Below are 71,753 nucleotides of genomic sequence, written 5' to 3' on the forward strand. Positions count from 1 at the left end.
ACCTACGGAAATGATTTTCTTGGATTACCGTGTGGGATGTACATACCTACGGAAATGATTTTCTCGGATTACTGTGTGGGATGTACATACCTACGGAAATGATTGGGTTTCGAAGCCTCGCCCGATCGCACACGGCCCCAGACTGGGTCCCAGGAGGGCCTATCCCCGATGATTTCTGGGTCGTGTGGGAAGGACACCCTATCGCACACACTCACCTGGCGACGGTTCCAAATGCCGTCGCGGAAAGGGGTTAAAAACCATTTGTTTAGGACCGACACGCACCAGTGTTCGTTTGGACATTTTTATGCACTAACTGAGTTTTCAATGCATTTATGTGCATAATTCAAATTTGAACTACATGCGCATGCTCCAGTGCATATAAATTGGTTGAAAAATCAAATTTGTGTCCTTGGGTGCATGCTTAGGTCCCATGCAAGAAATGGGAATGAATTTCAAACACCAAGGCACCATTGATTGCCGGCAAAACATTGAGATGCCTGGTTTTTAAAATGTAGTAAATCCAAAAATCGTCTGAAATTCATGAAACTTGGCATGCTATCATGGAGCAGCATCAACATGCCGTGGTAAAAAAATTGTCCCATTTGGGGCAGGTTTGGGTATATGCTTCTCACAAACCGGAGCTTCTCACAACAAGCATGATGGTTTTCGGTAGGGAACGCCCCACCTTTGGGGATGAAACGATATCCATTGCCTCTTATTGCTTTCAATTTTTTTCTCGTGTCAACATAAAACAACAGGAGTGTTGTGTGAATTTTTGTGATTTTTCGGGGTTCGTTTGGACATTTTTATGCATTAACTGAGTTTTCAATGCATTTATGTGCATAATTCAAATTTGAACTACATGCGCATGCTCTAGTGCATATAAATTGGTTGAAAAATCAAATCTGTGTCCTTGGGTGCATGCTTAGGTCCCATGCAAGAAATGGGAATGAATTTCAAACACCAGGGCACCGTTGATTGCCGGCAAAACATTGAGATGTCTGGTTTTTAAATTCTAGTAAATCCAAAACTCGTCTGAAAATCATGAAACTTGGCATGCTATCATGGAGCGGCATCAACATGCCGTGGTAAAAATTTTGTCTCATTTGGGGCAGGTTTGGGTATATGCTTCTCACAAACCGGAGCTTCTCACAACAAGCATGATGGTTTTCGATAGGGAACGTCCCACCTTTGGGACGAAACGATATCCATTGCCTCTTATTGCTTTCAAATTTTTTCTCGTGTCAACATAGAATAACAGGAGTGTTGTGTGAATTTTCGCAATTTTTCGGGGTTCGTTTGGACATTTTTATGCATTATCTGAGTTTTCAATGCATTTTATGTGCATAATTCAAATTTGAACTACATGCGCATGCTCCAGTGCATATAAATTGGTTGAAAAATCAAATATGTGTCCTTGGGTGCATGCTTAGGTCCCATGCAAGAAATGGGAATGAATTTCAAACACCAGGGCACCATTGATTGTCGGCAAAACATTGAGATGCCTGGTTTTTAAATTCTAGTAAATCCAAAACTCGTCTGAAAATCATGAAACTTGGCATGCTATCATGGAGCGGCATCAACATGCCGTGGTAAAAATTTTGTCCCATTTGGGGCAGGTTTGGGTATATGCTTCTCACAAACCGGAGCTTCTCACAACAGGCATGATGGTTTTTGGTAGGGAACGCCCCACCTTTGGGGACGAAACGATATCAATTGCCTCTTATTGCTTTCAAATTTTTTTCTCGTGTCAACATAGAACAACAAGATTGTTGTGTGAATTTTTGTGATTTTTCAGGGTTCGTTTGGACATTTTTATTTATTATCCGATTTTTCAATGCATTTATGTGCATAATTCAAATTTAAACTACATGTGCATGCTCCAGTGCATATAAATTGGTTGAAAAATCAAATCTGTGTCCTTGGGTGCATGCTTAGGTCCCATGCAAGAAATGGGAATGAATTTCAAACACCAGTGCACCGTTGATTGCCAGCAAAACATTGAGATGCCTGGTTTTTAAATTCTAGTAAATCCAAAACTCGTCTGAAAATCATGAAACTTGGCATGCTATCATGGAGCGGCATCAACATGTCGTGGTAAAAAATTTGTCCCATTTGGGGCAGGTTTGGGTATATGCTTCTCACAAACCGGAGCTTCTCACAACAAGCATGAGGGTTTTCAGTAGGAAACTTCCCACCTTTGGGATGAAACGATATCCATTGCCTCTTATTGCTTTCAAAAAAATTCTCGTGGCAACATAGAACAACAGGAGTGTTGTGTGAATTTTTGTGATTTTTCGGAGTTCGTTTGGACATTTTTATGCATTAACTGAGTTTTCAATCCATTTATGTGCATAATTCAAATTTGAACTACATGCGCATGCTCCAGTGCATATAAATTGGTTGAAAAATCAAATATGTATCCTTGGGTGCATGCTTAGGTCCCATGCAAGAAATGGGAATGAATTTCAAACACCAGGGCACCATTGATTGTCGGCAAAACATTGAGATGCCTGGTTTTTAAATTCTAGTAAATCCAAAACTCGTCTGAAAATCATGAAACTTGCCATGCTATCATGGAGCGGCATCAACATGCCATGGTAAAATTTTTGTCCCATTTGGGGCAGGTTTGGGTATATGCTTCTCACAAACCGGAGCTTCTCACAACAAGCATGATGGTTTTCGGTAGGGAACGCCCCACCTTTGGGGACAAAACGATATCCATTGCCTCTTATTGCTTTCAATTTTTTTCTTGTGTCAACATAGAACAACAGGAGTGTTGTGTTAATTTTTGTGATTTTTCGGGGTTCGTTTGGACATTTTTATGCATTAACTGAGTTTTCAATGCATTTATGTGCATAATTCAAATTTGAACTACATGTGCATGCTCCAGTGCATATAAATTTGTTGAAATATCAAAGTTGTGTCCTTGGGTGCATGCTTAGGTCCCATGCAAGAAATGGGAATGAATTTCAAACACCAGGGCACCGTTGATTGCCGGCAAAACATTGAGATGCCTGGTTTTTAAATTCTAGTAAATCCAAAACTCGTCTTAAAATCATGAAACTTGGCATGCTATCATGGAGCGGCATCAACATGCCGTGGTAAAAATTTTGTCCCATTTGGGGCAGGTTTGGGTATATGCTTCTCACAAACCGGAGCTTCTCACAACAAGCATGATGGTTTTCGGTAGGGAACGCCCCACCTTTGGGGACGAAACGATATCCATTGCCTCTTATTGCTTTCAAAAATTTTTCTCGTGTCAACATAGAACAACAGGAGTGTTGTGTGAATTTTTGTGATTTTGCGGGGTTCGTTTGGACATTTTTATGCATTAACTGAGTTTTTAATGCAATTATGTGCAGAATTCAAATTTGAACTACATGCTCATGCTCCAATGCATATAAATTGGTTGAAAAATCAAATCTGTGTCCTTGGGTGCACGCTTAGGTCCCATGCAAGAAATGGGAATGAATTTCAAACACCAGGGCACCGTTGATTGCCGGCAAAATGTTGAGATACTTTGTTTTTAAATTCTAGTAAATCCAAAACTCGTCTAAAATTCATGAAACTTGGCATGCTATCATGGAAGGGTACCCGACATGTTGTGGTGTTTTTCGTGTCCATTTTGAGAGAAGGCGCACTCGAATAATGACAGCCAACAAAGGCATTTTGAAAAAAAATAGCTGCCACTTTAATATGTCAAACGTTTGTATAATTCAAACCATGTGCGTTCGGTTAACCATTCACGTGACGCCACGTGTCTTGGTTTTAATGGCTATAGGAGGTGCCGTGTGGACAGCTGCTTGACTGAACGGGAGGCGTGCGAGCGCAGTCCGATGTGCAGGCTCACCGGGAAGCGTACAAGCTGTTCAACGCAGGATCTGTGCATCGCTTCAACGCAAACAGTTTAGATTACGGTATGCAAATTAAGGCCAGACTTCGGCGCTAAGCCAAGAGACACTGTGATTTGTCAAAATATGCAGCTAAAAATCAATATCACTATCTATTTTTTGCAAGTAAAATTCAGTAATTAAGCATAGATTTCATTCATACTAGAGATTAAGCAGTTGTTCTCATCGGGAAGCGAGACAACCTTGGATCGCCGCCCGCCTCGCTCCCACTGGTCTATATTAATGGCACATTGGTGCATTTTACAAATCCTGCAAACCAAATGGGCGTGTAGCAGTGTTCAAAACTGCATGTAGGCACTAACACGTTCTCTTCTTTTGTAGTGCATATTAGGCCCGGTGGAAGATGTTTATAACGACAATCACATCGAATGCTGATATGTCTCCAACGTATCTATAATTTTTGATTGTTCCATGCTATTATATTATCTGTTTTGGATGTTCAATGGGCTTTATTATACACTTTTATTTTTTTTGGGACTAACCTATTAACCGGAGGCCCAACCCAAATTGCTGTTTTTTTGCCTATTTCAGTGTTTCGAAGGAAAGGAATATCAAATGAAGTCCAAACGGAATGAAACCTTCAGGAACATGATTTTCTGAAAAAACATGATCCAGAGGACTTGGAGTGTAAGTCAAGCAATCAACAAGGAGGCCACGAGGCAGGGGGGCGCGCCCTCCACCCTCATGGGCCCCTCGTGGCGCCACCGACCTACTTCTTCCTCCTATATATACCTACGTACCCCGAAAACATCAGAGGAGGAGCCGAAAACCTATTTCCACCGCCGCAACCTTCTGTACCCATGAGATCCCATCTTGGGGCCTTTTCTGGCGCTTCGCCGGAGGGGGCATTGATCACGGAGGGCTTCTACATCAACAACATAGCCTCTCCGATGATGTGTGAATAGTTTACCTCAGACCTTCGGGTCCATAGTTATTAGCTAGATGGCTTCTTCTCTCTCTTTGGATCTCAATACAAAGTTCTCCTCGATTCTCTTGGAGATCTATTCGATGTAATCTTCTTTTGCGGTGTGTTTGTCGAGATCCGATGAATTGTGGGTTTATGTCAATATTATCTATGAACAATATTTGAATCTCCTCTGAATTCTTTTATGTATGATTGGTTATCTTTGCAAGTCTCTTTGAATTATCAGTTTGGTTTGGCCTACTAGATTGATCTTTCTTGCAATGGGAGAAGTGCTTAGCTCTGGGTTCAATCTTGCGGTGCTCGATCCCAGTGACAGTAGGGGAAACGACACCTATTGTATTGTTGCCATCGAGGATAAAAAGATGGGGTTTATATCATATTGCATGAGTTTATCCCTCTACATCATGTCATCTTGCTTAAAGCGTTACTCCGTTCTTATGAACTTAATACTCTAGATGCATGTTGGATAGCGGTTGATGTGGGGAGTAATAGTAGTAGATGCAGGCAGGAGTCGGTCTACTTGTCACGGACGTGATGCCTATATACATGATCATACCTAGATATTCTCATAACTATGCTCAATTCTATCAATTGCTCGACAGTAATTTGTTTACCCACCGTAATACTTATGCTCTTGAGAGAAGCCACTAGTGAAACCTATGGCCCCCGGGTCTATTCTCTATCATATTAATCTATCGTTATTTCTATTACCGTTTATTTTTCTTTCTTTACTTTTAGTCTTTATCATAAAAATACCAAAAATATTATCTTATCATCTCTATCAGATCTCACTTTTGCAAGTGGCCGTGAAGGGATTGACAACCCCTTTATCGCGTTGGTTGCAAGGTTCTTATTTGTTTGTGTAGGTGCGTGGGACTTGAGCATGGTCTCCTACTGGATTGATACCTTGGTTCTCAAAAACTGAGGGAAATACTTATGCTACTTTACTGCATCACCCTTTCCTCTTCAAGGGAAAACCAACGCAATGCTCAAGAGGTAGCAAGAAGGATTTCTGGCACCGTTGCCGGGGAGTCTACGCACAAGTCAAGACATACCAAGTACCCATCACAAACTTGTATCCCTCGCATTACATTATTTCCATTTGCCTCTCGTTTTCCTCTCCCCCACTTCACCCTTGCCGCTTTATTCGCCCTTCTTCTGTTCGTCTTTTCGTTTGCTTTGATGTCTTACTTGGATCATTTGCTCGTTTCGTTGGAATAGTTGTTTATTTATTGCTAAACAGAGAACCTAAGATCTATGGATCCTCATCCGCTTGCTAATCTTTTTAAGAGATCCAATTATGATGAACCAATTGCTAGTGAGTTTTGTGCACTAGATTATCTTTATGAAGTCTTGCTTGAAATCCGTGAATCTGGAAATTGTGATGAAGTGATTTATGAAGTGATTCACGATAGATCTTTGAATAAAAAGCATGATTGCAATGATGTTATTATAAATTCTATTAATGTCAATTGTGCTAATAATATGCAAAACCCTAAGCTTGGGGATTCTAGTTTTGCTAGGTCCACTACTTGTTGCAATGATCATGATTGGGGTGATTCTTCTTATGATCTTGAAAATTTATTTAAGCCCCGTGATGAATATGAGATTGATAATAATGTTTGCAATATTATTGAAAGTGGGTTTGGAAGAGTGTCAACTTTAGATCCCACATATTTGGAGAATGTTCAATCTTATGGTATTTTTGATAAAAGTGGGTTTGGAGAGGTCATGACTTTAGTTAATGTTAATCCCACTATTTTGGAAGAGTGTCAACTTCGCATGCATGTGGACCATCTAGAGAATATGTTATGTGATAGCGATATTGTTGAATTTGAATATGATCTTACATGTAATTATTATGAGAGAGGAAAATATGGTTGTAGAAGTTTTCATGTTACTAAATTACCTCTCTTCATGTTGAGATTGCTATCGTCACATTCTTCTTCCTTGCATATGCTAGTTTTTGCTTGCCTTGCAAATTTGTTTGCTTATAATATGCCTATGCATAGGAAGTATGTTAGACTTAGATGTGTTTGTCATGTGTTTTATGATGCTCTCTTTGCGCTTCAAATTCTTGTCTTTCATGTGAGCATCATTGAAATCATCTATGCCTAGTTAAAAGGCTTTAAAGAAAAGCGCTTGTTGGGAGACAACCGAATATTCTTCCTTGCTGTTATTCAAAAAATAATTGATCTATCCTATGTTTAGATTTGTTTTTATGTTTTAATTAGTGTTTGTGCCAAGTTAAACCTATAGGATCTTCTTGGATGATAGTTATTTGATCTTGCTGAAAATTCCAGAAACTTTCTGTTCGCGAAAACAATTGTTTAAAATCACAAGAACGTGATAAAATACTGATTCCAATTGCAGTAGATCAATAAACAAATTATCTAGGCCTTCCTATTTTGGTAGATTTTTCTGAGTTCCAGAAGTTTGCATTTGATACAGATTACTACAGACTGTTCTGTTTTTGACAGATTCTATTTTTCGTGTGTTGTTTGCTTATTTTGATGAATCTATGCCTAGTAAAAGAGCTTATAAACCATAGAGAAGTTGGAATACAGTAGGTTTAACACCAATATAAATAAAGAATGAGTTCATTACAGTACCTTGAAGTGGTGTTTTGTTTTCTTTCGCTAACGGAGCTCACGAGATTTTCTGTTAAGTTTTGTGTTGTGAAGTTTTCAAGTTTTGGGTAAAGATTTGATGGATTATGGAACAAGGATTGGCAAGAGCCTAAGCTTGGGGATGCCCAAGGCACCCGAAGGTAAAATTCAAGGACAACCAAAAGCCTAAGCTTGGGGATGCCCCGGAAGGCATCCCCTCTTTCGTCTTCGTCTATCGGTAACTTTACTTGGGGCTATATTTTTATTCACCACATGATATGTGTTTTGCTTGGAGCGTCTTGTATGATTTGAGTCTTTGATTTTTAGTTTAACACAATCATCCTTGCTGTACACACCTTTTGAGAGAGACACACATGATTCAGAATTTGTTAGAATACTCTATGTGCTTCACTTATATCTTTTGAGCTATATAGTTTTTGCTCTAGTGCTTCACTTATATCTTTTAGAGCACGGTGGTGGTTTTTATTTTATAGAAATTATTGATCTCTCATGCTTCACTTATATTATTTTGAGAGTCTTAAACAGCATGGTAATTTGCTTTAATTAATCCGAATGTGATAGGCATCCAAGATGAGCATAATAAAAACTTCCATATTGAGTTCAAGGGAAAACTGAGGGAAATACTTACGCTACCTTACTGCGTGGGACTTGAGCGTGGTCTCCTACTGGATTGATACCTTGGTTCTCAAAAACTGAGGGAAATACTTACGCTACCTTACTGCATCACCCTTTCCTCTTCAAGGGAAAACCAATGCAGTGCTCAAGAGGTAGCAAATGCCTGCATCTGCATCTCTCAAATATTACTTTGAACTCCTACCGAGGGACCCCACCGGAGATTACACTCGCTAGGTTCTTTCTTGCCAGAGCAAAGGTGCTGAGGGTACTGAGGTTGAACACGCATTTAATTAGGAAAGATCAATGGTATGATTATCAGAGGCGACAGGTACTGCGGAATGGAAGTGCGTCCAAAAATGCCAAACTTCGTATTGGAAGAGCATATGGCAAAGCAATTGGAAGTTATTGTGTCAAACCCATACATGACTTGTCAGCGGCTGATCCCTTTTCAGAAATGACGCAGCTTGCAATGTTTGAATTTGGGCGTTGTAATCTTTGAATTTGAACCTTGCAATATTTATGGTATTTGTTATATTGAACCATTTCTGTTCTCTTGTCTCAACGCAAACAGTTCATACGGGTGAACCGCATGTCGTACATCGCGCACACCTTGATCTGGCTGACCGTTTCTTTTGTGTTGCCTAATAAAAAACAGTTCATCCGAGTGAACTGTATGCTATACATCACACACACCTTGATCTGGCTGACCGTTTCTTTTGTGTTTCCTAATCACAAACAGTTCATCCGAGTGAACCATATGCTGTACATCGCACACACCTTCATCTGGCTGCCCGTTTCTTTTGTTCCTCCTCATCGAAAACGGTTAATTGAACTGAACCGTATGCCCTGAATCGCACACGCAACTAAAATCTGAACCGCGTTTGATGCATGCGTCATCGCAAATGTTTTGCACCTTTTTTGACGTTTTTTTTACACCATCGTTTGTGATTATTGCATCGCACACAGTTTCGTCGAAGGGTCTCTGATCGTAGTGTTGCGTTAGCAGCATCCTGCAGTAGTGTGAGTTGTGAAACTATTCCACATTGTTTCAAATGAAGACCAAACTCATAACTCAAATATTCACCTCCACAATCAGATCGTGGAAACTTTATTTTCTTGTTACCATGATTTTCCACTTTACTCTGAAATTCTTTGAACTTTTTAAATGTTTCAGACTTATGTTTCATCAAGTAGATATACCCATATCTGCTCAAATCATCTGTGAAGGTCAGAAAATAACGATACCCGCTGCGAGCCTCAACATTCATCGGACCGCATATACATCAGTATGTATTATTTCCAACAAGTCAGTTGCTCGCTCCATTGTTCCGAGAACGGAGTTTTAGTCATCTTGCCCATGAGGCATGGTTCGCAAGCATCAAGTGATTCATAATCAAGTGATTCCAAAATCCCATCAGCATGGAGTTTCTTCATAAGCTTTACACCAATATGACCTAAATGGCAGTGCCACAAATAAGTTGCACTATCATTATTAACCTTGCATCTCTTGGCTTCAATATTATGAATATGTGTATCACTAAAATCGAGATTCAACAGAAATAGACCACTCGTCAAGGGTTCATGACCATAAAAGATATTACTCATATAAATAGAACAACCATCATTCTCTGATTTAAATGAATAACCGTCTCGCATTAAACAAGATCCAGATATAATGTTCATGCTCAACGCTGGCACCAAATAACAATTATTTAGGTCTAAAACTAATCCCGACGGTAGATGTAGAGGTAGCGTGCCGACGGCGATCACATCGACTTTGGAACCATTTCCCACACGCATCGTCACCTCGTCCTTAGCCAATCTTCGTTTAATCCGTAGCCCCTGTTTCGAGTTGCAAATATGAGCAACAGAACCAGTATCAAATACCAAGGCGCTACTACGAGAATTAGTAAGGTACACATCAATAACACGTATGTCAAATATACCTTTCACTTTGCCATCCTTCTTATCCGCCAAATACTTGGGGCAGTTCCGCTTCCAGTGACCAGTCCCTTTGTAGTAGAAGCACTCAGTCTCAGGCTTAGATCCAGACTTGGGATTCTTCACTTGAGCAGCAACTTGCTTGCCGTTCTTCTTGAAGTTCCCCTTCTTCCCTTTGCCCTTTTTTCTTGAAACTGGTGGTCTTGTTAACCATCAACACTTGATGCTCCTTCTTGATTTCTACCTCCACAGCCTTTAGCATCGCGAAGAGCTTGGGAATTGTCTTATCCATCCCTTGCATATTATAGTTCATCACGAAGCTTTTATATCTTGGTGGCAGTGATTGAAGAACTCTATCAATGACAGTATCATCAGGAAGATTAACTCCCAGTTGAGTCAAGTGGTTGTGGCACCCAGACATTCCGAGTATATGTTCACTGACAAAACTATTCTCCTCCATTTTGCAGTTATAGAACTTATTGGAGACTTCATATCTCTCAATTCAGGCATTTGCTTGAAATATTAACTTCAACTCCTGGAACATCTCATATGCTCCATGACGTTCAGAACGTCTTTGAAGTCCCGATTCTAAGCCATAAAGCATGGCACACTGAACTATTGAGTAGTCATTAGCTTTGCTCTGCCAGACATTCATACCGTCTGGAGTTGCTCCTGCAGCAGGTCTTGCACCTAGCGGTGCTTCCAAGACGTAATTCTTCTATGCAGAAATGAGGATAATCCTCAAGTTACGGACCCAGTTTGTGTAGTTGCTACCATCATCTTTCAACTTAGCTTTCTCTAGGAATGCATTAAAATTCAAGGGAACGGTAGCACGGGCCATTGATCTACAACAACATAGACATGCAAAAACTATCAGGTTCTAAGTTCATGATAAATTAAAGTTCAATTAATCATATTACTTAAGAATTCCCACTTAGATAGACATCCCTCTAGTCATCTAAATAATCACGTGATCCATATCAACTAAACCATGTTCGATCATCACGTGAGATGGAGTAGTTTTCAATGTTGAACATCACTATGTTGATCATATCTGCTATATGATTCACGTTCGACCTTTCGGTCTCAGTGTTCCGAGGCCATATCTGCATATGCTAGGCTCGTCAAGTTTAACCCGAGTATTCTGCACGTGCAAAACTGGCTTGCACCCGCTGTATGTGAACGTAGAGCTTATCACACCCGATCATCACGTGGTGTCTTGGCACGACGAACTGTAGCAACGGTGCATACTCAGGGAAAACACTTATACCTTGAAATTTAGTGAGGGATCATCTTATAATGCTACCGCCGTACTAAGAAAAATAAGATGCATAAAGGATAAACATCACATGCAATCAAAATATGTGACATGATATGGCCATTATCATCTTGTGCCTTTGATCTCCATCTCCAAAGCACCGTCATGATCTCCATCGTCATCGGCTCGACACCTTCATCTCCATCGTAGCATCGATGTCGTCTCGCCAACTATTGCTTCTACGACTATCGCTACCGCTTCATGATAAAGTAAAGCAATTACATGGAGATTGCATTTCATACAATAAAGTGACAACCATAAGGCTCCTGCCAGTTGCCGATAACTTTTACAAAACATGATCATCTCATACAATGATTTATATCTCATCACGTCTTGACCATATCACATCACAACATGCCCTGCAAAAACAAGTTAGACGTCCTCTACTTTGTTGTTGCAAATTTTATGTGGTTTCTATGGGCTTCTAGCAAAAACCGTTCTTACCTACGCGTCAAAACCACAACGATTTCTCGTCAAGTGTGTTGTTTTAACCTTCAACAAGGACCGGCCGTAGTCAAACTTGATTCAACTAAAGTTGGAGAAACAGACACTCGCCAGCCACCTGTGTGCGAACCACGTCGGTAGAACCAGTCTCATGAACGCGTTCATGTAATGTCAGTCCGGGCCGCTTCATCCAACAATACCGCCGAATCAAAGTAAGACGTTGGTGGTAAGCAGTATGAATATTATCGCCCACAACTCATTGTGTTCTACTCGTGCATATAACATCTATGCATAGACCTGGCTCGGATGCCACTGTTGGGGAACGTAGTAATTCAAAAAAATTCCTACGATCACGCAAGATCTATCTAGGAGATGCATAGCAACGAGACGGGAGAGTGTGTCCACGTACCCTCGTAGACCGAAAGCGGAAGCGTTTAGTAACGCGGTTGATGTAGTCGAACGTCTTCATGATCCAACCGATCCAAGTACCGAACGTACGGCACCTCCGTGTTCAGCACACGTTCAACACGATGACGTCCCTCGAGCTCTTGATCCAGTAGAGGGTCGAGGGAGAGTTCCGTCAGCACGATGGCGTGGCGATGGTGATGATGAAGTTACCAGCGCAGGGCTTTGCCTAAGCACTACGATGATATGACCGAGTTGTTAAACTGTGGAGGGGGGCACCGCACACGGCTAAGAGATTGTCTGTTGTGCTTTGGGGTGCCCCTTGACCACGTATATAAAGGAGGGGGGAGGGAGGCCGGCGGCCAAGAGGGGCGCGCCATGGGGGAGTCCTACTTGGACTCCTAGTCCAAGTAGGATTTGCCCCCCCCTTTTCCTTTCTTTCACCGGAGGGAATAGGAAGGAGAGGGAGAGGGAAAGGGAAAGGGAAGGGGGCCCCGCCCCCTCCTCCTTGTCCTATTCGGACTCCCAAGGTGGTGGTGTGCGGCCACCTCCCGTGGGCTTCCCTCTCTCTCCCTTGGTCCCATGTTGGCCCAACAATTCACCGGGGGGTTCCGGTAACCCCTCGGTACTCCGGAAAAATACCCGGATCACTCGGAACCATTCCGATGTCCGAATATAACCTTCCAATATATGAATCTTTACCTCTCTACAATTTCGAGACTCCTCGTCATGTCCGTGATCTCATCCTAGACTCTGAACTACATTCAGTCACCAAATCACATAACTCATATAATAACAAATCGTCATCGAACGTTAAGCGTGCGGACCCTACGGGTTCGAGAACTATGTAGACATGACCGAGACACCTCTCCGGTCAATAAACAATAGAGGAACCTGGATGCTCATATTGGCTCCTACATATTCTACGAAGATCTTTATCGGTCATACCGTAATGACAACACACGTTATTCCCTTTGTCATCAATATGTTACTTGCCCGAGATTCGATCGTCGGTATCCTCATACCTAGTTCAATCTCGTTACCAGCAAGTCTCTTTACTCGTTCCGTAATGCATCATCCCGTAGCTAACTCATTAGTTACATTGCTTGAAAGGATTATAGTGATGTGCATTACCGAGAGGGCCCAGAGATACCTCTCCGATACACGGAATGACAAATCCTAATCTCGATCTATGCCAACTCAACAAACACATTCGGAGACACCTATAGAGCATCTTTATAAACACCTAGTTACGTTGTGACGTTTGATAGCACACAAAGTGTTCCTCTGGTATTCGGGAGTTGCATAATCTCATAGTCAGAGGAATATGTATAAGTCATGAAGAAAGCAATAGCAATAAAACTAAACGATCATTATGCTAAGCTAACGGATGGGTCTTGTCCATCACATCATTCTCTAATGATGTGATCATGTTCATCAAATGACGACACATGTATATGGTTAGGAAACTTAACCATCTTTGATTAACGAGCTAGTCAAGTAGAGGCATACTAGGGACACTCTATTTGTCTATGTATTCACACATGTACTAAGTTTCCAATTAATACAATTCTAGCATGAATAATAAACATTTATCATGATATAAGGAAATATAAATAACAACTTTATTATTGCCTCTAGGGCATATTTCCTTCAGCTCTTTCGTCTTCTCATCGTTGCTTCTAACCATCTTAACATCTTCAACCGAGTTAGGTTTTGGTTTACCTGCAAACTTGGCTAAGATTAATGTTTGGATCTCTGCAATTTTAGCCACTTGTGCTTCCATATTCTTGGATCTTGCTTCAAATATCTGCACATCATTTGTTAGTCCAACAACCTTACTGGTCAATTGGCCAAGTTATCATGATTCTTCAAGATATTCTTGAAGTTTTCATTCTGCTCAGTTTGACAAGCAATAAAACTTTTAAGAGTTTCTTCAAGAGTATTTCTATTGCTGCTATTATCTCCATTAAAATTATCTAATGCTACTCCATTACTAGGATAAGGAAGGCTGGGAGCATAACCATTATTTTTCTAGTTGGGATTATAGCTATTACAATCAATAAAATTCACATCACTAGTTTCTTCACTAATGATGGCATTCACGTTTACCTCTTCTTTACCTTTCACCACTGAGATAAGTTCATCAAGTTTGGCTGTCAACTCCATGCTGATTATTTCAATGGCATTCACCCTCTTGGTGGTGGCTCTCTCAACATGCCATTGGTCATGGTTCTCTTGCATATCATCAAGTAGTTTCTTGACATCATCCGTGGGCTTTCACATGATTATTCCTCCTGCAGCTGTATCAAGCACAGTTTTTGACATGTTATTTAAGTCATTATAAAACATATGAAGGATTAACCATTCCTCCATTCCATGATTGGGATAGTTCCTTATAGCTTCTTCCATTCTATCCCACACAAGTGCTAGTGGCTCACGTTCTTCCTGCTTGAAATCTGTAATCTGAGAACGTAATTGCATAATTTTTGCAGGTGGAAAAACCTTAGATAAAAATTTGCTGCAACAATCAGCCCAAGAAGTAATACTGCCTCTAGGTAGATCTAGAAGCCATACCTTTGCTTTTCCTCTCAAAGATAAAGGAAATAGATGCAACTTTAAAGCGTCAGGGTCATAATCTCTAATGTGTGTCATGTTGCACAATTCAGTAAAATTCTACAAGTGCATACCGACATCTTCAGAAGCAGAGCCTCCAAATTGGTTTGGTCGAACCATGGAACTAAGTTCAGTTTGATCTCATACTCAGTGGTTGCAACCTTAGGTTGTGCTATTGGTTCATGCATGAAGTTATTGCTGGGAGTAGCAAAACTCCCTAGATTACAAGCCATAGTAATCTTTTTAGTTTTTTCAACTGACAAGACTAACAACAAAAATAAAACTTAAACTAAAAATAGAAAGGTAAAAACAAAAACTGAAACTTAACTTTAACAAAAACTCTAAATACAAATACTAGGAACACTAAACTCCTCCTCGGCAACGGCACCAGAAAAAGGGCTTGATACCTCCTTTTATTGATCCGGCATTGGAATAGAAAGTGTATCAAGCACCTATTCACCAGAGGTGGCCCTAGGTTATTGAACCCACAAGAGAAAGATTCCCTTGAAGCGATGGTCTCTAGCAAGCTTATGTTAAAGTGTCAATTCCAGCTTTTGACCGGATCAAGCAAGCAAATAGTGATTCAAACACTTATAATAAAAAGAGGTACAACTATGAGGTCTTAATCCTTACAACCATGTATTTGTGTTGGGACCAAATATGATCTTAATTTGTGCGCTAGAAGTCACCCATCGATATGTGCTTGTTATGGATCGAAGTGGGGGATGTGCCCAAATAACATCTTGACCAGCACGCGTCCTACATCAAGAATCAGTTGTCCTACCGCAGACCCTATCGTCACTCAGGGTTGCCTCGATAACTAATATAATGAAATCAGACAAGATCTTTGAGCGTTTAATGACTACACTTCATGAATTCCCAAAGATAGGATCTGTGTTACCCTATTGAACCTTACTATCACCGGTGTTCGGTATAACACTTCATGGTCTCCTTGCTCCTAGCCTCACTAGTGCTCGATCTCCATGATCTTGGGTACCTGCAGGCATGAAGATCGCGGACAAGACAACAAACATCTACGGAACAATTTTATTTCACACATACGGGATGTTAATTCAAAGCCCTTCCATTGATCCCCACAACAAATACATAGGGTTGCAAGGCCTATGCCTCAACCCATACCTTACCAAACTACTCACACATGGAGATCAGACCGCGGTAAGAAAACATTGAAGAACACATCTTGAAGATAGATTGATTGCAAATATGTCTTATAATGGATGCCTGCTGTGATGCACGATTACAAGTATGAACTAGACGAGGAAGCACTATGGTGGTGATGGTGGCTATGGAGATGGAAATGGCAGCGGGTAGGGTTTGTGGATGAAGAATAAGATGATGTTCTGGCTTCTGTCGACGCTCTCCTGTTGACATTTCGATGGGGTCCCCTTTGTAAAAGGTGTCCAGATAGATGATCTGCCTCGGTTTCCATGCCATATGGAAGCTCATATGGGCCATCTATTTTGTGTTGTCTTCGCAGAAATACCTCCTATTGGTTCATTCTTTCTCCATTTTTCTTCCTTTTCATTTCCACACATGATTTCTTCCCTTTCTGGCTCATTTCTTGTGGAAACACATCAAAGAGAGGATTTGTGGAATCTGCATTCATTAGTCATTAGTGGCAATATCGGAGCAGATATCTCTTTTTTAAATGAAATATCTCGGTTTAAACAGAGGTGAATGAGTGTAAAAATATCACTCATTACTCACAAACCAATCCAATGCGCAAAGAAAGAAGTGCCAAAGCATTTGGATGAAGCCACACACAAAGGATGACGACAAAACTAATTTGTGAACGTAAGAGAGATATTGAACAAGATCTCAAGATCGACGCAGAGCAAAAAGGGTCAACCTTTTGGTTGAGAGTTCACTGCTAATTCCATGAACGCAAGAAGTTCCCGCCGTACATGTTTGAGAGCAAGCGTGGTTGGGTGTACATCTCGATGCATCGGGGGCTCATACAACAAGGGTGCAACAAGTTTTGTGTAGCCTTGAGAGCATCGATGGTTGTCCCTTGAGTGGCCTCGGCATCAAAGACATGGTATACAATTCCTCCATGTTCATTCCCGTTTCTGTTGTTTGATGCTTGCATGTTGATTGCGCATATAAATATACATTCGTGTCCTCAATTGTAGGAATTCCAAGCTTTGGAAGCATTCAAGGCCCAACACGGAAACAAGTCGTTCACCCTCACCCATTGTTGGATGCTCATAAAAGACGATGAGAAGTTCAAGGAGCAATATGCCGCCCTCAAGAAGAATGGAGGGTCGCAAGCCGCCGAGGACCATGGTGAGGTAGAGAAGCGGTCATGGGGAAAGACCAACTACAAGAAGGAGAAGAAGCGTGATGCAGCAACATTTGCCTTGCAAAACTTTGCAAGGCATGATGACCCAAAAGGAAACAAGAGAGGAGATGTGTCGCCAAGATAAAGCAGAGAAATTGAAGGCCTACATCGAGATACAAAGGATGAAGCTCAAGATGGAGGTGGAAATGCAAGCGAAGAAGTTCGAGATGGAGGCAGAAATACACACGAAGAAGCTAGAAATGGAGGTGGACATGCAAGCGGAGAAGCTCGAGATAGAGGCGACTAAAGCCAAGACCAAAGCAAAAGAAGTGGTGCTCGCTTGCATGATGAAGGAGGTGGAGATCATGACGGTGGACTTGAGCATGGTGTCCCCGAGAAGGAGGCCTTGGTTCCATAAGATGCAAAAAGAGATGCTCAAGCTTGATGATTGGTCTATGGCGGAGAGCACCATCTTTTTGTATGCCGGCAAGTGTGCCGGCAGGACCACGGACGAGATGTATGGTGTGATTGAACTACTGCCTTTTTTGTGTGCTGGCAACTGTGCCGGTGATACATCTCCAACGTATCTATAATTTTTGATTGTTCCATGCTATTATATTATCTATTTTGGATGTTTTATATGCATTAATATGCTATTTTATATGATTTTTGGGACTAACCTATTAACCTAGAGCCTAGTGCCAGTTCCTGTTTTTCTCCTTGTTTTAGAGTTTTGCAGAAAAGGAATACTAAACGGAATGAAACTTCCATGATGACTTTTCTTGGACCAGAAGACATCCAGAGGGCTTGGAGTGCATGTCAGGAAAGCCACGAGGCGGCCACAAGGTCCGGAGGCGCGCCTAGGGGGTAGGGTGCGCCCCCACCCTTGTGGGCCCCTCGTGACTCCACCGACCTATTTCTTCCGCCTATATATTCTCAAATATCCCAAAACCTTCCATGAGAGCCACGAAACCACTTTTCCACCGCCGCAACCTTCTGTACCCGTGAGATCCCATCTAGGGGCTTTTTTCGGCGTCCCGCCGGAGGGGGATTCGATCATGGAGGGCTTCTACATCAACACCATTGCCTCTCCGATGAAGCGTAAGTAGTTTACCACAAACCTACGGGTCCATAGCTAGTAGCTAGATGGCTTATTCTCTCTCTTTGATTCTCAATACCATGTTCTCCTCGATGTTCTTGGAGATCTATTCGATGTAATACTCTTTTGCGGTGTGTTTGCCGAGATCCGATGAATTGTGGATTTATGATCAGCTTATCTATGAATATTATTTGAATCTCCTCTGAATTCTTATATGCATGATTTGATATCTTTGCAAGTCTCTTCGAACTATCGATTTGGTTTGGCCAATTGATTGTTTTTTCTTGCAATGGGAGAAGTGCTTAGCTTTGGGTTCAATCTTGCGGTGCTCGATCCTAGTGACAGAAGGGGAACCGACACGTATTGTATTGTTTCCATCGAGGATAATAAGATGGGGTTTTCATCATATTGCTTGAGTTTATCCTGCTACATCATGTCATCTTACTTAATGCGTTACTCTGTTCTTATGAACTCAATACTCTAGATGCAGGCAGGAGTCGGTCGATGTGTGAAGTAATAGTAGTAGATGAGTAGATGCAGGCAGGAGTCGGTCTACTTAACACAGACGTGATGCCTATATTCATGATCATTGCCTTAGATATCGTCATAACTTTGCGCTTTTCTATCAATTGCTTGGCAGTAATTTGTTCACCCATCGTAATATTTTCTATCTTGAGAGAAGCCTCTAGTGAAACCTATGGCCCCGGGGTCTACTTTCCATCATATAATTTTCCGATCTGCAATTTTAGTTTCCTATTTACTTTCTTTGCAATCTTTTACTTTCCGTTCCCTAAACCAAAAATACCAAAAATATTACTTTACTGTTTATCCATCTATATCAGATCTCACTTTGCAAATAACCGTGAAGGGATTGACAACCCCTTTATCGCGTTGGGTGCAAGTTGGTGTTTGTTTGTGCAGGTATTCGGTGGCTTGTGCGTTGTCTCCTACTAGATTGATACCTTGGTTCTCAAAACTAAGGGAAATACTTACTCTACTTTGCTGCATCACTCTTTCCTTTTCAAGGTAAAAAAAACCAACTTAAGCTCAAGAGGTAGCAGCCGGCTGTTGGCATGTGTGCCGACAATGAACAGTGTGTTGTTTTTTGGAGGCTGGCATGTATGTCGGCCGCTGGCATGGCCGCCGTCATGAGCTGTGGCCGCTGGCCTTTTTTAATGCAAATTTGCTTCGTATGCTAACAAAAAATGCGTCGGCCGGTTGGCTGCACCGGTCAGACACAGGTGGACAGCGAGCGCCCAGCCGACCCAAACAAACAAACCGCGCATCCGTTTGCGTCGGCGCGTTGGAGTTGCTCTAATTACCCCACCCCAATGAGCTAAGTGCATGTAGAAAGTAATGAGACCATGTGTTGAATGTTAGGCTAGTCATGGTGGGGAGTATCATATACTAGTATCATGCATTTGATACTAGTGTATGATACTAACTTCATAGTGCATAGTATCATAGAGTACTATCATAGATAATCTTATTTATGACCATGCATGACACAAAGTAGCACATCATTAATTATGATACGGTATCTACCTATGTTAGGCTGGTCGTAATGGTGAGTACCATATACTAGTATCATGCATATGATACTAGTGTATGATACTATGTTTGTAATGCATAGTATCTTAGGTTGCCTTATTAATTGCCATGTACTCCCTCCTTTCCGGTTTATAGGGCTCAACTCAAAAATCTCACCAACCAAGGTACATGGTGAGTGGTGGAATATTTTTTGTAGTTTGCAAAAAGCACCTAATTAATGCTCTTGTTTTCCTCAAAAAATTATGTTTATCAATGCATTAATTGCAATGCATGCATGCATAAAGTACATTTTTTTAGAGTACGCCAAAGGCGTACCATACCTTTATAGAAGAAGAGAGCAAGCGTTATTTACAAGAGTTACAGGAAAGAAAAAGAGCTTCCGAAGGGAAGCGCACACCCTAGGGCACCCAACTAGCTAGCCTATGCCAACACTCTCACAAAACGAGCCATAACCTCCTCCACCCAAGCCCGCCAGTCTCCATTCTTTTAGCTCCGCGATGATGGCAAGGGCCAGCTCAGATGCGGTCTTCTGCTGGTTGATCCGGTGAAAAACTCTGGCATTGCGTTGCTTCCAAAGAGCCCATGTGGTCGCGATGATGACCGTGTCAAAGCCGCGCTTAAATATTTTTCTGAAGTTAGTCCTCGTGGCCAGCCACCAGTCAAGAAGAGTATCCTCCGGTCTAGGGACACTACCTGTGAAGCTCAAAGTCTCAAAAATGTAGTGCCACACTTCCCTAGCGTAAACGCACTGAGTGAGAATGTGCTCCGCATTGTCCTCGTCTTGAAGACACGTGAAGCAGGCGGACGGAGCATCCTGGAGTCCATGTCTGAATCTCCTGTCAGAAGTCCAAATCCGGTGCTGAATTGCCAACCAAACGAAGAGTTTGCACTTCAGGAGAGCCCAACTTCTCCAAATGCAAGTGGCATAGGGTGCCCTTTCAGTGCCTTGGGAAAGACGATTGTAGGTGGACTTTGCAGTATAGGATCCGGATAGGTCAGCCGGCCATGAGAAAGTATCGTCCCTAGTGGGGTCGCGATTGATCATACTGATCGCGAGGTTAAGATGTAAAAGCTGCATGTGGCCAACAAAGTTAACCTCTCCACTGATATCATGCAGCCATCGCCCCTCCAAAAGCCCATCCTCGACCGTGCGGCGATTGATCGTACGCGTGTCCACTAGAGCGTGGATGAGCGGCGCGATGTCCTTGACCGCAAAGCCATGGATCCATCGATCTCTCCAGAACAAGACCTTACTGCCCTTCCCCACAATGATGTGCACCATGCTGTCAAAAACCTCCCGAGCCTCTCTATCGACCGCCATGGGCAAGCCTTGCCAAGGCCTGTCAGGATCCGTTCTTCTGAGCCACTCCCATCGAACTCTCAAGGCCAACCCTTGCAATTGAAGATTAAGAACGCCCAAACCACCTTGCCAAGTCGGTTTGCAAACCGAGTTCCATGCCATGAGGCATTGACCGCCATTCACTTTCTCCTTGCCAGCCTAGAAAAATGAGCGCATCCATTGGTCGATCTCTTCAAAAACCCAAGCTGGAGCCTCCGCGATCATGAAGTGATGTATGGTTTTGGCCGCGATGACCGACTTAACGAGCACCAAACGTCCTGGGCGATGAATAAGCCCTCTTTGCCAGGTCGGGCCGAAGCTCTTGGCTTGGTCGATCATGGGCTGCCAATCGGCCCTCGAAAGCTGTCGGATGGCAAGTTGGAGACCAAGGTATTTGCACGGAAAGTTGCCCAAACGACAATGCAAGATGGACTGCACCCGGTCTCGGTCGCTGATATCCCCATGGATCAAGATGGCCATCGACTTATGATAGTTGATTTTAAGCCCATAGGCCTCCCCAAACACATGTAACACCGATCTGACAAATGTGAGGTCCAGCTCCTTTGGTTTAACAAATAAGACCACGTCGTCTGCGTAGATCGACACCGACTGATGAGCTTCGATGCCCGGAAAATTTCCTATAACACCTAAGTTGGCAGCCTTGATCACGATGCGTGACAACACATCCATGGCAATGACGAATAGCAGGGGAGAGATAGGATCCCCCTGCCTGAGGCCCTTGACATGAGTGAAGCTTCTGCCGGGAACTCCATTGACAATCACTTTGGTGGTGGCGGTCCGTAGGAGAATAGAGATCCAACCGCACCACTTTTGGCCGAATCCTTTGCTCCTCATCACATCCGTCAGGAACGACCAATTGAGCGAATCAAAAGCCTAGTGATGTCAAGCTTCAAAAAAGCGATGTCCGCCTTGCGAGCGTGTAACTTCCTGGCCACTTGCCTAACAAGGAGGAAATTGTCATGTAGATGCCTCCCACAGATGAAAGCTGACTGGTTGGTCGTGACGATTTCTTTCATTCTTCTGCGCGCTCTCATCGCGAGTAACTTGGCGAAAATCTTAGCCACACTGTGCGGGAGGCTAATGGGCCGAAAATCTCCAACCTCCTCCGCGTCCGGCTTCTTCGGTATAAGGACAATGTGGGCTCGGTTAAGCTTACCGAAACCACGGCCATCTCCAACATAGAGCTTAAGAAACACCGCCATGATCTCATGCTTGATGATGGGCCACACCTTCTGATAAAAGGCCGCGGTAAACCCATCCGGCCCTGGTGCCCGCTCCGGGTGCATCTCCTTGATTGCGCTCCAAACTTCCTCTTCTGTGAATATAGTGTCCAACTCCGAGAGATCAAGCTGAGCCATATCCAGGAAACTAAGATCGACGTCGACGTCGCGAGCTAAAGCCTGCCCCAACAACTGTTCGTAGGCATCCGAGAAGATCTCCTCATTTCTCTCTTGCTGCGAGACCAACTCTCCGTTGTGCCTGATGTGAGGGATGAAGTTTTTGGTTCTCCTTCCATTAGCCACCGCTTGGAAGAGCTTGGTGTTGGCATCCCCTTCACGAATCCATCTCAAGCGAGAGCGTTGTCTCTCAATGGTTCGCTGGAGAGAGGCCAAACCCAAAAGCGTGTGCTTAAGTGTTCTTCTCAACCACCTCTCTCTCCATTCAAGCTAACGGGACTCCATCGCTCTGTCCAGTCTGAGGATGACATAGTTGGCGATCGCCATCTGAATTTTTATGTTGCCAATCTTGCGTTGGCCCCAGGCTTGCAGGGCTGAGGCGGTGTTCCTAAGCAACGCATTGAGCCTCTTGAAAGGGTCAGCAATGTCATCCTCACACACCCAGGCGTCTTTCACAGCTTGCTCAAAACCCTCCAAACGAGTCCAGTAGATCTCAAACCGAAACCTACGCTTTGGGCAGAATGGGGCAGAGGTAGACAAATGAAGTGGTGCATGATCCGAGATATTGGAGGAGAGAGCTTGAAGCAGCACATCCGGAAAGTTGAGCTCCCAATCCACCGAGACCAGGACCTGGTCGATCTTAGTCATCACCAACTGATCTCTTTCATTAGACCAAGTGAAACGCCTACCATGCATGTATAACTCCTTAAGCTCGTTGTTATCCACGAACGCCTTGAACTTCCGCATAAAGTACATGCATTGGTCAATTTTCTCAACCAAATTGAGCCTTATAAAATGGAAAAACTAAAATTTTGAGATAAGCCCTATAAACCGGACAGGAGGGAGTATGACACAAAGTAGTACAACATTTAATATGATACGGTATCATGATATGATACCACATCATCTCTTTCCTCATTTAATTGTGTGCCACATCATTTAAAAAGTCTAGTTGGTATGCGTGATACCACTTATGATACTCCCATTACGACCAGCCTTACTCTAACCTTCTCTCCATTCCTTTTTCTGCCACATCAGCGTGTTTGCTATTCCCGAGTGCATGATACCGGCTAAGACGCCACCACTATGGCCAGCCTTATTGGTCGTGATTACCGTGTGACGCGAGAGAAGCTTTTTTTTCTACTTTAAAGTGCACTGAGAAGATAGAAATACACTTTTTTTGGACAAATTTTAATTGCCAAAGTACACTTATTCACGGACAAAGGAAATATGAGGCATGCATCACAATAAATGAGATCCCTATGATACAAAATATGCTATGCATTGTACAGGTAGTATTGTACACTAGGATGCATCACTGTAACTAGCCATAGCCACAGGTAAAAACATTAAATTAGAAAAAGAAAGAAATAGAGAAAGTGAAAAAAAGTACCCCCTCGTATATTAGGCTCCTCGTTTTTTGAGGCAAAATTTGACCATGCATTTGTGTAACAAAATTTAAGTTATAGGTAAGCAAAAATAATACAATTGAAACTTCTTCCAAAAATAAATTCACCAGTATATGTAAGCAAAAATAATACAATTGAAACTTCTTTCAAATACAAATTCAACAATACATGTAAGCAAAAATACCACATATATTTCAAAATTTGAAGACTAATAAACTCAGACCAAGGAAGTAACTAATAAGAGTAGCTGTTGTTCCACTACTACTTATTTTTGCTCTTCAATCATCCAATCACTGATAACTCGGTTTGTCTCTAGACCAAATCAACCAAGAGTGCGCTGCAATGATTCGTTTCATTGTAAGTGGATTAGCAGCTATGTATACTCGGACGCATCATGAGGCCATGATAGAGCGCCTTTCGCGTGTTCGCTTCTTGTTAGGACGATGTGCAATGCACGCTTCCTAACGGATAACGCTGTCGATCCAAAAGGATCGATCATGCGCGATGACAGACGAGCAGTACGTAGCAGCATCGCATGCCGCCACCGCCACCGCTGCGGGGCTCTCTCGGGCGCATTGCGTTGCAAGGACACCAAGAAGCGGTTAATAAAAACGCGAAACCCCAGCCGGCGGTGCCCGTGGAGCATGGACCCCGCCCACCGTCGTTGGTGACCGGGACAGCGGCGGCGAGGAGAGTTGACGACGGTGGTGGTGCGCGTGCCAGCCATTCATGTCACAATTATCGGGCCCAGAAAGCGCCTCGAACTCCACGCGCGCTCGTCGGAATCATCCCGCCCGGATTCGAAACACCGAGCAAAAAGCCGCGACCAAAAGGTAAAACCCCACTGCGCTGCCTTCCCACGCTTGGCTGCAGCCGCTGCTGCACACTCCCAGTCCCTGTTCCACCACCTTCTGTTCGTCCGTGTCACCGGGTGCGTGCGACGGTCAGCTACAGATTAATCGCGAATCTAGGCGCCGATTAACATAACCTTTCCTCCCATCATCACGCTGAAAAGGCCCTCGAAAGCCAGGCGTCCGTGCTTTAGTAATTTGTTCGTTTGTTACAGGCTTTACTTGCTTACCAGTTTGGGCTTTGGGCTTTATGCTTTCTACCCTTGCCTGCACTGCACTGCAGGCCAGTGCGCCTGGCACCACCATCACCATGTGCGGCGCGGCGCGGTGCGGTGCCTCCTCGCTCCGTATTTACTCCCACCACTCGCTGTCGCTCCACGGCTACTTGTTCGAGCTCCAGGGACCAGACGGTAGCACAAGCACAAGCAGCGAGGAGCAGGACAAGCGCTGTGGAAGGAAGAGATGGGAGCTTCCAGCGTGCAATGCTCCTCCTCCGTGCTCGCGTTGCTGCTCTGCTCCTTGCTCATGCATCCGTCGCAAGCATACAAGGTACGTGCGGTGCGTGTGTACTGAATTATCGATGTCTTCACGTCACGTACGTGGGTATAACGTTGCGTTTACTTGCGGCGATGCGGTGCTCAGCTGCATGAGGAGAAGGTGCCGCTGAGCTTCATCGTGCCGGACCCCTCGCCGGTGCTGTCGCCGCTCTCCGCGCCGCCGCCGGTGACCGGCGCCGACGACGACGACGGGATGAGGCCGAGGCTGCCGACGGAGCGGTGGAAGCGGGGCCGGGGCGAGGAGAGGCGGGCCCGTGGCGGCGCGCACGCGCCGGCGCCTGCGCCGTGGTCGGCGGGCCCGGCGCGCGCGCCAGCCCCATCCTACGCGCCGGCGCCGGACTCCGGAAGCGGGGCGCCGGTCATCGAGAGCAGCCCCGCCGTGCCGGTTCCACGCGGCGTCAGGGACACGGCCACCATCCTGCCCATGCCCGCGCCCGGCGTCAAGCGGCAGGTGCGTACTGCCGCCGGTTCCACCACCCGCGTCCTCTCCTTTACTTAACTCCCTTTTGCTTCTTTCCATGCTCCGTCAATCTCCATTGATTTGCTTTCACATTTCACTCACCACTTCGATTTTCCTGTTCTCTCTTTGACATTTTGGTCCATCTTTTGCAGGACGTGGGCGGAGCTGCTTTGGCTCGACCCGGTATGGCGCCGCTGGTGGTAGGGCTCGTCATGATGGCGTCTTTAGGAGCTTTATTATGCTAGAAGTTTTTTTCTTTTTGATCTGTAGTGGTGGTAGTAGCCGTAGCCAGTGTCGCAGAGCCGATGCCGATGAAGCTTTTCATTTTTCTCCTCCTTTCTCGCTGTCTTTCAGTGCTAATCCTTTGTAAACAAAGCTCGTCTTCCTTTGTTTTGGCCGCCTTCTTTGCCTTCCTTTCTGCTCCTAGGCTAAAAGTCGCTGCTTTCTTCCGTGGATGGCACACCATATGCCATGCGCACGATAAAGCGCTGCGTGGTATTCGTGGCAGAAAGGGGAAAGTAAAGATAAAAAAGCTGCGTGGTGGTATGGGTATATAGTATACCGATGCATATTCTTAAGCCAGCCCAGGGTGTGAAGAGCACGACGGAAATCTTATTCTGGCTGACGTTCCAAGAGGATGGCAAAGAACCTTTTTTACGGCAGTTTTAGTTTTGAGACGATCTCTTTTCTGACAGAAACTATCATGTCGCTCTAATGTCATCTCTCACAAATAAAACTGCTAGCGAAATGGTTCGCAAATGTCACCCCTCCCAGCAAACGTTCGCCAGCTAAAGGGGTCCATAGAAAAAGAAATAGGACCGTAAACCCAACTCAAACTGTGTGGATAGTAAATATTTTGGTGTTCACCAAAATTATTGAAATTTAACTAATCACATTGACATCTCATAGAAAGTGAAACCGCCATGGCCTATTATGGTCTCTGAGACGACACATTCCTACCACTACCGCTAGTGGGACATCTCACGTTCTACCTCCTCGTCCTTGTTTTCCTCACGCTCTACGCCATCCTAAGACTACCTCTATAGTGGGGAGTAACATATGTGTGGTAACATGCAACATTTTATTTATTAGACTATAGACTCATCTTGCCTTGATATGTGTGATGTTACTCATACTAGTAGTAACTAGCTATGTTACCACATGCCTCTCTTTCTTCATTTATTGTTTGCCACATCATCTATTTTATCTAGATATATGTGATGTTACTACCTATGGTACTCCCATTGTGGGTAGTCTAACACCCTCATGGCAAGCCATTGAAGGGTACGACTAGCTCGCCTTGCAGCTCGGCAGATGGCGTATTGTACGTGACACTCATTTTCATGGCGTTTGGGACCACCAAGAACTGGTTGTGTGTGCCACCGTTCAGGACCAACCAACTTGACAACTGTGGTGACCCTGAGGCCTCCTCCCTAGATCATTAAGGGGGTGTTTGGTTCAGAAGTCCTGGGACTTTTTATAGTCCCTGTAAAAAAAGTCCCTCCCGTTTGGTTTCTAGGGATTTTTTTTAGTCTCTGGGACTAAAAAGTCCTTGAACCAAACACCCCCTAAGCACTAGGGAGCCAACAACTGGCACTTGTGCGTGGCTATGTGAGTCGTGGACCATTCGCAAGTGACGGCTCGATCATCTCGGCGGGAGCTCCCATGGCGCTACCTTCTGCGTTGGAAAGTAGCGATGGCGCTCACATGCGCCCAAGCAGGGCGCGGGCCATCAACACGATTTGCCCACTAGTCCTTGCTGGTCGTCCGCTAGTTAGTTTTTTTTTTTTTTTTGCTTTTTTGTGTTGTTGATCTAGTAGAAAAACCTAGCCAATTTTTTAAATATTTATGAAATAAAAAAAGGTTTAAGGATTTTATAGAAAAAACTCATCCATTAGAGGAAAAGTACATCGATTTTCGAAAAAAGTTCATCAATTTTGAAAAAAAAATCACAAATTTCAAAAGAGTTCATCAATTTTTAAAAGAAAAACGATTAAAAACATCCGGCTGATTTTTCACTCGCGTAAACCGCGTCGCTCGCCAGCCACGTGTCCCTCTGTGGACCGACATATCGGCTCTCTCTCTCGTCCCACCTTATCTCTTCACAGCCGCACGACCACGGGCGCTCTCTTTCCTATATCTCATTCTCCTCCACCGCTAGAAGCATCCGCTAGCGCCGCCGCAATCCGCCGTAGCCTACGGCTCTTGCGCGGTCATAATCCGTTGTCGCGTCACAGCACTCCCATAGCCGACGGCGCTGCACCGCAGTATCCCCCGCGCTGCATTGTATCTTCCGTCGTCGGAGTCGCAACTTTCTGCCATGGCCACCGCACTGCGTCGCAGCACCCGTCGCCGGCAACGCAGCATCCGCCATGGCCCTCGGCGCTGCATCGCAGCTTTCGCTGTTGTCGCCTCGTGCTGCGTCGCAAACTTCCACCATGGCCGCCCTGCTACGTCGTCGAGCAACGCTGCATCGCAGCATCCACCATGGCCGCCAACGCTGCATCTCAATTTCCGCCGTCGTCGCTGCCTGCTGCGTTGCAGCTTCTGCCATTGGCCCCAGCGCTGCATCTCAGTTTCCACCGTCGTCGCTGCCTGCCGCGCTGCAACTTCCGCCATGGCCGCCATGCTGCATCACAGCACTCGTCGCCGTCGATGGAGCTTCGCCGGGGGAGCCGGTGTTGCGATGAAGCTCCGTTGAGGCCGTCTAGTGCTTCAATGGAGCTTCGCCGGAGGGCCAACAGTGCTGCAATGGAGCTTCGCCGGTAGCCGTCGGGGCTGGGATGAAGCATCATCGAAGCGGCATGTGTTTCAATGGAATATCGCCGGCGGCGGCAAGTGCTGCGGTGAAGCGCCACCCCACCGATGTTGTCGTTGCAGTGAAGCGTCGCGGCGGCTACCTGGGCTCCGATGCAGCCGGCGGCTACTGGTGCTGCGAGGTCGAAGCAAGAGAGGGGCCTGTTGTACGATGTGAGGAAGAGATCGTGCGTGCGTTGACCATGCAGACCAGCTGAGAGAAAGGATCCGACGAGTGTGATGGGGCTGATCGAACGGTCAGGGAGGCGGCTTAAATCTTCCTGGCATCAGCCGGTTGATTTGTAGCACTGGCCTTTTTAAAAAGGGTCATTGATTTGGAAAAAAATTAATTTTGGGAAAAAGAGTTCAGAAAATTTTAAAAAATATATAAATTCGAAAAAAGCTAACATAAATTAAAAAGGTTCATCAATTTTGAAAAAGAGTTCACGGTTTTTTTAAGTTAATAAATTTGAATTTTTTGCACATTTAAGAAAATAAAAAAAAGAAAGAGAAAACACAAACAAGAAATAACTGCGTTTCTCAGCGTTGCATATAAAAGAAAAAAAGTAAACTAGCACAACAATTCCGGTGACCAACTTGGTTAGTGCAATTCATACTGACCGAAAGGTGTGCGATTCTTATCATGTCACGCGCATGTTTCTTGGGTTTAAAATAGAGAAAACAAATTAAGTGCCACAACGGAGGGAGTGTGCGCCAAGTTGCAGAATGCACTATAACGGGCATCTGAAGCGCCTGAAGCGCCAAATAGGAAATGCCCGTCTCGCGCTGCTCGGTTGCCACCTCGTTGATTACTCTCTTTTTTATGTATACTCGTCGGCTGCTTGCTGTAAAAAAAATTGTTGGCTCTGGAAGGAAAAGACACCAGTTCTCTAAACAAAGCCCGAGAGTTTAAACATTGTGTAGAATAGACGCATGATTTTCTGAAGAGAAAAAGGGCATTTGAAGAAGTTCGCGATTTTGAAAGCACTTCACGAATTCTAAAAAGTTTGCGAATTTGGAAAAATTGACGGATTTGAGAAAAAATGTGCTACCTTCAAAAGTTCAGGAATTCCAAAAAAATCATAATTTGATACAAAATTGCAAATTTGAAGAAAGACCAAAAACTTGAGAGCGGATCATGAATTTGACAAAAATTTCATGAATATGTAAAAAATATTTGCACATTTGGAAAAGGTTCACGAACTAAGAAAAAAAATCATGAATTTGAAAAAAACATGAATCAGAAAACGAAAAAGAAAAGAAAAGGGGAAAATGTAAAAACCCCAAAGATGACCCATCCTTCAAAAATAAGAGAAGAAATCACCCTAGAAAAGCGGGAAAACCTTCTTGAAGGTTCCCGAAACTGGTTGGGGGAGACTAAATCGGGTTGTCCGCTTAAACGAACTACACGAGCGAGCGGTGTGCGTCCCGTACCGTTTGTACTTATATAAGCGCCAAATAGGTTCTGGCGGTGACCCCGTGGAGACACGGGCTCCCCTATATCTCGCCTTGAGCGACTCGAACTACCGACTCGCTGAATGGGCGAGCGAGATGGGCCGGCCCATGCACGCGGGAGGCCACAACATGTTTTTCTATTTTTATTTTTAATGTTTTTTTTGCTTTATTTTTGTACCTTTGTTTATTCTCTGAAATATTCTAAATACATTTATTGCAAAAAACAGTAAAATGTTGAACAAGTATTTGAAAATGTTGAACGAGTATTTGAATTTTTTTAACAAGTATTTGAAAATGTTGAATAAGTACTAAAATATATTGAACAAGTCTTTGGAAAATGTTGAACAAGAGCTTGGACAATGTTGAACGTGTATACAAAAAATATTGATCTCTTATTAGATAATGATAAACTTTTATCATATATATATATATATATATATATATATATATATATATATATATATATGTGTGTGTGTGTGTGTGTGTGTGTGTGTGTGTGTGTGTGTGTGTGTGTGTTAATCAAACATTTGAAAAAATATTGAACAAGTATTTAAAAAATGATAATCAAGCATTTAGGAAATGTTAAATGTATATAGAAAAAATGCTGACCGTGTATTAAAAAAATTTAATCTTTTTGTCTGAAAACTATGAATCAAGTATTTAAAATGTATAAAAAAATATTGGCCATGAATTAAAAATACGTTACAAATGTGTAGGAAAATTGTTGGCATTTATTAAAAGATGTGCAGAAACAAAAATAAATCAAAGGAAAAAGAAAATGAATAATAAAACCAAAGAAACAAATGCAGAAGAGAATGAAAAAACTGATAAAAACAATGGAAGAAACAAAAGAAAAACGAAAATAAAAAACAAAAGAATGGAGAATGTATAACAAAACCAAACAAAAAATAAAAGAAAAGGATAAAAAACCCAGAGAAATCCGAATAAAAATGAAGAAAGAAGAAAGAAAAGAAAAAAAACAGTAAAAACAAGGAAAGAAACAAAGAAAATCCATTTTCGAAAACCAGTAAAACTGGTATAAGAAAACAGAGAAAAAAGGGGAAGGGGGGGAGGTGGAAAACCAGAGCTTGTCACCTCAAGCAGGACGAGCCATGCAATTCAGTAATCCGACTCTAGCACAGTGGTTAGCTGCTTTGCGAATTACTCCCTCTGTTCCTTTATATAAGGTGTATTTGTTTTGTGATAAAATTTCATAATGTAAGGTGCATTTCTTGTAATCCCTCATAATTCCATTGTTAGCCCTTTAGATAAAGGAAAGTATATCTCCCCTGATTGCATGCATCTCTTCTTGTAAAGAGAAAAAGGAAAGTATCTCTCTCCTGATTGCGTGCATCTCTTACTTTCCTAGCATAAATGATTTAGTTGCTGCTAATCAATGATTTGAATAAGGTTAATTTCATCCTAACATATGTATAATCATGTGCCTTGGTCACCGTACCGATAATAATACACCTTACATAAAGGAATGGAGGGAGTATGTTTAACTCGGCTCCCATGGGCCGGCCCGTCACTGCACACTCTCAACGAGAGAGTAGCTACTGTCTCGCTTAATGCGAGACATAGCAGGGGAGCTCTTATTGCGGCACACAGTCGGGGCTTCGCATAGGGGACCGCCCGACTGGGCCAGCCCATCGCGGCGTGCCATACTGTAGCATGTAGCGGGGCGTGTGGATACTGTAGTGGGTAGCGGGCGAATAGTTCGCAAAAAATTATACGCGATGGAGTGGCTTCGAACCGTAGACCTCCTGCTACGCTTGATAGTCCATTGCCACTTGACCTAACATCAGTTACTAACTAAAACTGCAGCGCAAACCTTTAAGAAGGAACGCCAACAACAGATCCGATTTTTAAATAAAGTTTAAATGCAACCTCTGCAAACGTGCATATTATTTTGAAACGCGATTTGCTCAAACATAGTAAATAGTATTTCAGGAAAAGGAACTCAAACAGTTTTCTAAAACATAAAATATTTTTTGGAAAATCTTGATTATTCTTGAAAACATCAACATTTTTTAATCATTGATAAATTTTAAGAAACGGGAACATATTTTCAAACCATTGAACGAAGTTTGCAAAACAGGAATATTTTTTAAAACTTTGAACAAATTCAAAAGTATGAACATATTTATGATCTACGAAAAAATTTGAAATCTGGTATTTTTGAAATTCCGAGAAAAATTGGAAAAAGTTAACATTTTTTGAAAACGGGAACATTTTAAACTGCCGAACAAAATATTAAAAGGCGAACAATTTTTGAATACACAAACATTTTTTTATACTCTGAAACAAATTTTGAAAATGGGGACATTTTACAAAAATCCTGAATTTTTTTTAAAAACACGAACAATTTTGAAAACACAAACAGTTTTTGAAAACGAGAACATTTTAAACTCCCGAACAAAATATAAAAATGCGAACAATTATTGAAAACATGAAGAAAAAAATTAAGCTCCAGAACAAATTTGGAAAATGGGAACATTTTATGAAACTCTTGAGTTTTTTCAAAAACACAAACAATTTAGAAAACGCAAACATTTATTGAAAATGGGAACAATTTACCCAAAGAAAATAATAAACGTGAACAAAATTAGAAAGCACGAACATTTTTTTTAAACTCCGGAACAAATTTGGAAAATGGGAACATTTTATGAAACTCTTCAATTTTGTTAGAAAACACGAACAATTTTGAAAACACAAACATTTATTGACAACGGGAACATTTTAAACTCCCGAAAAAAATAAAAAATGCGAACAAAATTTGGAAAGACGAACATGTTTTTAAACTCTGGAACAAATTTGAAAATGGGAACATTTTCAGAAACTCTTGATTTTTTTTTAAACATGGACTATGTTGAAAACCCAAACATTTATTGAAAACGGGAACAAATTTTGAAAGGGGAACATTTTTTGAAACTCCTAAAAAAATGAAAACATGAACAATTTTTGGAATTTGTGAACAGTTTTTGGAATTTAGAATGACTGAAACATTTTTTTTAAATCCCAAACTATATTTTAAAAGCCATCATTTTCTGAAAACAAAAACATGTTTTCAAATTTTCGAACATTTTTTTGTAAACACGAACATTTTTTTGAAAACCCTGAACATATTTTCAAATTTGCGAACAATTTTGAATTCTATACATTTTTAAAATTTCCGAATTTTTGAAGAAAGAAACATAAAAAGGAAAGAAATGAAAAAATAAGAAAGAAACAGGAAAGGTAAAACCAAAACGAAAATAAAAAAAGAGACAGAAGAGAAAATAAACGAAAAAGAAAAAACCTATAAGAAAACCAGCCAGAAAAACAACAGGAAAAAAACCGATTCGGGGAACCTTCTAGAAACCGGGAGAAACAACCCGCCCGTACTTTTACGCTAACGGCTAACGGGCTGGCCCAGATTGCGTCGCTCGCGCCTGAACCCTGTGCGTTTCCTCGACAGTTTGCCGCAACGTGCGTCACATAGGATATTCCACATAGCAGCTCTCGCGTGGAGACAGTAGCACATCTCGCTCCAAACAGCCGCGAGATTGGGCTGGGCCAACACGGACCACAGGCCTTCGGCATTCTTTTTTTCGTATGTTCATTTCACATTTTTGCTTTCGTTTCTTGCTTTAATTTTTACTTTTGCTTATATTTCCAAATATTCTAAATATATCTATTATAAAAGTCACTTTACATATAAATTTGAAACATGCTAATCGCACATTAGAAAAATGTTTATAATGTAACGAAATTTGTACAGTGTGTATAAGAGAAGGTAGACATCAAAATGTATATATAGCAAGAATGTTAATTATGTATTTGAAAAATATTAAACATGTATATAAAAATATTCCTGATGTATACGAAAAATGTACAATGTGATGGAAAATTGACATAAAAATATAGTGTTTTAAAAATATTAATTATGTATGTAAAAAGTATTCATGGTGTATACAAAAAATGTACAATGTGTATGAAAAAAAGTAGACATAAAAATATAAATTCTTAAAATATTAATCAAGTACTTGAAATGTTAAACATGTACATCATGTTAAATCATATATTTGAAAAATCTAGATCCATCACAGGCCCATGGCTTGGCAACCGCGTTCGACATGCTAGGCGCCTCCAACGCACATCTCTTTGCCAACACGACGCTTTATCAACATAGGGCGCCGCCTGAAAACATTGGGCGTCGAGGGGCAACCTGCTCACAAAGGTATTGGAGGTGCTCGTCGCCATCTTCCGGAAGAGAAACACCGAGTTCACACATGACAACCCGGACTTCTACAAGTTAGTACAAAGTTGAGACACTTATTTTGGGACGGAGGGAGTATATTACTTGTCGCTTAAACGGATGTATTTAGCACTGAAATACATTTATAAATGTCTGTTTGAGTGACAAGTAATATAAACCGAGAAATTGGATCTTTTGCCCTACTTTACTTCTTCATTTGATAATTTGCCCCCCCCCCCCCCCCCCCGAGAGGCTGCCAGGTGGGGCCGGGGCCATTGGTCATTGAAACGACCCTAGGGCAAATCATCAACCCCCTTGTAAAGTGGGGCAAATCATCCAATTCCCATAAATCGAGAATGATTGACAAAGTTCGCTAATCTCTGCCGGAATTGGTGCTATGATTGGCGTTCGGCTAGACCAAATAAGATCCAACTCCTCAGTCTGTTTCTAATAAATCAGAATAATACATTGGAACAAGCAAATTTTGAATAGGATGACTAAGTCTGAAAAAGAACTGTAGAATCATGATCAAGTCTAAAAAAGAGCATCGGATGGTCAGTACTCAGATATGAATAGCCACATCATGAAATAAACTCACAATAGCTTACCACTGGAACAAGCAAACATTGTCCTACATCTGGAAAATAACTTGATTTTACTTAAGTTGCACTACAATAGATGCCTTTCAGCCCCAACCTGCCTATTACTAGTAGTGTCGAAAACGCTCTTATCTTATGAGACGGAGGGAGTACTTTTGTACTAAGTCTGTAAAGAAATATAAAAACATCTTAAATTAGTTTACAGAGGGAGTAGTGTGTAGAACTTCCTAATTGTTCTCAATTCTGTATGTAATATCGTTGTGCTTATTGCTCAGCTCTGCACAGCATATTCAGATGATTTACAGTAAACACACTGTGATAATGCATGATAGTAATATTCTTGTCGGTCATTCTAAGCCCACAGGCCTATAACCTATAAACGAACCCAGCAATGAAGACAAGATAGTGACTCATGATCAGTCCACTTGTAGAAATCAAGTTCATCCTCATTCCTGAACTCTAACCTACAAAATTATCAAGTTTTTCGCTACGCTTTACAATCATGGGTTCAACAGTTCCGTCCAGGTAGCACATACCTAATACCTTTCACCCCCTTATCTATATCTGTTGAAAATTATATATAGCACTATATTAGTTCGGTACTGATGCCAAAAAGCGGGTTTGTGGTTTTGTTATAATGCTCAAAACCACAAGGCTCCTGTCGTGCCCACCGTCTCTCGCGAACTGGATCATCCATGCCGTGCCATTTGCACAGCGTGGAAGATTCCAGCCCAGGTACGTACACGTCGCCAGCCAGGCACCAACCACCCTGCAGGCACACATGCTAGACTAGGCTTAGATCCATGCAGCAGCGGAACTGCTGAATAATATAGTACCCTACCGTACCACCTTGCTCGCTCGCACTCACTGTCTCACACTTCCACTCTCGCAGCAGCTAGCCTCGCCCTCGCAAGATGTGGAGCGGTGTGGGCTCGCGCCTTCTGCCACAGGCGGTGGCCATCGCCATCGCCGTGGCCGTCGCCTGCTGCATGGCCGCCTCGCCGTCGTCGGCGCAGGGGACGACGACGCCCGCGGATGCCACCGGCGCGGTGCCGTCGTGCGCGTCGAAGCTCGTGACGTGCGCGGGCTACCTGAACACCACCGACACGCCGCCGGAGTCGTGCTGCGACCCGCTCAAGGAGGCGGCGGCCACGCAGGCGGCGTGCATGTGCGCCATCCTCATGAACAAGGCCGCGCTGCAGGCGTTCGGTGTGGCGCCGGAGCAGGGGGTGCTCCTCGCCAAGCGCTGCGGCGTCACCACCGACGCGTCCACCTGCGCCAAGTACACCGCCGGCGCCGGCGCCGGTAAGCTCGCCCGCTCGCTGAGCTCTCGTCAATCATCATCATTGCCGACAGGATCGATTGATGCATAGTTTAGCCTTTAGCGCCTAGCGCGGCACGCACGTACGTCAAAGCTGATCTGAAACTTAATTATTTGTTTGTCAGAAACAGTAGTACTTGGATCAGATCAAGGTGGATTGTCCCTTAGTCGAAAATTTGTCCTTTCATGCACCTGATCTGAGCTAGCCATCTCTCTCTCTCTCTCTTAAAACATCTTTACCATCAATCTGTACTTTGTAGTGGTACTTTACTTAACAACATGAAAAAAAGTAATCTGCCGGTTGCCGACGAGCTGAGGGTAGAGAAATGGGTGCCAAAACTTGGATCTCCATCAAACCAGAACCATAATTATTGTATCTTCTGCTGAAAGTTTTCACACGCAAGATCTCTTCAACGATGATCTGATTTGATCACAACCGATAAGATTAATCATGCCATAATTAGATTGATTTGTACAACAGCGTGCTGAGCACTGCTGATTTTCACTCTCTTTGCAGATGCTGCAACTGCAGGTAGCACAGCCGCTTCTTCAGCATCCACGGGAACTGCTGCTTCTACAGGTAATTTGAGTTCAGACAACAATCTTAGTGCTGTCTAGGATGATCAGAAGTAGAGAACCTTACAAATTTCTAGTCTCGCTAGAATAACTTTAAAAATTACTGCCTTAAAACACTGGGAAATAATCTACACATGAAACCAACATAATGACTGGCAGAGATGTTCTTTCAATTGGTAGCCCGAACCTCTCTTCTGAAACCATCTCAAATTTAACTGACTTTATTCTTTTTTTTAGAGGAAACTTAACTGAATTTCAGCTGCTAATAAACTCAGTCATCTGTTCTACTGCAGTTGCCAAGCCAACAGCAAGCGGAGGCACCACGCATCCCCTGGGCTTGATCGCCGGGTCTTCATTTGTAGGCTTCAGTTTCATCTGGTGGATGATCATGGCGTAATAAGAAATACCGATGAGTATGAACTGTTATGCAAAAAATGTATCATCTCAATAAACATAACCATCATGTTGTCATTTTGTTCAGCAGATTTTTCTGCCTGTGGCTCTGTACATGGTCTACAGATCCCATTTCTGTATGCCTATCTAGGTTACAACTGTGGTTAAATGAGAAAGAAGAATATTGTTTAGAAGGCAGAGATGGAACAATGAACACCAAAACTGAGCATCTCTACTTCGAAAACACATCATAATTGCAAACACATAACTAATGCAAAGCACCAAGTAGAAGTCTAGGACCAACAACCAATGAGAGAAAGGACCTTCTATTTACTTCAAAAGAGACATGTTTTGATACAACAGTTTCAACAGATCACAAATTAGTGGCAAAGGGTGAACCTTTTGTCCACGTTCCGATTAATCATCAGCCATCACTCCCTACTTACGGCTTTTATGTTCACGATGGTGATGTTTGGACCTCCTGTTCTCCTCCTTTCTCTCGCGGTTGCTGCTATTGTTCTTTTCTTCTTTAATGTGCTTGTGCTTCGAGGTGGATGGCTCCTCGTCTGAGGACTTAGATCTCAAAAATAGTGGCTTCTCTGGGCCATAAACTTGGCGCTTCCGTTCTTCTTTCACTCGTGCATCCGGACTTATTGAATTGTCTTGCCCACCGGATGGAGGCTTGAGGTATGGGCCAGGCTCATCCATTCTAGAACCAATGGCTCCTCGTCCGCGCTTCACCCTAACAAAAGAATTGTGTGTTAGCTGTTAAGTGAAAACTGGAGCAGATAGATGGCCTATGCATAGCAGATACAAATGTATAGGCTAACAACATTTCTTATTAAAACGAGAACATTTTAAGAATATGATCTGGTGATTAGTCACATGTAAAGTACATGTAACATCATAGAAAGACCACATCTTCAATTAATGTCGTATTTTTTTACTATCTAATTTCATCCATTGTGTTGATGGATACCGTAACTGACCTTGATCGAAGAAACTCTTCGATTTCATCATCGCCTAGCCCATCCTCCCAGTCCGAATAAGAACTGCTATGTGAATCCCTCGACGAAAATGATGCGCCATACGGTCTGTCTCGCTGGGTCTTAGAGACAGGGCTCTGGTCTCTTGAGTCGTTCTTCCGTTTGTGGGATCTCGAGTCAATTCGACCATTGGTTCTGGTTTTCATCTTTGATTCCAGCTCCAGTTCCTTCTCCCTGGCACGCCACATCTCATTAACCTCCACAACTCGATTTGCTGCAGACAAACAGAGAAAAAAACATTTCAATAAGAAAGCACGTATTTCCACACAATTGCAAGTTCCAAACTGGATTTCTATCGGCAAGTTCTCAACAAAGTAGCATCTTCTTTCAAATGAAAGTTTTTGGATATGAGCACTAGCAAAAAAATTACTAAGACATGTCATTTTGCAATATAACTGCTTTTAGTTAGTAAATCATATTAGCTGGGCACTGAGCATAACCAACAGATACCAGCTTATCATATTAGCATCGAACAAAAGCAAGGAGAAGCCAACCGACCTTGCTGAACGCCAAGAACGGTGGCGGCAAGGAACCGCGAGTTGGGGCGGTGCCTCACATTAGGTTTCTGCAGATAGGCGTGCACCCCTTCCTTCTCCGCCTGCATCCGCAGCCTCCGGGCCTCCTCGAGGAGCAACGCCGCAAGGCGATTCTCCGTCCCCAAATCCATCGCCCAGCCGCAAAGGCAAACGCTGTCTGCAGAGGAGGAGAGCCTCGGTGCCCGTGCGGGCCTCGGCGACAGCGTCCGTGCACGCGTCGCCCGGCGGCGACGGACGGCGAGAAGCCCAGCCGCCGGGAGGATTTTGGACGCGTCTAGAAATTCCGGTGGCAATTGGGGAGAAGAGACCACGATTGCTTCCTTCTGTTTTGTGATCGATTCCACCGATTCCTGCTGGGCTTCCGCTTCCGTGTCCAACTCCTGCTGGGCCGTCATAATTGCTGTTTTCTTATATGGGCCTCGACTGGCCCATGTAACCGAGCCCACGCCTAGCATTTCCTAAGCCCGAGCGCCATGCTTCCGTTCCGGCAACGCAACCCACCGGAGGATCTCAATTCTCATCTGGAGGAGAAAGAAACTCGTGCGCCCCCAAATCGACGACGGGCACCAGATGCGGCCGCCGTCGCCGCCGCGGCCGCTGGCCTTCCCGACGCTGGACTCGCTCGCGGCGTACCTCCGGCCGCGCCTCCCGGGCCCGGCGCTCGCCTCCTGGGGATCCGCGCCGGGGACCAAGAACCTGCTCAACCTCTTCCTGGAGCTCTCCTGCGGCGACTGCACGCTCCTGCCCGCGGCCTCCTCCCCGCCGGCCCTCGTTGTGCGCGCCGTCCACGTCGCCACCGTGCGCATCCGCAACCGCCGGGGCGCGCTCCTCGTGGAGACCCGGCAGCTGCTCTCCGACGGCACGCTCCGCCGCCGGGCCGCGCGGCCGCTCTCCGAGAAGATGCGCCCCGGGGAGACCCCCGAGGCCGCCGCGGCCCGCGCCGTCGTCGAGGAGCTCGGCGAGCGCGCCCGCGTCCGGATCCTGGGGGCGGCCCCGGAGCCGCGCGTGGAGGAGCGGGAGTCCGTTTCCTACCCGGGGCTCCCCGCCAGGTACGTGCTGCACGCGGTGGACGCGGAGCTCGTCGAGGGCGTCCCGGAGGAGGGCGAGTTCGACACGGAGGAGGCCGGCGAGGGCGAGGGCCACGACGGCGGCGGCGCGGCCATCACCGTGAAGCGGCACTACTGGTCATGGGTCGACGACGAGGAGGCCCGCGGCGAGGCCGCCCCGGCCGCCGTCGCCGGTGCGCAATAGGAATTAACATATGCTGTTATCATGTTGTGCTTGATTAATTTATTTTTATCAATTCATCGGCTTGCCATATCATGTACTCCAGTATGTTTCTTCTGCATTGTTCATGGTACCACGGCTCTCTTTGCAACCCGCACAGTCTCCATCTCTCCACTGCAGGGATGTCGAAGTGTTTCTTCCACACTCAGGTCTGTTTGTTTGAGCTTCGAGACCAGATTCACCTTTGCTAGTGAACCTGAATCTGAAAGCTGAAACAAACAGTTATATCAAATCGGCATTACCAGTGAAGCTGAATTTGTTAGCATTCATGCCATTTCCAATGCAATTGTCTAAAACATCTTAAAGTGTACTTCAAGCGAGTCCACAGATAAATAAATCCAATCAAAGCTGAAACAAACATAACTCGATCTGCCTACTCCTACATAACAGAAGAATCTGCAATTGTTTAGGGCATTTCCAACGGCGACCCACAAACTGCCCGCATATGTCTGGATCGTGCTGTCTGGACCACAGAAGCCATCCAACGCGGTTCTGTATCAGTCCGTGGCGCGGTCTGGACCATGATTTTTCCCGCAAATCGGAACCAGGGGGGGTGTGCGGGAGTCCAGACACGCTAAACGTCGCGCTCTGACCCCCTAGCCCACCCAAAAGGAAGGCGGAGCACCCGCACTGTTTCCGCGCCAAAATCCCCCACTCTTGTCTTCCATCCTCCGCCGCTCTCCACCCAATTCCCGCCCTTTTCTCCCACCCTCTTCTTCCTTTCGCCACCGACGCATGAAACCGGGGGAGAACCTGTCGGAGATGGAGGTGGCGACGGTGTCGGAGGATCCGAGTATCACGCTCATCCGGAAGATCAGTTCGGCTACGCGACAAACTTGCCGCGTGAAGGCGAAGGCCACAATGGATGAGAACCTCAAGAAGCGGATGGTCGTCGGTGTGTGTGTGGTGGTGGCGGTGGACGTGGTGCTCGTGCCGGACGTCGCGGCGGAGGGCGTGGTGCTCGGACGGGCGCGCCCACAGTACAGGCGGCGTCGTGGCTGGAACCTTTCAAGCCTCCGTACTTCAACGCCACCAAGCAGCTCGGAACCCCCGCCGGGAAGGTGCTTTACATTGTCGAAGTAAATGCGTCGCCTCTCTTCTGCGAGTATTCTTCGTCCCAGCTCATCCGGGCGTGGACGACGTGTGGAGAGCAGATGGGTGCCTGCACGCTCTTCACGACAATGCCTAGAGCAGAGGATCCGGCGTACAAGGACCCGGACAAGGAGATGCTTGACATCATCCACGACGGAGGCGAAGGAGGGGGATGTGGCTATGAGGACGGGCAGGTGGAAGACTCGAATCCCACCCAATCCGGCAACTACCACCAGCAGCAGTCCTACACCCAGACGGGCACGCGGTAGCCCTACACCCAGACCGGTGTGGGCACACAACAAGAGTAGCACAAGGCTGTCGAATAGCAGCACCATGAGGGGGAGGAGGAAGAGGGGGAGGATGGCGAGGACGATGATATGAATGATAGAGCCAACGATCGAAAGAAGAAGGGTAGATGAGAAACCTTCAACATGCGGGAGGACGGGCCGTTGTGCGATGCATGGTTGGCCACTAGCCTCGATCCGATCCATGGTACGGAACAAAAGGGCACAACATTAACAACATTTGGTTCCACGAACACAAGCATTTCGCCCCCTACTTCGACGCGGTCATCCGCAACCGTGAATCAAAGTCCCTCAACCATCGATGGCACACCATCCAAGAGGCCATGTCCAAGTATTGCAGGCACTTGAAGCATCTCATCGGACAGTGCCCTAGCGGTGCACAAATCACCGAGCAAGTAAGTTGATCAGTAGCCGGACATGCTTATTTTTGTTGCTCACTAGCAGGGCATGCTTAGTTTGTTGCTCACTAGCCAGGCATTCTTAGTTTTGTTGCTCACTAGCCGAACATGCGTAGTTTTGTTTCTCACTAGCCGGATATGCATTGTTGACATTGTTTTACTTTATAGCCTTCTTGTGCTTGTTTGATGTACAAGAAGTTGGAGAAGAAAAACTTCACCGTCATGCATTGTTGTTTGAAATTGAATGGGCAACCCAAGTGGAACCTTTTCATAGCCAAAACCGCCGCCCAAGCCACCGAGGAAGAAACCGGTGACCCTACCAACCCAAGACAAGAACCGCCGAAGAAGGTGAGAAATTTTTTACGGGGGAAGAAGTGGGAGGAGGAGCGGGCAAAGCGAGAAGGTGTGGCGGCCAAGCTGACGGAGAGGTTCGAGGACATCATGTCGAAGCAGGAGAAGGCATGCGTGAAGCGCTTGGACCTCAAGGAGGAGAAAAAGGTGGAGAGGTTCACATCGTTGATGGAGGCGACGGACAAGAAGCTCGAGCTTGAAGAGAGGAGGACCATGATCGAAGAGAGGAAGACCGCGCTAGAGGAAAAGAAGTTGAAGATCACCGCCAATGAGGAGGACGCCAAGATGTTGATCTTGAATCTGGACTCTTTGGATGCTCATGCAAGAATGATCGTGCAATCCGTCCACTACCAGATGTTGCAGCGGCAGAAAAATCAGTTCATAGCGGCGGGCGATGAGGACGAGGCGGAGGCCGACACAGAGGTTGTCTACGCGGCGGCGACGACACCTTGATCTGGGAGCAGATCCCTGGGTGCCGGTCCAGCAGGGCAGAAAATTAAAGGGACTGTCGGACTGATGTTTTTTTGGATTCGGGCATGTAAAAACTAAGCATACTTGCCTCTTTATGGCCGTGATCGGGCATGTGATCTGTCGGTGGTGTGATCCGACGTGCTATGTGGACCGGACTAAATTTATATTTTAAATTATCCTTCACCGCGGACATATACATGATAGTGTTGGATAACCGGCTCCCCGCCAACTCGCGGAATGCCCTTATGGTGTAGCTACCGAATTTCAGTGAATATTCTGTCGGCAAGGGACTGCCAAATCGAATAAACAATAGGACCTGCTGTCCTCGTGGCCCTCGTGCCTTCACCAACATTCTGACGTTGGGAAACGGGAGCCACAAGCCGGCCATTTCCATCTCTCCAGTCCAAACACGTTAAAGCCTTCTTGTTTCTATGCGTTGTTGGCGTGCAAAACACTCTGTCCTCTCCATTTGGACATCCGGGATAGGAGGTGAATCGTTCTAGTCAACCAATCACAGCTATCTGAATTGGCACGACGGACGACGCATTAGATATAGATAGCGTGTTTCTGCAAAAGGGAAAGTTGATATAGCGTGAGGAGCTTGTGGCTGTGAATATACGGCGATATGTATTGTATACCATTATTGGTGCGTGGATGGGACGGACTACAGCTACTACGTACTAGTTTGTTGTATGTGTTGCGTTTCCATTTCTTTTACCACACGCGTATATTTTAGTACAGATGGATGTCTTCTTATTAAGAAGTGTGATTTGTCGTCTAAAAAAAGGGTGTGATTTGTCATCTAAAGAAAATGTGATTTGTAGTTTGGAGTGAACGTAGTGTCACCACCTGCAATAATAATTCATATGTTTGTCCGTCTCTTTCTGACGGATGGCGCCAACGGGAACTTCTTTTTAAGAGTCCAAAGGCCATATATTCAGTGGTACAAATCTTACAAGAACACTCTACGTAAATTAAAAAATACATTCAAATTGTGATATGTCGATGTTGCTTCCTCGTACATCCACCAACCTGCTAGATTTGTGCTATTTTTTTAAAATAATACTTTTTTTTAAATTACAGAAATAATACGCAAAAAAAAGAATTTTCAAAAATAATACACCATCGGCCTACTGCAGGCCGACTGAGCCCAGTCGGCCCACAGCAGGCCGACTGGCGGCCCATCAGTTTGCTGCTGGCCGATTGGGCTGTCGGCCACCAGATCAAGCCCAGTCGGCCTGCAGTTGGCCGACAGGGTCCAGTCGGCCTACAGTACACCGATAGGCCTGCAGTGGGCCGACTATGCTCAGTTGGCCTGCTGTGGGCCGACTGGTGCATGCCTATTTTTAATAATACATGATGATATTTTTTAAAAGTATATATTTTAACACGTTATGAATACATGGTAACATTTCTTCAAATACATTTTTAATGGAAATACCATTTTTTTAAACCACACAACATTTTTTAAAATGCTTTTCTGAAATTTTCACAAACTTTTTTTAGAAACACGCGAATATTTTCTTAAAATGTCATGATCCATCTAAACATTTGTTAACTCACTGGGAGTACCATTTTTTACAATGTCATGGATATTTTTTGGAAACACGAGAATATTTCCAGCTTCATTTAGTGGCACGAACCATTTCTTTTCATATTTTCCAAAAAAATTGCATGCATTTTTTGAAAGGCGGGAACCTTTTTCCATTGTGATGAACATTTGTTTTGAAAGTTATCGACATTTTCAAACTGCGCTTTTCCCGCCATCCATTTCCCGCCACCCATTTCCCGCCACCCATTTCCCGCCAACCCTTTCCCGCCACCCATTTCCCGCCACCCATTTCCCGCCAACCAATTTCCCGCCACCCATTTCCCGCCACCCGTTTCCCTCCTCCCATTTCCCGCCAACCTTTCCCGCCATACCGCACTCGTTCTTTTCCGCCATTTTCTCGTCTCTACCTATAAAACCCCCTTCAGACGGAGCTGGATAAGCATTGCAGTGTAGTGTAGTTGAGATGTCCCATTATCCTTTCGATCGTAGTTTTCACCCTGGGATGAGCAGGACTCTTCTGAGGCTAGCTACCGATTTCAGGATGGATAATAGGATAGTTCCATGGGACGAACTCACCGGTAGTGACACCATAATGAATGAGTTGGCTCACCAATTACGTAGGTCTGGGTGGCCTGAAAGGACCTATGAGGAGGTACGTAAAGAACTTCTTAGGTTGCATGACAGGTGGAAGAAGGTAGTGGTGCCGAAGAGTGAAACTTTCAGAAGGATTGCGGCAAATAATCCATGTTTATGGACTGAGGAGAGCGAGGACGAAGATGATATCTTCATGCCGCCGCTTCCGGGTTCTGCATCGTCGAAGGGCAAGAGTTCTTCATCATCGAAGGGCAAGGTTTCTGCATCGTCGAAGGGCAAGAGTTCTTCATCATCGAAGGGCAAGGTTTCTGCATCGTCGAAGGGCAAGAGTTCTTCATCGTCGAAGGGCAAGAGTTCTGCATCGATCGAGGATGACGATGATGACTTCATGTAGTTTTTATGCTGTATGTTGTGAGTTCAGTTACGTGCCATTTAATTTAGATGTAGTTCTATCTAGTTGTTTGTAATGTCTCGTTGTATGAATATTATGTTCTATCTAAATATGATCTTGTAGAGTAGGCATATGTCTCGTACATAAGTACATAGTCATTTGTCTCATACATAGAATAGACATAAGTCTCACACAGAAATAGATGGTAATGTCTCTACTGATACATAGGAGCGGCAATGACGACGTCTGGCCTGCCGGGGAGGCGGATCTCGAATGACAAATTCATCACATATAACTCGGTTTCCTGTAGCAATGCAACTGAACAACCCTTTTCCATTCCCATTCGCTCAGCATTTCTTGAATCTTGCCATCATCAGTTATGTCAATCAATTTTCTTTCCCCAGGGCCATCTGAATGCTTCCTGCTGACGTAGTACACAAAATCGTCTTCCTTCAACCCTTGCTTCAACATGAATTTAGTCTTCAACCAATCAAAAGTGAGGTCCACTTCACTAACTTGCACAACACTTGGAGACAAGCCTTGGACATGAACAATAGGGCTAAGCACCCACTGAGTACCCTCAGCCATCTGCAACACACAAATCGCATTGAGTACCTACCCTACCCCTTAATATCCCCACTAACAAATATTAGACATGTCTATATATTACGAAGCTATATATTACAGAATATTAACGGAGCAACTAATACAATTCATCCACCTACAATTATATTACAAATATTTGCCGTAGCAACTACAAATATTGACAGATTAATATATTTGACTAGACTGCCTATATTACGGACCTTTTTTCTGGACTCCTACATATACTGACACTCCTAAATACTTGACATCCACATATAGGACGGATTATTACCAGAGCAACTACACATTTTTACACAACTAATTAGTTGACATGTAAATATATTAACAAATACTACCGGAGCACCTACGAAAAATAAAATGTGGGCTTAAATATACCCTTGAAGCGTGCGTGCGAAGGATGAACGACGAACGGCGGCCACCAAACTGCCGGTGCTCCGGCTCCAACGAAGAACGACGAACAACAGCTTCACCTCCACCACAGTGCCCCAACTTCACCACCAGCACACTGCAATGCTTATGCAGCTCCGTCTGAAGGGGGTTTTATAGGTAGAGAGGAGAAAATGGCGGGAAAGAACGACTGCGGTATGGCGGGAAAGGGTTGGCGGGAAATGGGAGGAGGGAAACGGGTGGCGGGAAACGGGTGGCGGGAAACGGGGCGGGAAATGGGAGGAGGGAAACGGGTGGCGGAAAAAAGTTGGCGCGAACATATGGCGGGAAAAAGTTGGCGCGAACATATGACGATGATGACTTCATGTAGTTTTTATGCTGTATGTTGTGAGTTCAGTTACGTACCATTTAATTTAGATGTAGTTCTATCTAATTGTTTGCAATGTCTCGTTGTATGAATATTATGTTCTATCTACATATGATCTTGTAGTTCCGATAACAGAGTACTAAAATAGAGTAGGCATATGTCTCGTACATAAGTACATAGTCATTTGTCTCATACATAGAATAGACATAAGTCTTACACAGAAATAGATGGTAATGTCTCTACTGATACATAGAAGCGTCAGTGACGACGTCTGGCCTGGCGGGGAGGCGGATCTGGAATCGGGGACCATCCCAACCTGTCGGGGCCCTAATGTGACGAGGAGGAATCTCAGACTCTCCCTGGTCATGCTGTGTATCCTGTGTGGGGCTTGGTGGAGGAGTCGAAAACATGTTCATCCACTGGGTGTGCTGCGACATCTGAGCCTGTATGTTGTCCTCGGGATGTTGATCACTCCCCCACGTATCATGTGATGCCGACATAGACGCCTGATATCCATAGGCCCCTACGCGATGGAACGTTTCATCATGAAGAATGAGGTCGCGTCAATTAATATTGAAAACAATGAATATGAAGACACATACCTGCTGGGTGTGACGTCTGCTCTGGCTGAAACACGAAACTGGACGAGGGACCGTGCTGCTGTGGCTGTGGAGAAAACACGTTGCTCGACGAGGGACCGTGTTGCTGTGGCTGTGGAGAAAACACGAAGCTCGACGTGGGACCATAGTGCTACGGGTGCCACGTAGAACTGCCAGGTTGGTCAGGACGGGGTGGCCTGGTTGTCGGCTGCTGTGCTAGGCGTGGACGTGGTTGATGTCGGTGCATGGAGTGACGCGGCTGCTCCTGCTCGTGCTGAACAACATCGGTTCTCCGGGTGCACGTGATAGCTTCGTACACAGTCCGTATCTTATTCTGAATTCTTTCCAAGAAGGGCTGTACCACTGGACGATGATGAAGAAGAGGTCCAGACGATAGTGATCGTCCAAAGGTGGTCACGTCGTCGTACAGTTCGCGTGTCAAGGTAGCCTGCAAATTTCCATGACGATTAATAATGTCTGTCTCTTGCACGTCAAAGTATGTGACAACATTACGTAAAGAAAAAATATCTTACCGCGTACTGCCTAGAGCCCGAAGTATCATAGCTCGGGTACATATCCGACGGAGTAGGATCCGGTAACTCCTCTGGGTGGGAGTACTCAACAATCCGTAACCGTGTTCCGGTCATGTAGCGCCGCAAATAGAGATTGAATTCATCGAGATCGAAATTGTGATTCTCGTGCCATAGATTTGTGTTTGCTGTCTCCCATTCTATAACATACGGCTCTAGTCTAACTAGCCAGTCAGCAGTTGTCCGGTTCATGCCCTTCCTTGTCGTCCTAAAATTGTGGTGTGTGTTCAACAATTACCTAAAGCTTCGAATGGAGTACTATGAAAGAAAATGCAACATTGAAAAACTGGTTAATACCTGTGAATGTGTGCTGGCACCGGGTTCTCTATAGGGGGAGGTAGCTCCAACTGCAGAAGACCAAATTGCCTCATAACCCTCTATTGTGCCATCTCCTCGACGAAGACATCGAAGATGATCTTCGATTTTGTCATCCAGTAATCTCGGTCCCTTGTGCATAGCACAGACATACCAGTAGGGTATCTCGCTTGTATGGCTGCTTCCGTGTAGGGCTGCCAGATGACCCTGGTGTACGCATCGAACTGCTCGTTCAATGCTGTGTATGCCTTCCTGGTCTGATCACTAGCAAAGCGTCTCTGCAGAAAATAAAAGTTAGTAGCCGCTAGCATCGAACGATCTCTTGTGCAGAAAAAGTTGCATTAAACTACAACATGGTGCATACCTTGCGACGAGTCCAACACAGACCGAAAGTAGGCATGTCGATGCCGTCAACATCAAACATGGCGTCTATAGGCTCATGAACACGTACATCTGGTCACCCTATAGAGAACCTCTCCCACGACCACAGTTGGAGGAATAGAGGGCATCCAAGAAGGGCTGGCTTTCTCGATGTAAGCTGGCAACCGTTGCACATACCTCGGTATGTAGCCGCTAACACCGCCGAACCCCAACTCCTCTGTCTGATCTGATCCGCCGTCTGAGCGCTCGCTATCTCGAGTGCCATAGGGATGTAGAGGGCGCTAATAGTGGTGACATGGTTCTCCGTGAACATCACCTTGCCGAAAAGCCACAGTAAGTAGGCCTCGAGGCTCCGAGTGATCTGTTCCGCAGTCAACGGCGCCCGGAAGTTCTGGATCTGCATTAAGCGAAGACTGCTCTGTCCTTGTTCGTAACCATAAGCATTTCCTCCTTCTACATGACTGCTCTGTCCTTCGTAGCCACCCTCCCCTTCATGTGCAGTGACCTCCTTCACGACGGGAAGCACTAAAGCAACAGGATTGCATCCCCTTCGTTCACAACCTTGTAACCACCGCACCCAATCGGAGTCTCCCTCTATTGGCCTCAAATAAAAGTAAATTTTTGAACTTGACCGTGTCCACAATGCATGAACACCGACGGTGTGTGTTTCAGTATCAAGACCTAAACTTGCCGCAATCCATTCTTTCAACTGACTAACAGACCATGTTTGTGGTGCGCTGATTGCCACCTCTATGTGAGTAAATTCACTCAGATCTGCTCCCAACTCATTTGTTTGGACAGTATCAGGACCATAGTAAAATCTCAACTTCACTACATCGGACATCTCGACTCACCTATTTTTTTTCAACATAGAAATACAAGTATTAGACATATCTATATATATATTACCAGGACCATAGTAAATAATATAATAAATAGGCCCATGTTTACTAATAATAAATAGGTCTCAAATAATAATAATAATATAACCGACAAATATGATAGTTCAGTTTATTTGAATTATATGGCCCATGTTGATGTATTTTTTATTTTAATCTATGTTAACAATAATTTAGAAAAAGGCATGCGCCTTATTTCTACGATCATGTAAAATTCTTCCTTGCAAAGAAGTTTTTATCCGAAGTTTTTTTGTTAAACTACAGCGTGGCCGTTTAAAAAAAACAGCGTGGCATTGCTTGTTATGGGTTAAACTTTAGAAAATATGCATAATATAGGTTAGCGGGTAATCCGCTTCATATTGGCATCGGGTACGGACTGAAACGTTTTTTAACATGTAGTTCTACTTTTCCCATTTTTTGTTTGCTTGTTAAATTTCCATCACACTGACATGCTATGCACATGCCGACCCGAACTCTTTAAAAAAAACTTGTCTCTTCTTTCCAACTTTTTATTCATGTTTCCAACTTCTTATCCCGCACCTGTGTACGTGTCAAGTATTAAGCAACAACTTATTATCCCCACTAACAACTAATACAATTCACACACCTACAACTATATTACGAATATTTCCCGTAGCAACTACAAATATTTACGTATACTACCGGGGCAAATAACAATAATTGCACACAAATTTAATTTCACATCGAACGAAGCGTGCGTGCGAACGAATAATATTTACGTATACTACCGGGGCAAATAACAATATTTCCGTATACTACCGGGCCAAATAGCAATAATCACACACAAATATTTACGTATACTACCTCGGCAAATAACAATATTTACGTATACTACCGGAGCACCTATGAAAAATAAAATGTGGGCTGAAATATACCCTCGAAGCGTGCGTGCGAACGAAGAACGAAGAACGACGAACGACGAACGACGAACGACCTCCACCACCACCTCCACCACCACCACCTCCACCACCTCCTCCACCACCACCACCTCACCACCCCAACTGCCCCAACGACGAACACTGCCCCAACTTCACCACCACCACCTCCACCAAAATGCTCACCACGACCACCACGGACTACCCCGTCAGTAGATCGACACCTCTTTTCGCTGCCCTAAATGAGTTGAACCCATTCACGGTGCCAAAATCGCGAAAATGTAGCTCATTTAGGTGTACAAATGTGTGCCATTTTTCTGTAGAGAGAGGAGGAGGGAGAACACAGAAGAAATGAGAGGAAGGAGAGGATAAGGGCGGGCACGGTAGAAGAATAATGGAGGAAGGAGAGGATAAGGGCGGGCTGGCCAGCGCGCGTCAGGTCGGCAGCACCCTGTCGGCCACCAGGTGGCCGATCGGCGGGCGGCAGGCCGACAGGGGCGCACCACGCCGACAGGCCACTGCCTCCCCCTCGCGACGTGGCCCGACCAACCACAGGCCGCCAAGTGCCAGCCCGGCCTGCAGTCGGCCTCCTGATAGCCGATCGGCCTGCAGTGGGCCGACTGGGCTCAGTCGGCCTGCAGTGGGCCGACGGTGTATTATTTTTGTAAATTCTTTTTTCTGCGTATTATTTCTGTAATTTAAAAAAAATGTATTATTTAAAAAATTTAGCTAGATTTGTCATGTCCTCGAATCGTGCCTAACTAGAAAATTGCAATTGATATTTTGAAAAAAGAACAGGCCTTTAGGGTTCAATCTATTAGTTAATAAAAAACAGTTGTCTCATTAATTAAATAGAATATAGGAAAAATGGTACATCATGCCCACAAGACACACACACACACCATCAAAGAGAGGAACTCTGTTGAGGATGTTGTCAAATTGTCATAGTCATCACTTCTCCTCGAGCAAGTGACACCGACTTCGCCGTGGAAGACCAAACAAGAGTCATCACAACGACAGTCGAGATGTCAGTTGGCTTATGCCACACAAACAGCAAAAGGTGTCGATAACTAGGGAGCTCTGATTTTGATGTCGAGTCTCCAGGAGAAAAAAGCACATATGGCAATGGTAGCTCCAAATGTAGCCACCGAAGATCTCCAAGCGTTGGACCTACCTTTCCCAGGGCATCATTGTCAGCGGGACACCTCTTGCGCAATCCGACTTCACCGCCACACAGCAAGAAGACGCGAGGACAAACCCAAGGACAAGTCAGATGGTTGACGACGGAGAACACACGACACAATTCATCTTGCCACCAGCATCCTTACCACATGAGTCGCAATGCTAACCGTGATGCCATGCACGCCGTGCCTCGAAAAAGCGTGTAGGGGCGAGTTTTCAAGATGACTCCCATGGAGGGAAGTATCGCGGTGATGACGATGTTGCTCGGCCGTGGAATCAGGGCCTTAGGATTTTGCCTGAAATACCTCAAGAGTGGAGAAGGCCGAAAAACTCTACGATGACCCCCTTTTCAAGCGTTTTCTTTTAGGCCCCCTTTGATTCCCATGATTTGTAAGACACGTTGTAGTAAAACACATGAATAAAGTGCCATTCCATCTTAAAAAAAAAAAACCACTAAGATCGTGGGCAAGTTTGATCGTTGGCAGCCCTTCAAAGCGCAAACTCCCTGCATAAGTCATGGCCACGGAACCTCGGTGCTGAAGTTGCGCCGAACTAAAGAATCCACACTTCACGGTTTGATTCGCTTCTGTTGCAGCCACGCTCTTCCTCCGGCCAACCGTAAATTCCAGCGGCCCAACATCCTGTTGACGAAAAAGACCTCTGGTCAGTCAAACAAATGCTTCGCTGTCCTTCGAGACTCTCTCCATTTGCCATTTGGCAATCCGGGCACTTCTTGTCACAAATCGTCGCAGCTCCCGAGCTCCGTGACCAGTTTGACGTTGATCTGCCCACGCCATGGGGTTCGGCCAACAGTGCGTGCGTGCTCTCCGCGGCAGAGAGGGACTTGGCTGACGACACTGTTATAGGGAACCAGTGCTGCCTGCACCATCGTGTATGTGGCGCACCTCTCGAAAGTCGAAACGTGTATGTGGTTGCAAAGCGCAGGCGCCAACCTGTGTCCGCGTGCGTGGCCATGATTACAGAACATCCGTGCTGATCACACGACCAAACGAACGTCTGCAGTCGTTTCTGTCGGAGGAACCACGTGCTCGCCGCGTCGATACCTCGTCGGCGGCGAGGGACGCAGCAGGTGACGGCGATACATTTTTTCATTTTTCAAAGCAGTACTATACTAGTGGTACAATTGGATCTTGGGATCGCAGCTACGATTTCGCGAGGATCTGCATCTCGTATCGCGAGACGCGGCGTGGATCCGATCGGATCCCGTGCCGGCGGCGGCGGCGGCCATCGGGCCATGTGCGCACATGCCGCCTCCAGATTTGAGTCGGACGGAGTTCAGGAGCGGGACGACGCAAGCGATACGCTCTTTCGGCCCGGCGAGTAGTGTGAAAACATAATCCATTTCCGTTTGTTAATTGCAGCCGCATGCCCGCATCCGGGATGAAGCGGCGATGTGATCTCAAGTCAATCAAAAAAGAAAAAGAAAATGCGGTGATGTGATCTGCTAGAGAATTGAAAACTGGAGCATGGCGTCGAATTTGAGCTCATCCTTGGAGCATCTCTGGCCTTCCTTTTTCTTCTTAAAAGGATTATTTTAAAAGCATCATATCTATTGTAAAGATTCACACCTCAAATATAATAAAAAATATGTCGACGCACATGAACCACCGAACAATCACCGTTGATGCAAGAACGAGGCGTCGCCGATTCGCTGTCGTCATAAGGCAAATAAACCTGGCACCAAATCTTGCTGTTGCGTACATAAGCAAAAAAAAAAAAAAAACCTAACCTCGCCGCCCCGAGGAGCTGGCAGAAATCTACGTCAGAGTTTCGTCTAATCCGCCCCCACGGACAAACTTGAGGAGGATCGGACCCAGAAAGACTAACTTGAAGAAGAAGCGTCGTCCGAGCACCGCCCTGTGAGGGACAAAACCCTATCTCTACTAGCCAAACCTAGGACGCCAGGATTCTCCTCCCCTGCAAGGACTAAAACCAAATACATCTTTAGCCTTCCCATGATTCTATTTTTTTTGTGAAACATAAGCATCAGCATTGCCTCATCCATTAATTAAGAAAGAAGAATAGAGTTTGTTACACAACACCAATGTTACAAATTGGTCATTACTTTTTTTTCTCGAATATGCACGAGTGTGCATATTATATATTAAAGAAGAAAGGCAAAGAATGCCTTCACCATATTTACAAGGGTCACATTACAACACTACTACTCCTCACTACTCGCCCACCGCTCTAGTCGAAGGAAGAAGGGGTCAACATTCCCTTTAAACTTGCCAGCAATAGACCACATTCTTCCTTCCGACTTGACCCTACCTAGGAGTGCACCTAACGAAGGACATACCCCATCAAAGACAATAGCATTTCGATGCTTCCACAACTCCCACATTGTTAGTAAGAAAACCATATGTAAATCCTTCTTGTGCCAGTCGTTGATCCCATGCTTCCCCTCCAGCCACAGGGCCAGGGAATCTTGTGCAGTCGGCGTCCAATCCACCTTGCCCAGAGCCTCGCAAACCACGGCCCATGCTGATCTGGCAAAGACACACATCAGTAGCACATGATCAATAGTTTCGTCCTCCTGGTCGCACAAATGGGTCATTACTCTCCCGTCATGATATTACCCAAAAAAATTCACCCGCAATAACCCAAACTCTTGCCTCCCTCTTGATGATGTCTGATGGCTCTATTTGATACATATTTTTTAAGCTCATTTATTGCATATTATCTCGGCATAGCATGTCCCATTGAACCAAGTACATGTTCATTATGCATGATTTTCGGTTTTTACTCCTTTCAGTGCGGGCATTGAATAGTTTGTGGTTTTATTTAAATTTTTATTATTTTTTCTTTATTTTACCGTGTCTACATGTGTTTTGAAGCAACCATGGGCCAATCACGATGAAAAGTCCAAGGATGCGTTCAATACGAAGGACTTCTAGGCATCAGACGTGTGCATTTTTAGAGTCTCAAATATGATTTTTTTAAGTGCTCAAACTAAGGATCCAATGCCACTGGCGCATCGGCGTCGTTCACGTGATTCCAACAAGCCCGGGAACGTCAAAATCAGGGTTTGCATGAAGATATGACGGTCAATTTACTAAAGTGAGACGACTTGGCCACCAAGAGAGGTATTGGGATGGGCTTTGCCGCATCTAGAACCCTTGGATCAAAAGAGAAAAGATACAAATAATGAGGAGACCCGTGGAGGCTAGCTCTATAATCTACATCAACCCTAGCCGTCGTTCGTCGTCGTCTACATCCATCTCCCGTGTTTCTCAACCATAGAAGAGAGGGCCAAGATGAAGAGGAGGAGGAGGCTCCGTCAAATCCTCGCCATCCTTCGGGTTGGTGACACCTCCACTGGCACATCCACACTCTTCTTTCTCTCCAACTCAACGTTGGCTTGTACCGCGTCCCTCTCTTTTAAGTTTGAGTAGTTGTAATAGTTCTTGAGGATATCAATGGACCCTTGCATGATTAGAATATAATTCCTATACGAAATTCGATTATCCTTTTCTTTACGTGTTGCATTGATTCCCTCATGGTGTTGTGAAGGTCAACCACTTAGCACTAACCATTTATGGGCTGAGGGGATTACTATTGGTATGACGGCGGGCTCTCGGAGGTCTGTAGTGATAGTACCTATCTCCCTCCACCCAAACAGAGAACCCTAGAGCCTTTTGTCGCGTTCATGGGGAAACCCTTAAACACCGAAGTGGAAACCGGCAAGGGGAAGCAACCGCGGTGGTGCGCAGCATATTTATTTGGCTTCACCCACGCATTACACATATTCAAGTAGGATACTTAATATGTAGGTCATGGCAAGTCCCTTGAAGACACCTTGCTACTCAAACTCTACCTCCACGTAGTTTAGTACCTTTTATTTGCTGTTCTTTTTGTTCATAGTTTAGTTAGAAAAAACTTTTATTCATTTCCCTAACACCAACTAAAGGAGACAATTTGCAAACTCCGGTTTGGGTTCGTACGAAACTATGTTGGTGACAACATAGTTACAGGGTTGGTAGTATCATCCTTTTCGCATGTGGGTTCGACGCTCTACATATCACAAAAGTGCTACAACACATTGTGCTCTTGCAGGGCATCAAGCAGTTTTCTAGCGCCCTTGCGAGGGAGCATAGCTCTTGGTCATTACCTTCCCACTTGCATATAGTTTATTTTTGTTGTTGTTATTTATCTTATTGTTTATCTTTAACCCAAAAATATATATAGACTTTATATATGTCCTCCGAGATGTCAACTACATGAACCGAAGTTGTTGTTACAAGAGAAAAATTCAAGGAGAGAAGAATGGTTTATGAACAATACCAACATTCTTATAAAGGTATTACAAAGGATGATAAATTGAGGGTATTGGATTATTGCGCTCAACATATATTTGAATTCCCGTGAACATTGCAAATCCAGTAACCATACGAGTTTTGGCTACAAATTTCATCATAACTTTATTGTAGCAACATATAGTCGTGATGACTACCCATTTGACTATGTGGAAATTATTGAGGAGCTAATATTATTCTTAAGAGCCTCAAAACTTATAAGAAGGGTAAATGAGCTCTCCCCTTATCATGAAGAGGTCTCTAAACATATGAGTTTGTTGGAGAGTGTCTATAATTGGTACATTGTTGACGAGTTTCATAAAGCTCCTTTTGTCAAAGATTTTGAAAAGCAGACTGCCACCGCTTCTTAGACCTCTCTATTGCAAGAACATAATCTTATGCAGGAATACGAGGAAATAATTGAGCGATGGGAAAAATATATTCAAGGAACTAATTTTCAAAAAATAATTTTTAGAAATTGATGAGCAGAAAAAGGAACATGAAGATGAAGGATGGAAAGGCCGCTGTCCGAGAACTTCTACCTATCATGGTAAATTTTTGAACGCAATGTTGCCCCGCCCGATGATCGTCTATTTTATCTGCATTGTTTTAGAGTTTACTGAAGGAAATATGCCCTAGAGGCAATAATAAAGTATTATATATTTCCTTATATCATGATAAATTTTTATTATTCATGCTAGAATTGTATTAACCGGAAACATAATACATGTGTGAATACATAGACAAACAGAGTGTCACTAGTATGCCTCTGCTTGACTAGCTCGTTAATCAAAGATGGTTATGTTTCCTAGCCATAGACATGAGTTGTCATTTGATTAACGAGATCACCTCATTAGGAGAATGACGTGATTGACTTGACCCATTCCGTTAGCTTAGCACCCGATCGTTTAGTATGTTGCTATTGCTTTCTTCATGACTTATACATGTTCCTCTGACTATGAGATTATGCAACTCCCGTTTACCGGAGGAACACTTTGTGTGCTACCAAACGTCACAACGTAAATGGGTGATTATAAAGGTGCTCTACAGGTGTCTCCAAAGGTACTTGTTGGGTTGGCGTATTTCGAGATTAGGATTTGTCACTCCGATTGTCGGAGAGGTATCTCTGGGCCCAGTCGGTAATGCACATCACTATAAGCCTTGCAAGCATTGTGACTAATGAGTTAGTTGCGGGATGATGTATTACGGAACGAGTAAAGAGACTTGCCAGTAACGAGATTGAACTAGGTATCGAGATACCGACGATCAAATCTCGGGCAAGTAACATACCGGTGACAAAGGGAACAACGTATGTTGTTATGCGGTCTGACCGATAAAGATCTTCGTAGAATATGTGGGAGCCAATATGGGCATCCAGGTCCCGCTATTGGTTATTGACCGGAGACGTGTCTCGGTCATGTCTACATAGTTCTCGAACCCGTAGGGTCCGCACGCTTAACGTTACGATGACAGTTTTATTGAGTTTTGATGTACCGAAGGAGTTCGGAGTCCCGGATGAGATCGGGGATATGACGAGGAGTCTCGAAATGGTCGAGACGTAAAGATCGATATATTGGACGACTATATTCGGACTTCGGAAAGGTTCCGAGTGATTCGGGTATTTTTCGGAGTACCGGAGAGTTACGGGAATACGTATTGGGCCTTATTGGGCCATACGGGAAAGAAGGAAAAGGGCCTCAAGGGTGGCCGCACCCCTCCCCTTGGTCTGGTCCGAATTGGACTAGGGAAGGGGGGCGCCCCCTTCCTTCCTTCTCTTTTTCCCTTCCTCTTTTCCTATTCCTTATGGGAGGTGGAATCCTACTAGGACTAGGGAGGGAGTCCTAGTAGGACTCCACACTTGGTGCGCCCCCTCCTAGGGCCGGCCTCCTCCTCCCTTGCTCCTTTATATACGGGGGCAGGGGGCACCTCATGGACACAACAATTGATCCTTGAGATCTCTTAGCCGTGTGCGGTGCCCTCCTCCACCATATTACACCTCGATAATACCGTTGCGGAGCTTAGGCGAAGCCCTGCGTCGGTGGAACATCATCATCGTCACCACACCGTCGTGCTGACGAAACTCTCCCTCAACACTCGGCTGGATCGGAGTTCGAGGGACGTCATCGAGCTGAACGTGTGTAGAACTCGGAGGTGCCGTGCGTTCGGTACTTGATCGGTCGGATCGTGAAGACGAACGACTACATCAACCGCGTTGTTATAACGCTTCCGCTGTCGGTCTACGAGGGTACGTGGACAACACTCTCCCCTCTCGTTGCTATGCATCACCATGATCTTGCGTGTGCGTAGGAATTTTTTTGAAATTACTACGTTCCCCAACATTTACATGGAACCTATAGAAACAACAGTTGAATGTTCTCCACTGGAGGGTATTGCAGGAGTAGTGCCACACCTTGTGGATGGTGGCCTCTCTATTTTGCAATACGCCGATGACACAATTCTTTTTATGGAACATGATCAGGACAAAGGCTCGAAACCTGAAACTCTTGCTTTCAGCATTTGAGCAAATGTCGGGTCTCAAAATAAACTTCCATAAAAGTGAAGTGTTCTGCTTTGGAGAAGCCGTTGAGGCGGCGGCCGATTATGCTGACCTATTTGGTTGCGCACATGACCAATTCCCGATTAAATATCTGGGAATACCGATTCATTATCAGTGCCTCACCATTGCAGAGTGGAAGCATGTAGAGGAGCGTCTAGAGAAACGGTTGAGCAGTTGGAAAGGCAAACTACTCTCAGTTGGGGACGGTTGGTGTTGATTAACTCTGTCCTCAAAAATATGGTTCTCTATATGCTTTCTTTCTTCCAACTCCCAAAAGGGGTCCTACAAAGACTTAGACTATTTTAGATCCAGATTCTTTTGGCAGGGAGATGGCGAAAAGAAAAAATACAGGTTGGCCAAATGGAGCGTGGTTTGTAGGCCGAAAGACCAAGATGGCCTTGGAATTCATGACCTACATGTCAAGAATGAGGCCCTACTCAGTAAATGGTTATTCAAACTTCTTACTGAGGATGGTGTTTAGCAAACCATGCTGCACAACAAGTATATAGGCCAAAAGGCGGTGTCCCAGACATTTTGGAAACCCAGTGACTCGCACTTTTGGGCTGGCCTATGGCAGCAAAGAAACATCTCTTTCACTTTGGGTCTTTCCCGATAAAGGACAGGTCAGAGATTCATTTTTGGAAGTCATATGGCTAGGCAATGCCAGTATCCGAGAACAATATCCAGCCTTATACAACATTGCTCGTGATAAAAATAATACTATTGCGCAGGTGCTCAGTTCATCCCCGCCGAATATTTTGTTCAGGCAGGATTTGATTGGCCCCTGACTTCTGTCATGGCATAAAATTTTATCCAGACTGGATTCGACTAACCTGACACAAGGCCGGGATGAGTTTTGTTGGAACCTTACTGAAGTAAATATGCCCTAGAGGCAATAATAAAGTTGTTATTTTATATTTCCTTATATCATGATAAATGTTTATTATTCATGCTAGAATTGTATTAACCAGAAACTTGATACATGTGTGGATACACAGACAAAACACCGTGTCCCTAGTAAGCCTCTACTAGACTAGCTCGTTAATCAAAGATGGTTAAGTTACCTAACCATATACATGTGTTGTCATTTGATGAACGGGGTCACATCGTTAGGAGAATGATGTGATGGACAAGACCCATCCGTTAGCTTAGCATAATGATCGTTAAGTTTTATTGCTTTCTTCATGACTTATACATATTCCTTTGACTATGAGATTATGCAACTCCCGGATACCGGAGGAATATCTTATGTGCTATCAAACATCACAACGTAACTGGGTGATTATAAAGATTCTCTATAGGTATCTTTGAAGGTGTTTGTTGGGTTGGCATAGATCGAGATTAGGGTTTGTCACTCCGAGTATCGGAGAGGTATCTCTGGGCCCTCTCGGTAATGCACATCATAATAAGCCTTGCAAGCAATGTGACTAATGAGTTAGTTACGGGATGATGCATTACGGAACGAGTAAATAGACTTGCCGGTAACGAGATTGAACTAGGTATGAAGATACCGATGATCGAATCTCGGGCAAGTAACATACCGATGACAAAGGGAATAACGTATGTTGTCATTACGGTACGACCGATAAAGATCTTCGTAGAATATGTGGGAACCAATATGAGCATCCAGGTTCCACTGTTGGTTATTGACCGGAGAGGTGTCTCGGTCATGTCTACATAGTTCTCGAACCCATAGGGTCCGCACGCTTAACGTTCGATGACGATTTTGTATTATATGAGTTATGTGATTTGGTGACCGAATGTCGGTCGGAGTCCTCGATGAGATCACGGACATGACAAGGATTCTCGAAATGGCCGAGAGGTAAAGTTTCGTATATAGGACGATAGTATTTGGATACCGAAAGTGTTTCGGGGGTACCGGGTACTTATCGGGTCATCGGAAGGGGTCTCGGGCACCCAAGGCAAAAGATATGGGCCTTATGGGCCAAGAGGGGAAACACACCAGCCACAAAGGGCTAGTGCGGCCCCTCCCATATGGGCTAGCCAAATTGGAGAAGGAAAGGAGAAGGAGGAAAGGAAAAAGGGAATATGATTCCCCTCCCCCCTCTTCCCTTCCTATTCCGAATAGGAATAGGAAAGGGGGGAGGCCGAATTGGGACGTGCCCAAGTAGGATTCCTCCTACTTGGGGCGCCCCCTTGGCTGCCTCTCCTCCCCTCCAACCTATATATATGGGGGGGGCACCGCTAGAACACTGCTACCTCTTGAGCATGCGTTGGTTTTCCCTTGAAGAGGAAAGGGTGATGCAGCAAAGTAGCGTAAGTATTTCCCTCAGTTTTTGAGAACCAAGGTATCAATCCAGTAGGAGACAACGCACAAGTCACCTAGTACCTGCACAAACAAGAACCTTGCAACTGATACGTCTCCAACGTATCTATAATTTTTGATTGCTCCATGCTATATTATCTACTGTTTTGGACATTATTGGGCTTTATTATTCACTTTTATATTATTTTTGGGACTAACCTATTAACCGGAGGCCCAACCCAGAATTGCTGTTTTTTTTTGCCTATTTCAGAGTTTCGCAAAAAAGGAATATCAAACGGAGTTCAAACGGAATGAAACCTTCGGGAACGTGATTTTTAGGAAGAATATGATCCAGGAGACTTGGACCCTACGTCAAGAAACAAAGGAGGAGGCCACGAGGTAGGGGGCGCGCCCACCCCCCTGGGCGTGCCCTCCACCCTCATGGGCCCCTCATGGCTCCCCTGACGTACTTCTTTCACCTATATATACCCATATACCCTAAAATGATTGAGGAACAGAATAGATCTGGAGTTCCGCCGCCGTAAGCCTCTGTAGCCACCAAAAACCAATCGGGACCCTGTTCCGGCACCCTGCCGAAGGGGGGAACCCTCACCGGTGCCATCTTCATCATCCCGGCGCTCTCCATGATGAGGAGGGAGTAGTTCACCCTCGGGGCTGAGGGTATGTACCAGTAGCTATGTGTTTGATCTCTCTCTCTCTCTCTCGTGTTCTTGATTTGGCACGATCTTGATGTATCGCGAGCTTTGCTATTATAGTTGGATCTTATGTTGCTTCTCCCCCCTCTACTCTCTTGTAATGAATTGAGTTTTCCCTTTGAAGTAATCTTATCGGATTGAGTCTTTAATGATTTGAGAACACTTGATGTATGTCTTGCCGTGCGTATCTGTGGTGACAATGGGATATCACGTGATTCACTTGATGTATGTTTTGGTGATCAACTTGCGGGTTCCGCCCATGAACCTATGCATAGGGGCTGGCACACGTTTTTGTCTTGATTCTCCGGTAGAAACTTTGGGGCACTCTTTGAAGTACTTTGTGTTGGTTTGAATAGATGAATCTGAGATTTTGTGATGCATATCGTATAATCATACCCACGGATACTTGAGGTGACATTGGAGTATCTAGGTGACATTAGGGTTTTGGTTGATTTGTGTCTTAAGGTGTTATTCTAGTACGAACTCTAGGGCTGTTTGTGACACTTATAGGAATAGCCCAACGGATTGATTGGAAAGAATAACTTTGAGGTGGTTTCGTACCCTACCATAATATCTTCGTTTGTTCTCCGCTATTAGTGACTTTGGAATGACTATTTGTTGCATGTTGAGGGATAGTTATATGATCCAATTATGTTATTATTGTTGAGAGAACTTGCACTAGTGAAAGTATGAACCCTAGGCCTTGTTTCCTAGCATTGCAATACCGTTTACGCTCACTTTTATTGCTTGCTACCTTGCTGTTTTTATATTTTCAGTTTACAAAAACCTATATCTACCATCCATATTGCACTTGTATCACCATCTCTTCGCCGAACTAGTGCACCTATACAATTTACCATTGTATTGGGTGTGTTGGGGACACAAGAGACTCTTTGTTATTTGGTTGCAGGGTTGTTTGAGAGAGACCATCTTCATCCTACGCCTCTCACGGATTGATAAACCTTAGGTCATCCACTTGAGGGAAATTTGCTACTGTCCTACAAACCTTTGCACTTGGAGGCCCAACAACGTCTACAAGAAGAAGGTTGCGTAGTAGACATCAAGCTCTTTTCTGGCACCGTTGCCGGGGAGGTGAGTGCTTGAAGGTATATCTTTAGATCTTGCAATTGAATCTTTTCGTTTCGTGTTTTAGCACTAGTTTAGTTTATAAAAGAAAACTACAAAAAAAATGGAATTGAGTCTGTCTCATACGCTTCATCTTTTTAATATCTTTCGTGAGAATGATGGAAAAGAAAATTGTGCCAAAGTGTTAGAAGAAGAATGCATTAAAATGTTTGGCACTAAATCTTCGAATGATGAGCATGATTGCAATGTTGTTAGTATGAATTCCTTGAATATCCATGATGCTAATGATATGCAAAGCCACAAGCTTGGGGAAGCTATGTTTGATGAAGATGATATGTTTAGTCCCCCAAGTTTTGATGAGCAAATTTATTATGATGAAAGCATGCCTCCTATCTATGATGATTATTGTGATGACACGTATGCTATAAATAATAATGATAACCATGAAACTTGTCATCTTGATCTTAATTTTCAATCACATGATAGTTATTTTGTTGAGTTTTCTCCCACTACTATTGATGAGAATAAATTTGCTTACGTGGAGAGTAGGAAAATTTCTATGCAAGTAGATCATGAAAAGAATGCTTTATGTGCTGGTTATATTGTTGAATTCATTCATGATGCTACTGAAAATTATTATGAGGGAGGAACATATGCTTGTAGGAATTGCAATAATATCAAGTTTCCTCTCTATGTGCTTAAAGTTTTGAAGTTATGCTTGTTTTGCCTTCCTATGCTAGTTGATTATTGTTCCCATAAGTTGTTTGCTCACAAAATCCCTATGCATAGGAAGTGGGTTAGACTTAAATGTGCTAGTCATATTCTTCATGATGCTCTCTTTATGTTTCAGTTCTTATCTTTTATGTGAGCATCATTGAAATCATCATGCCTAGCTAGGGGCGTTAAACGTTAGCGCTTGTTAGGAGGCAACCCAATTTTATTTCAGTTTCTTGATTTTTGGTTCTGTTTAGGAATAAATAATCCATCTATCTTCTGTTTAGATGTGGTTTTGTGTTTTAATTAGTGTTTGTGCCAAGTAGAACCTTTGGGAAGACTTGGGTGAAGTCTTTATGATCATGCTGTAAAAAACAGAAACTTTAGCGCTCACGAGATTAGCTAAAACTTTTTACTGGAGAGTGCTATTTAGTTGATTATTTTTGCAGATGATTACTAGACAAATTCCTCAGGTCCACCAATTTATTTTAGAATTTTTGGAGTTCCAGAAGTTTGCGTTAGTTACAGATTACTACAGACTGTTCTGTTTTTGACAGATTCTGTTTTTCGTGTGTTGTTTGCTTATTTTGATGACTCTACGGCTAGTAAAATAGTTTATAAACCATAGAGAAGTTGGAATACAGTAGGTTTAACACCAATATAAATAAATAGTTAGTTCATTACAGTACCTTGAAGTGGTGTTTTTTTTCTTTCGCTAACGGAGCTTACGAGTTTTCTGTTAAGTTTTGTGTTGTGAAGTTTTGAAGTTTTGGGTAAAGATTCGATGGACTACGGAATAAGGGGTGGCAAGAGCCTAGGCTTGGGGATGCCCAAGGCACCCCAAGGTAATATTCAAGGACAACCAAGAGCCTAAGCTTGGGGATGCCCCGGATGGCATCCCCTCTTTCGTCTTCGTTCATCGGTAACTTTACTTGGAGCTATATTTTTATTCACCACATGTTATGTGTTTTGCTTGGAGCGTCATGTCATTTTATTTTGTTTTGATTGCTGTTTGAATAAAATACCAAGATCTGAAATTCTTAAATGTTAGAGAGTCTTCACATAGTTGCATAATTATTAAACTACTCATTGATCTTCACTTATATCTTTCGGAGTAGTTTGTTGTTTGCTCTAGTGCTTCACTTATATCTTTTAGAGCACGGCGGTGGATTTATTTTGAAGAAATAGATGAACTCTCATGCTTCACTTATATTATTTTGAGAGTCCTAAACAGCATGGTAACTTGCTTTGGTTATGAAACTAGTCCTAATATGATAGGCATCCAAGAGGGATATAATAAAAACTTTCATATAAAGTGCATTGAATACTGTCAGAAGTTTGATTCTTTATGGTTGTTTTGAGATATGAAGATGGTGATATTAGAGTCATGCTAGTGGAGTAGTTGTGAATTTGAGAAATACTTGTTCTAAAGTTTGTGATTCCCGTAGCATGCACGTATGGTGAACCGTTACGTGATGAAGTCGGAGCATGATTTATTTATTGATTGTCTTCCTTATGAGTGGCGGTCGGGGACGAGCGATGGTCTTTTCCTACCAATCTATCCCCCTAGGAGCATGCGCGTAGTACTTCGTTTCGATAACTAATAGATTTTTGCAATAAGTATGTGAGTTCTTTATGACTAATGCTGAGTCCATGGATTATACGCACTCTCATCCTTCCACCATTGCTAGCCTCTCTAATACCGCGCACCTTTCGCCGGTATCATACACCCACCATATACCTTCCTCAAAACAGCCACCATACCTACCTATCATGGCATTTCCATAGCCATTCCGAGATATATTGCCATGCAACTTACCACCGTTCCGTTTATTATGACACGCTTCATCATTGTCATATTGCTTTGCATGATCATGTAGTTGACATCGTATTTGTGGCAAAGCCACCATTCATAATTCTTTCATACATGTCACTCATGAGTCATTGCACATCCTGGTACACCGCCGGAGGCATTCATATAGAGTCATATCTTGTTCTAAGTATTGAGTTGTAATTCTTGAGTTGTAAGTAAATAAAAGTGTGATGATCATCATTATTAGAGCATTGTCCCAGTGAGGAAAGGATGATGGAGACTATGATTCCCCCACAAGTCAGGATGAGACTCCGGACCAAAAAAAGGAGGCCATAAAAGAAGAAGAGAAAAGGCCCAAATAAAAAAATAAAAAAATGAGAGAAAAAGAGAGAAGGGGCAATGCTACTATCCTTTTACCACACTTGTGCTTCAAAGTAGCACCATGATCTTCATGATTGAGAATCTCCTATGTTGTCACTTTCATATAATAGTGGGAATCTTTCATTATAGAACTTGGCTTGTATATTCCAATGATGGGCTTCCTCAAAATGCCCTAGGTCTTCGTGAGCAAGCGAGTTGGATGCATACCCACTTAGTTTCTTTTGTTGAGCTTTCATATACTTATAGCTCTAGTGCATCCGTTGCATGGCAATCCCTACTCACTCACATTGATATCTATTGATGGGCATCTCCATAGACCGTTGATACGCCTAGTTGATGTGAGACTATCTTCTCCCTTTTTGTCTTCTCCACAACCACCATTCTATTCCACATATAGTGCTATGTGCATGGCTCACGCTCATGTATTGCGTGAAGATTGAAAAAGTTTGAGAATGTCAAAAGTATGAAACAATTGCTTGGCTTGTCATCGGGGTTGTGCATGATTTAAATACTTTGTGTGGTGAAGATAGAGCATAGCCAGACCATATGATTTTGTAGGGATAACTTTCTTTGGCCATGTTATTTTGAGAAGACATAATTGCTTTGTTAGTATGCTTGAAGTATTATTATTTTTATGTCAATATTAAAATTTTGTCTTGAATCTTTCGGATCTGAATATTCATACCACAATTAAGAAGAATTACATTGAAATTATGCCAAGTAGCACTCCGCATCAAAAATTTTGTTTTTATCATTTACCTACTCGAGGACGAGCAGGAATTAAGCTTGGGGATGCTTGATACGTCTCCAATGTATCTATAATTTTTGATTGTTCCATGCTATTATATTATCTGTTTTGGATGTTTAATGGGCTTTAATATGCTCTTTTATATTATTTTTGGGACTAACCTATTAACCGGAGGCCCAGTGCCAGTTTCTATTTTTTTTGCCTATTTTAGAGTTTTACAGAAAAGGAATACCAAACGGAGTCCAAACAGAATGAAACCTTCACGATGATCTTTCTTGGACCGAAAGCAATCCAGAAGACTTGGAGCCGAAGTCTGAAACTCCACGAGGCGGCCACGAGGCAGGAGGGCGCGCCCAGGGGGGTAGGCGCGCCCCCACCCTCGTGTGCCCCTCGTAGCTCCACCGATGTACTTCTTTCGCCTATATATACTCTTATACCCTAGAAACATCAGGAAGAGCCACGAAACCACTTTTCCACCGCCGCAACCTTCTGTACCCGTGAGATCCCATCTTGGGGCCTTTTCCAGCGATCTACCGGAGGGGGAACCAATCACGGAGGGCTTCTACATCAACATCATTGCCTCTCCGATGAAGCGTGAGTAGTTTACGACAGACCTTCGGGTCCATAGTTATTAGCTAGATGGCTTCTTCTCTCTCTTTGATTCTCAATACAAAGTTCTCCTCGATGTTCTTGGAGATCTATTCGATGTAGAGAGAAGAAGCCATCTAGCTAATAACTATGGACCCGAAGGTCTGTCCTAAACTACTCACGTTTCATCGGAGAGGCAATGATGTTGATGTAGAAGCCCTCCGTGATTGGTTCCCCCTCCGGTAGATCACTGGAAAAGGCCCCAAGATGGGATCTCACGGGTACAGAAGGTTGCGGCGGTGGAAAAGTGGTTTCGTGGCTCTTCCTGATGTTTCTAGGGTATAAGAGTATATATAGGCGAAAGAAGTACATTGGTGGAGCTACGAGGGGCCCACAAGGGTGGGGGCGCGCCTACCCCCCTGGGCGCGCCCTCCTGCCTCGTGGCCGCCTCGTGGAGTTTCAGACTTCGACTCCAAGTCTTCTGGATTACTTTCGGTCCAAGAAAGATCATCGCGAAGGTTTCATTCTGTTTGGACTCCGTTTGGTATTCCTTTTCTGTAAAACTCTAAAATAGGCAAAAAAATAGAAACTGGCACTGGGCCTCCGGTTAATAGGTTAGTCCCAAAAATAATATAAAAGAGCATATTAAAGCCCATTAAACATCCAAAACAGATGATATAATAGCATGGAACAATAAAAAATTATAGATACGTTGGAGACGTATCAAGCATCCCCAAGCTTAATTCCTGCTCGTCCTCGAGTAGGTAAATGATAAAAACATAATTTTTGATGTGGAATGCTACCTAACATAATTATCAATGTAATTTTCTTTATTGTGGCATGAATGTTCAGATCCGAAAGATTCAAGACAAAAGTTTAATATTGACATAAATATAATAATACTTCAAGCATACTAACAAAGTATTGTGTCTTCTCAAAATAACATGGCCAAAGAAAGTTATCCCTACAAAATCATATAGTCTGACTATGCTCTATCTTCATCACACAAAATATTCAAATCGTGCACAACCCCGATAACAAGCAAAGCAATTATTTCATACTTTTGATGTTCTCAAACTTTTTCAATCTTCATGCAATACATGAGCGTGAGCCATGGATATAGCACTATGGTGGAATAGAATGGTGGTTGTGGAGAAGACAAAAAGGAGAAGATAGTCTCACACCAACTAGGCGTATCAACGGGCTATGGAGATGCCCATCAATAGATATCAATGTGAGTGAGTAGGGATTGCCATTCAACAGATGCACTAGAGCTATAAATGTATGAAAGCTCAACAAAAGAAACTAAGTGGGTGTGCATCCAACTTGCTTGCTCACGAAGACCTAGGACATTTTGAGGAAGCCCATCATTGGAATATACAAGCCAAGTTCTATAATGAAAATTTCCCACTAGTATATGAAGGTGACAAAATAAGAGACTCTCTATCATGAAGATCATGGTGCTACTTTGAAGCACAAGTGTGGTAAAAGGATAGTAGCATTGTCCCTTCTCTCTTTTTCTCTCATTTTTTATATTTTTTATTTGGGCCTTTCTCATTTTTTATGGCCTCTTTTTTTTCGTCCGGAGTCTCATCCCGACTTTCGGGGGAATCATAGTCTCCATCATCCTTTCCTCATCGGGACAATGCTCTAATAATGAAGATCATCACACTTTTATTTACTTACAACTCAAGAATTATAACTCAATACTTAGAATAAAAATATGACTCTATGTGAATGCCTCCGGCGGTATACCGGGATGTGCAATGATTCAAGAGTGACATGTATGAAAATTATGAACGGTGGCTTTGCCACAAATACGATGTCAACTACATGATCATGCAAAGCAATATGACAATGATGGAGCGTGTCATAATAAAAGGAACGGTGGAAAGTTGCATGGCAATATATCTCGGAATGGCTATGGAAATGCCATAATAGGTAGGTATGGTGGCTGTTTTGAGGAAGGTATATGGTGTATGGTACCGGCGAAAGTTGCGCGGCACAAGAGAGGCTAGCAATGGTGGAAGGGTGAGAGTGCGTATAATCCATGGACTCAACATTAGTCATAAAGAACTCATATACTTATTGCAAAAATCTATTAGTTATCGAAACGAAGTACTACGCGCATGCTCCTAGGGGGATAGATTGGTAGGAAAAGACCATCGCTCGTCCCCGACCGCCACTCATAAGGAAGGCAATCAATAAATAAATCATGCTCCGGCTTCATCACATAACGGTTCACTATACATGCATGCTACGGGAATCACAAACTTTAACACAAGTATCTCTCAAATGCACAACTACTCAACTAGCATGACTCTAATATCACCATCTTCATATCTCAAAACAATCATAAGGAAGAAAACTTCTGATAGTATTCAATGCACTTTATATGAAAGTTTTTATTATACCCATCTTGGATGCCCATCATATTAGGACTAGTTTTATAGCCAAAGAAAATTACCATGCTGTTCTAAAAGACTCTCTACATAATATAAGTGAAGCATGAGAGATCAATAATTTCTATAAAAATAAAACCACCACCGTGCTCTAAAAAGATATAAGTGAAGCACTAGAGCAAAATTATCTAGCTCAAAAGATATGAGTGAAGCACATAGAGTATTCTAATAAATTCTGATTCATGCGTATCTCTCCCAAAAGGTGTGTAAAGCAAGGATGATTGTGGTAAACTAAAAATCAAAGACTCAAATCATACAAGACGCTCCAAACAAAACACATATCATGTGGTGAATAAAAATATAGCCTCAAGTAAAGTTACCAATAGACGAACACGAAGGAGGGGATGCCTTCCGGGGCATCCCCAAGCTTAGGCTTTTGGTTGTCCTTGAATTTTACCACGGGGTGCCTTGGCCATCCCCAAGCTTAGGCTCTTGCCACTCCTTATTCCAAAATCCATCAAATCTTTACCCAAAAACTTGAAAACTTCACAACACAAAACTTCAACAGAAAATCTCATGAGCTCCGTTAGTATAAGAAGATAAACCACCACTTTAAGGTACTATAATGAACTCATTCTTTATTTATATTGGTGTTAAACCTACTGGATTCCAACTTCTCTATGGTTCATACCCCTCGATACTACTCATAGATTCATCAAAATAAGCAAACAACACACGAAAAACAGAATCTGTCAAAAACAGAACAGTCTATAGCAATCTGTAACGTTCGAATACTTCTGTAACTCCAAAAATTCTGAAATAAATTGGTGGACGTGAGGAATTTGTCTATTAATCATCTTAAAAAAGAATCAACCTAAAATCACTCTCCAGTAAAAAATGACAGCTAATCTCGTGAGCGCAAAAGTTTCTGTTTTTTACAGCAAGATCGCAAAGACTTCACCCAAGTCTTCCCGAAGGTTCTACTTGGCACAAACACTAATTAAAAAATAAAACCACATCTAAACAGAAGCTAGATGAATTATTTATTACTAAACAGGAGCAAAAAGCAAAGAACAAAAATAAAATTGGGTTGCCTCCCAACAAGCGCTATCGTTTAACGCCCCTAGCTAGGCATAAAAATAAGAATAGATCTAGGTATTGCCATCTTTGGTATGCAATCCATAAGTGGCTCTCACAATAGTTTCATAAGGAAATTTAAGTTTCTTCCTAGGAAAGTGTTCCATGCCTTTCCTTAACGGAAATTGGAATCTAATATTTCCTTCTTTCATGTCAATAATTGCACCAATCGTTCTAAGGAGAAGTCTACCAAGAGTAATAGGACATGTAGGATTGCAATCTATATCAAGAACAATGAAATCTACGGGCACATAATTCCTATTTGCAACAATAAGAACATCATTTGTCGGTGGGAACGACACCTATGGGATCACTGGGATCCCTTCTATGGTTGGCGGGCGCGGGGTTGTGCAAAGAGCGGGTCTAGGAGCCAGCACACAGGTCGTTTACCCAGGTTCGGGCCGCGATGATGCATAAAACCCTAGTCCTGCTTTGGTGTATATTTGAGTGTTCTTGGGCTCTCGAACTAGCTACGGTGCATGCGTAGTCCAAAAGATCCGGATCCTTCTCCTGGATGCCTCGGGCCTCCTTTTATAGCCAAAAGGGGTCGCCATAGTGGCACACAGGAGGTGGAAAGGTGTACAGTGTACAAGCTTATCGCCTGTCATTACGGGACAAGATGAATTAAATGCGCTCCTTACGTGTCCCGTTGCTTTATTGGAGATGGTAACGACGTCCGTCCTGTTCGTCGCCGCTCCGCCTCGCTCCGACACGCATCTAGGCCAAAGAGGCATGAAGCGCCACGTAGGCTGGCAGGCTGCTGAGATGGCGTGGTGGTAGGGTCTTCACGAAGATCTGCATGCCACCACGGGTGTTTGTTGAGTTGGCCTGGAAGCCGCACGTCGCCACGCAGGTGCCTGCCCAGCTGGTTGGGCCGGCAACTGTATGGGAACGGCGGTGGAGTCTTGGCAGACGCGGGCCTGGCTGCGGCCCCGCAGGTGTCCTCGGCAAGGGTCTTGCCGGGGCCCTGGCAAGTGGGCTTGCCGTGGCGTTGCGTTCGTCCCCGGCAAGGATCTTGCCCGGGGGGGGGGGGTCTCGTGGATTTCCTCGGCAGGGATCTTGCCGAGGGTCGTCGTCTTCTGGTCCTCATCTGATCTTGTGTGTTTATGATCTTGACAAAGATCTGCATGCCACCATGGAGGTGCCTCCCGAGCCTTGGTTCCAATGTGGTTGATGGTGTTGGAACCCTTGGGCTCAAGGGTGGCGTGCCCTACTGGCGTTGGGCAAGTTGCCCCGGCAAGACTCTTGCCGGGGCTGCGGAGGCCGCCCCGGCAAGGGCCTCGCAGGGGGAGTCCTACTCACCCTCTTGCTCTTTGTGTTTCTGGTCTTGGCGTTTCTTTGCCGTCTTGTGCTTTTCTCTGCCATACTTAGTGTGGCCGCGGGCGCGGCTCTGACTGCCCGTGCACAAGTAGAGGGGTAGAAAAAGGGCCCCTACTTTTGTACACCGACAGGAGCCCCCGGGCCTGGGCCACACATAAGTGCAACGCGTTGTTGGGCCCGACCCAGAATGGTGTGCGGGCAGGCGGGGCGGAGTTTCACCGCAGTAATTCCCTCGCCCGTCGCGCTTCCCCATGACCCGTGTTGAACGCGCGACGTGGAGGGTCGTGTGT

At 44.1% G+C, this 71,753-nt stretch overlaps 5 protein-coding genes across 6 annotated transcripts; 3 read left to right on the top strand and 2 right to left on the bottom strand.

Annotated features, from left to right (window-relative positions):
- Window positions 1-21,962: 21,962 nt before the first annotated feature.
- Window positions 21,963-23,264, bottom strand: LOC141027332 (uncharacterized). The gene is made up of 2 exons (XM_073504334.1): window positions 22,793-23,264; window positions 21,963-22,672 (listed from the first exon to the last, which is right to left on the bottom strand). Exons 1-2 carry the CDS (start codon window positions 23,262-23,264, stop codon window positions 21,963-21,965), a joined length of 1,182 nt encoding a protein of 393 aa, XP_073360435.1.
- A 1,793-nt stretch (window positions 23,265-25,057) lies between these two features.
- On the top strand, window positions 25,058-26,186 carry LOC109743315 (uncharacterized). The gene is made up of 3 exons (XM_020302393.3): window positions 25,058-25,326; window positions 25,420-25,785; window positions 25,947-26,186. The coding sequence occupies exons 1-3, from the start codon at window positions 25,240-25,242 to the stop codon at window positions 26,037-26,039; spliced, it is 546 nt and encodes a 181-aa protein (XP_020157982.1). The 5' UTR covers window positions 25,058-25,239; the 3' UTR covers window positions 26,040-26,186.
- Window positions 26,187-35,709: 9,523 nt separating this feature from the next.
- On the top strand, window positions 35,710-37,368 carry LOC109743309 (uncharacterized). The gene is made up of 3 exons (XM_020302389.4): window positions 35,710-36,189; window positions 36,723-36,785; window positions 37,075-37,368. The coding sequence occupies exons 1-3, from the start codon at window positions 35,799-35,801 to the stop codon at window positions 37,176-37,178; spliced, it is 558 nt and encodes a 185-aa protein (XP_020157978.1). The 5' UTR covers window positions 35,710-35,798; the 3' UTR covers window positions 37,179-37,368.
- LOC109743307 (uncharacterized) lies at window positions 36,611-39,211 on the bottom strand. 2 transcript variants are annotated; one of them, XM_020302386.4, is made up of 4 exons: window positions 38,719-39,211; window positions 38,164-38,434; window positions 37,621-37,916; window positions 36,611-37,156 (listed from the first exon to the last, which is right to left on the bottom strand). In XM_020302386.4, exons 1-4 carry the CDS (start codon window positions 39,209-39,211, stop codon window positions 37,134-37,136), a joined length of 1,083 nt encoding a protein of 360 aa, XP_020157975.2. In that variant the 3' UTR covers window positions 36,611-37,133. The 2 variants fall into 2 exon arrangements, with proteins under 2 accessions (XP_020157975.2, XP_020157976.2); XM_020302387.4 differs by having other exon boundaries at window positions 37,574-37,916.
- Window positions 39,212-39,326: 115 nt separating this feature from the next.
- Window positions 39,327-40,134, top strand: LOC109743308 (uncharacterized). Its single transcript, XM_020302388.4, has one exon. The coding sequence runs from the start codon at window positions 39,327-39,329 to the stop codon at window positions 40,005-40,007; it is 681 nt and encodes a 226-aa protein (XP_020157977.1). The 3' UTR covers window positions 40,008-40,134.
- The last annotated feature ends 31,619 nt before the right edge of the window (window positions 40,135-71,753 follow it).

This window comes from Aegilops tauschii, chromosome 7, assembly GCF_002575655.3.
Source record: "Aegilops tauschii subsp. strangulata cultivar AL8/78 chromosome 7, Aet v6.0, whole genome shotgun sequence".
Taxonomy (NCBI): domain Eukaryota; kingdom Viridiplantae; phylum Streptophyta; class Magnoliopsida; order Poales; family Poaceae; genus Aegilops; species Aegilops tauschii.

Coding starts and splice junctions, on each gene's coding strand:
- LOC141027332 (XM_073504334.1), bottom strand. CDS start 23,264: ATGCGGAAGTTCAAGGCGTTCGTGGATAACAACGAGCTTAAGGAGTTA. Junction 22,673..22,792: donor GGACAGAGCGATGGAGTCCC/GTTAGCTTGAAT, acceptor GGATTCGTGAAG/GGGATGCCAACACCAAGCTC.
- LOC109743315 (XM_020302393.3), top strand. CDS start 25,240: ATGGGAGCTTCCAGCGTGCAATGCTCCTCCTCCGTGCTCGCGTTGCTG. Junction 25,327..25,419: donor ATCCGTCGCAAGCATACAAG/GTACGTGCGGTG, acceptor TGCGGTGCTCAG/CTGCATGAGGAGAAGGTGCC. Junction 25,786..25,946: donor CGCCCGGCGTCAAGCGGCAG/GTGCGTACTGCC, acceptor CATCTTTTGCAG/GACGTGGGCGGAGCTGCTTT.
- LOC109743309 (XM_020302389.4), top strand. CDS start 35,799: ATGTGGAGCGGTGTGGGCTCGCGCCTTCTGCCACAGGCGGTGGCCATC. Junction 36,190..36,722: donor CACCGCCGGCGCCGGCGCCG/GTAAGCTCGCCC, acceptor CTCTCTTTGCAG/ATGCTGCAACTGCAGGTAGC. Junction 36,786..37,074: donor GGGAACTGCTGCTTCTACAG/GTAATTTGAGTT, acceptor GTTCTACTGCAG/TTGCCAAGCCAACAGCAAGC.
- LOC109743307 (XM_020302386.4), bottom strand. CDS start 39,211: ATGCTAGGCGTGGGCTCGGTTACATGGGCCAGTCGAGGCCCATATAAG. Junction 38,435..38,718: donor CGTTCTTGGCGTTCAGCAAG/GTCGGTTGGCTT, acceptor GTTTGTCTGCAG/CAAATCGAGTTGTGGAGGTT. Junction 37,917..38,163: donor GAAGAGTTTCTTCGATCAAG/GTCAGTTACGGT, acceptor TTCTTTTGTTAG/GGTGAAGCGCGGACGAGGAG.
- LOC109743308 (XM_020302388.4), top strand. CDS start 39,327: ATGCGGCCGCCGTCGCCGCCGCGGCCGCTGGCCTTCCCGACGCTGGAC.